Raw genomic sequence first — 50,576 nt, forward strand, 5'->3', positions numbered from 1 at the left:
TTTGTGTGGAAATGCAACCTACTGTCCCACCCTTAATGTTCATTGTGGTTTTATGCTTTTCACACCCTTTGGCTGTCCTCTGCTCTATTTGAACTGAAAGCTCCTTGTAGTAATTATTTGTCCACTGCTTTCTCTCACTGCAGTATGAAACTGCAGAGGTGGAGAAGGAAGTATGGTCTTACAACACACAATTAACTGTACTCCTTTGACTCCAGAAACCCAGCCTCTTGACTGCTTTGGTTGAAGCTGGCCTATAGAACATGGTGTGCAGCTGGTTCCTTCCAACACAAAGAAGTAATGACATGGGTACACACTTGCTGTCCAGTGCAGTACTGGAGCTTTATTTTCACTGCTGGATTTACAGAAGCTGTTATCTAATTTCACTCTCTTCGCTCCCCCTAACATCACTGGGACGCAAAAGGAAAGGCTGCCAGTGGAAGAAGTCTGTTTATATGTTTCTGACAGTGAAAAGCAGGCTTCATCATCCCAGCCCTGCTGGCACCAGACAATGGAGATGCAGGGAATGGAAATGAATCTGATGCTCAGGAATGGAGGAAAATGGCTGGCTCAGAGATCTGAAGACCCGGCATCTGTTGTGACACAATTTTTGTTTGCCCTTATAGGACAAATAAGGCAAAGACTAGGCCAGGGAATATGTCCCAGCTCTCATCTGGTCACAAACAGCAGTAATCCAACACATGTGGACTGAGAACGGACCTACTACTACGGATAACTCACCCTTATGGGCAACAAACCTGTCCCTGCAAAACACCTTTGTGAGGGTGTGGAAAGGGCAAGTCCTTGGTCTTGTGTAGAGCTTTGGTTTTCAGGAAAATGATCCACTTGTACTACTGATGAGATGGTTATGAGATGAAAATGTATATGGATTTATCTAAGAGATTTCTCACAGATCCATGAAGTAGAAAATTCACAGCTGGAGGCTTGAAAGTGATTGTTCATCAGGACAGCACAGTGTTGCACGGGGCTGTTAGAGAGGACCCTGCAAGAGACGCAGAACGAAAGTGAGACTGAGAGAAAATGCTGAGATTGTCTCCTGGAGACAAGAAAGAAAAAACATCTGATTTTGAAGGGTGGAGCCCAGAGGAAGTGAAAAAACCCAGCCTCCAAAGGGCAGCTGTTAGAAAACAAAACATCCACCAAATAACTCATCTACCTGGAGATTACACATCTGAGGAATTTTACCATTGTGGAACCCAAACCAGAACCAAACAGACATGATGCCCTGCAGTGGCAGTGGTATCCACCAGCATGAGAAAGGCAGTGCTGAGAGTTTCATGGAAAGATGATCTCCTTCAAGGAGTTTGTAGTAACAGAAAAGTGGATTAAAGATTGGAACTAAGCCAAGTGTTTGGAGTACTGACCTACTGACAGTGAGATCTCGGGTGAGTTTCCTTGCTGGAGAAGTGTCACAGACTAACTCATTGTCTTAACTGCCATAAAAAGGAAAGGGTGAGGCAAAGTTACTAGACCAGATCATAATGTTTTCCCTCATGCAGAAAACTGAGTTTTGTCCAAGTAAACACTGCCAAAATTAAGGTTCTGACTGGGGTTGGCACCGGTGAAGCAGCAAAGGGCTAGGTCCTCGCACCCAGTGACACCAGCACTTGGCAGAATGGGTGCAAGGTGGCTAAAGCCAGTAAAGCCAAGATGGACTGTATGCTTTTCTGAATGAGCAACTCTGTGGACAGCACAGGTAAATAATCCTTGGTCTGAGCAGCTGGAGGAAGCAGAGAGTGAGATACAAACATTAACCCTACTTTTCACAGGTACATGCCTTTACAAGGTGCGGGGCAGGGAAAAGTAGACCCTTTTGAGTTTAGTGCCATATAGATGACGATAAGAAGAAAATCCATGCAGGAAGAACGCTCCTGAGATCTGGTGCAGGAACTCTGGGTGCTGGAACACCAAGCAAGCTGAATTATTCTGTTTTTAAATTAATTTAAATTAAATTAAAAAATTCTGTTTTTAAAACAGAAGGAAGCTCACTTGGTGCCATTGAGTACAGAGCCATCTTCCCAAATCCATCCAGAGCCTGTGCTGTTCCTCAGTCCAACCCAGAAACATCTTGTTTGAATACTCTTGAACAGGTCCTAGAAATGGTGATGAATTGAAAAGTCATTAATGGAAGTCTGCCTGAAAATGGAAGTAAGGATAAGTAAAGAGAACAGAGAGCAATATACATCCCTTTGCTAGACTATTCCTTAAGTGACTGACAACACTGCTTCTCCACCTTTTCTAATCAGGAAGATCAGCTTTAAAGATCATGCCTAGAATAAAAGATGTGTACACTGGCAAGGAAGCAAGCGTGCTTTCAAGGGTCCTGGGCAGGTTCTTCAAAGGACATTTCTCAGGGCAATATATGTGAACCAACTGCACCCAAGGCTCCTGGAGTTTCTTACACAGAGCTTTATGTAGGAATATTAATGTTCTACCATACAGCTAGGTAGCAAGCTAATACAAAGTATTAAGAATTAAAGGTGAAATCAGGTTGGGGCAGGAAGAGCAGGTGCTGGCAGATCTGTGTAAAAGAGCCCAGGACCAAAGCTCATTAAATTTTATACAGACTTTCCTCCTACATGTTTTCAATGTTCATTTCCTTTCATCTAACCTTTAACTTGTTTACTGTTAGAAACTCAGCCCTGAAGTAAATCCTCCCTCCCACCCACCCCCACCCCCCAAAAAAAAAAAAGAAAAAAAGACAGACGAGATGAACGTTAGTCCACATTTGCAATGAAACCTAACAACAGCAACCTCTCAGTGGTATGGCTGGCCTCCATCCTTATCTCCTGCTGCCATAAACAAAGCTTCAGCACAGGTATCTTCACGCAGAAGCTTTAACAAAGCTGCCTTGGTAAAGTGGTGGGAATAGGAGCAGCTTGAGGAATGTTTGAGTGCTGCTGGTGGTTTGGAGTTGACTATGTTTCCCTGGCACAGGGAGGATGAACAGTCACAGCCTTTGCAGCATAGGGCCTGGATAGCTAGAAAAGTCTTGCTTACGTGGGGAAGTCTGAGCGGGGATAATAGGTAACGGTCTAGTAGCAGAGACAGTAGTAAAAAAGCAGCTGGACCAGGGAGGTTTTCTTCACGCAGAGAAATGGGTAATCTTGGGAAGATGGATATTTCCCAAGGAATCAGGATTTGCCTAAGCAAGCATGAGAGCAAGAACAGTTCCAACTGAGCAGAGACCTGGTTTTGTAAGCCCCCACAGAACATACAATGCAACTTCTGTCCAGGCACTGGAAGCTGTCCACGTTCATTGGACCTGAGCTAATAAGACCTGGCTTGCACAAAACCAGATCGACTACTTCTGCTCTACTTAGGCAGATGTGCCTCAGCTCCCTAGTGATCAGCTCTACCCATTTCTTTAGTGGTCATACATGTCCCTGCTCCTGATGAGCACCTGCTGCAAAATGAGCAGTGGAACAGATAGTTTCTGATTTCACCAGCACAACCGGGGTTTTTTGGCCAAGAGAGGAAGTAAGCATTGAAAACAGACCGAGGAAGAAATATCCATGCAATAACACAGGGAATGGCAAGGGTCACTGAGCCGGAGGAGCTGGAGCGGTGCAGGGAGCAGAGGTATCGCTTTTGCATAGGAAGCATGTCTGGAGAGTGGGTACTTGCTGGCTTGTACAGCGACTGCACAGTGCACAGTCTTTTCCTGTAATCATTCATATCTGCTTTATTGGGTATAGGAGGGGAGGTGGAGAGTGGGAGTGGAGAAGGCTGTCTCCTAACATCCTTCATAGGATGATTCTGCTTAGCTGACAGTGACCCTCACCTCTCCCCTCCCTTTGTTTCTTTGCCTGCTGGGAACTTCTAAGGTGTATACTGAAACTGGAAATGCACAGTAACGTTGCAGGCATAAATCCTTCCTCTTCTTTAAAGCCAAAATATTGCCAGTGACAGCACTGCTTGGGTGTCAGTCACTGAGGTATCTGCAAGGAAATGGAAGATGCTCAAAGAATAAGAAAGTCGTTACCATTTCCAAGGCATCGTTGACCACCAGGAGATGAGCTCCCTGTGCCCGGCAGGATTCCCGGCTGGAATGCCAGTCCTTCCTCTCCCTGGAGAAGGAGTAGCAGCTCCCTCTGTAGGCCACCCACTGCTCAGGGCAGCGTGGATGGGAGTGACCTGTAAAGGAAACAAAATACCAGCTTTTCCCTACCATTAACCAACAGGAAGACACTTGTCAACAAGGACCTGATGAAAAGCAACTCTTCTGGGTAGTTGCAATGCAGAAAACACAAGTCAGAATAAACATCTAAAAATAACAATGCATGAACACTGAACTTCAGAGCCTCTGTGCAATTTCCAAATCTTCATACAAGAGTCACATGCACTCTGACGCTGGGGCTGCCCCTCACCCACCCACTCCATTTCCTCTGAACTACTCAGATACCTGAGAACTAAAATTGTCTGTCTGAAAGCAGACAAGGCTCTGGGTGTGCAAAAAATAAAGGGAAAAAGTACATCATCCTGCGGGTGCAGCGTGATTGTGTCACACATCAGTTGAATGGATTATAACAGCGAACAGTACGTTTTCTCATGTGGTCTAGCACTTTCTGCATGCATGCAAAAGTGTTATAGATTTTGCAGATTTGTTCTACTGTTTACCACTATAATTGCAGCAGACAAGTGTACAAAAACCTTTTAATATGTATCACTGTTCTTTGCCACAGGATCTGAAATAGGCTGCCTGGGGTTTGCACAAGGAATATATTCTTCACAATATTCTTCACAATATTCTGGAAAGGCAGTGGGTACTTAATGCTGGTGGAAACCTAGAATAGCTTTTGGTTTAGCCCCATATAATGGCATTCAGGATCTGAGCTCCTGTACTTAGACGAGTATCCAGTCCTTTGCTGTTGGCTGCTCATCCTCAGCACCCCTTTGTGCACTTACTCATCTTCCAAATCAAAGCAATCGCTAGGGAGATGCTCAATATCCCAAAGGCTATAGCCAAGCCTGGCACAACTGCTGGCCACAGACAGGGAGCTGTAAAAGAGAAAAGAAACCATAGTGAACAGGAGCCACCTGAAAACTGACAGTGCTTTTACATAGTTTGTTTGTGTCCTGGGCATTTCCACAGGGAACTGAAGTATTTCGAGCATCTCTGTCTGGGCATATTCCGTACATTGCTGCCATCGCTGTCCCTGCCCAGCCTCCCCAGAGCCTCACCATGTCCCTACCCACCAGCCCAGGGCCCTGTTTCAGCTGGGCTTGGGGCCATCAGTCCCTGTCTCAGCTTCCCAGGTGTACCTGTCTCCAGGTCAGCCATATCTCTGCCCCTGCCTGGCCACAGAGCCAGCTCATCCAGCCTCTGCAGTGGCTGACCCCAGGAGGGGACTCACCCACCTCAAGTCAGCCGGAGCTCCCCCAGGCACCATGTGGCACCTTGTACTGGCAGGAGCCTCCCAGCAAACCTGCACCTGCCTCAGCACTGAAGTGCAGGGCAAAAAAGCTGAGCTGCATCGCCACAGCCACGAGCTTCCAGCTTAAATGCAAAAAGGAACCCAAGGCCTTTCCCCCAGCTCTCTCAGCAACCACTAGCGATATGTTTCTCAGCAATCTGTTCACAAACTTAAACACATGGTTATTTTACATCTTCCCGGGACACTCCCAAGTCAGTCCTCCATTCTCATCTGCCTCTACCATAGTGGGGTGGCAGGATGGGAAGGCCAGCCTTGAATCTCTGCTGCAGTGAACACAAGTGCACTGAAATTCAACAGACGTTAAAACCAACAACAACAACAAAAGGCACTGTGGTATAATAATTTCAAAATGGGAAACTACAGGGAAATGAGGAAATTTGTCAGAGACAATTTAAAAGGGATGGCTAAAAGAATAAAATATTGGTAAGCGGTAAGGGAGAATTTTTTTAACATTTCTTGGTGGAGGCTGAAAACAAACGTACATCATGTATCAAGATTATTGTGGGAAGGGCAAAGAAAGTCAGTGCTAAAACAGAAGGGAAAGGGACTTCACTTAAAAGCAAGAATGCATCCTTTAAGCATTGGAAGCTTTGTCCAAATACAGAAAGCAGATCAGATCAATAAATTAATAAAAATTAATCTATTTTGATCTTAGACCAGTTTGCAGGCTCACCAGTCTTAACACTGGTTTCTGGTTTATAGCAACATATTTAGACCTGCGGTTTTGCCTAAAAGAAGTTTCTAAGGTAACAAGCGAGAGGCATGAGAGTTTCATTGTAAGCATTATTCTTCTCAAAGAAAGACCTTCCCTAAGGTAAAGGTTTTGCTGTGTTTCCTGAAGCTTGCAGGATCTTCCAGCTGCCCCACTTGTAGTTAAAAAATAGCAACATTTTATTATTTAAGTATTTAATCGTAATTAAAGAACAAAACTCCATCTCTTTTCAGCTACAAAATACAGAAAGACTTTTCAGGTACAATCTACTCAGCCTTGTGCTAGAGGACGATGGGAGAACTGAAGGACTTGAACAGGGTAGTTGGTTTCTCTGCCTGCTCTCTGTTCCTCTTGCAAGTCAGCCTTGTACCCCCGGTGACCTGCATTTTGCCATCAAATTAAGCCTCAAGGGAACGGAGTCAGCCCAAGATTAAGGGGTAGGGTGGAGCTTCTTCTCTGCAAATTACAACTGAAAACTAAGTAAAAGATGGTAACTATCTGTTGAAACATAATTCTGTGTTCTGAGACCACATGTCTGAGGATTTGCTCTTGTTTTCCTTCCTTTATTGCCTCTCAAAGAAGCCATCTCCTGCATTTTCCAGATCACTGTTCCTGATTTTAGGGAAAATTACTTTCAGGACAAGGTGGCTGGAATGACAGTCAGTGAAACGGTTAATACTTAAATGTCAGCACTGGGCACCGGAACTGGTGCCTCCTGGCAATGAACAGAGCAGCTCACCCTCTATTGTTTCAAACCAACGGCAGAAAAAAAGGAACTGACTCAACTCGGCATCAAAACAAAATCTCAGGGCACTTCCACAACCAGAGCAGTGGGAGAGTTCACTTAAGTTCTTAAAAATGAAAAATTATGCCATTAGATAATCTTGGGAGGAAAAAGAAAGTAAGGAAGTCATAATGAAGTGTTCGAGGTGAATTTAAGTCTCACTTGAACTGCAGTGATCAGTGGAATCCAGGGAAAGTGGAATAAAAAATTCTGTAAATTAAGATTTTAACCCTTGCAAAAAGGAGTCGCTGCAGTTCCCCCTTTTTAAAACAGGTTCAAGGGTTTGTGCTTGATCCTTAGCTCCTGGACCACATCTGAAACTCTGAGCTTCCCAGGTGTACCTGTCTCCAGGTCAGCCATATCTCTGCCCCTGCCTGGCCACAGAGCCAGCTCATCCAGCCTCTGCAGTGGCTGACCCCAGGAGGGGACTCACCCACCTCAAGTCAGCCGGAGCTCCCCCAGGCACCATGTGGCACCTTGTACTGGCAGGAGCCTCCCAGCAAACCTGCACCTGCCTCAGCAGAGGATAGGATGTAGAAGAGGACGGGATGGGAGAAGTACCTGAGATGAGTTTGAAACAGAGGAGAAACATCTGAATGAAGCGTCAATAAATATGTCCATGAGTTATCTGAGAAACTGTGCCAAGAATCTCCCCAAGGGAAGGGAGAAGTGAAGCAATGGACATATAACATAAATATCCGATGTTATAACTTTCTAGTATACAAAACACCCCTTTAGGTCTCTCAGTGCTCTGGAGAAATGCCTGTGATACACTGCATTCATCTGCAAGAAACATGACCCAGTATTCCTATGTTTGGGAGTTCAGATTCAGTTCAAAAACTGAAAGTTGTTAACATTTTATAATTCACGTCTTCTAGGGCAATCTGAAGAATGTCATTGTGCTGTCCCAATTAACTCCCCTCAGCTCCTGCCTACGTCAGTATGGGAGCAGCATGACCACCTACAGCCAGAGAGGAGGATTTGAAAAATGAGGATCCTGTCCTTGGCTATGGCACAGACCTGATTATCACTGTTACTGCAAGCGCGCCACACAGGTTAACGCTGTCTTAACTGACTGCTGGACTGACATTTTGGTAGTGTGGCATATCTAAGGCTCTCTGGAAACCAAACAGAAGAAAGCCAGGGCAACTTTTCGGTTTTGAGGAGTCCATGAGAGCCAAAACCAGTTGGTTTGACCAGAGGATGGATCTATACACCTGTGATATACCTGTGATACTGCATCGCAGGGATGACTTAGTAGCAAGCATGTGCATTTGAAAACAGAGATGAATACCTGAAAGCACATCTCTCAAAAGTGATAGAGCCAGGGACAGAGCTGGAAATAAAGATCTCCTAAAGAAAGTACTTAAATTGCACTTAGGGACTCCTTGTACTGCAGAAGAGAACTGGGAAATAATCAAGTAATAAGCACAGAAAGTGTGTTCAAAGATCAGCTTCCTTATTTTAGGCCCTCTGACTTTAGCTCAAAAAGTTGAGGGTACATAAAGGAATTTAGAGGGGAGGAATATTAAAGAGAAAACTGCAAACATCTCAAGAGGGCATTAGGTAATCTCCACCCGCAACAGGGCAGGAGTGAACACAAATAACTGGGAATGAGGGGATGTTCCTGTGTTTTCTGATGCAACAGAAAACATCATTTCTGATGAAAACACACGCAAAAGGAAGACTGCCATCCAAGAAGATGGGAGTGTGATTACCAGATAGGATCTTGAGGATTTCTGTGCTGGCTGTGTTTCCATAATGCAGCAAGTGAGCAGGCAGCAGTAATAACCACAGATATGTGCAATTCAGGGCATAGAAATCTCGTATCCCACAGCGAGAGCCCCTGTTGTTGTAACAGCTTGGGGAAAAAGCTACAGTCAACCATTAGTGTTGCAGCCAATGCAACACAACTTGCCTAAAGCACACGAGCATCTAGACGAAAAGCTATCAGCTCACGGGAAGCAGACGTGTACAAAGAATGATCGCCAATGCAAAAGCTCAGTCCTCTAAGGCGGTATTTCTCAACTAGGCAGCCAGAGAAGTTTTTCGGTGTGAGATTTGCAAGGCCTGAAAAGGGGGAATGGAGTGGAAATACGGAAAGAGGAAAAATTAAGGAAAGTGCTAAGAAAATCAGTCTGATTGTAAAATGCCCTGGAAAATTGTCTCAAGGCAAGAGCTGAAAATTTTCTCACTGGGAGGTATGTAAAATTAGAATGGAGAAAACACGGGAAAAAATGTATCACAAAAGAATCCTGCAGAGCCCCACGGGAGAGAGACTGGATGATTTCATATGCCTCTTCTGTCTCTGATCTCTGATTAGCATACGCCTCTAATTTATCTGTACTCACATCTCGCCTACCCTTCAAAGAATATTGCTGACAGTCGCTTATTGCTGACAAGCAGACAACTTTAAAACTGCAGCCCTCTTTTGGAGTAAAGGATGCCTGGGTTGAATGCCCAGTAGACACCAAAAGGGCTCTGATGGAGAGAGGGAGGGGAACAATGCTGGATCTCTGACCATCAGCTTTTATCACATTAAAATACGATAATTTCAGAACCAAAGCAACAGCACCGTGAGCTGGCACTCACAATCAGTGGCCAGCTCAGAGTTTTTCTTAGATCTTTCGCTCAAAATAAAATCTTTTGTTGACCTACCTCATCCAGCTTTCTTACCTCTCTTTTCTTTTGCAGCTTTGGCCCTCGTCAGAGAAGTCTGAGAGAATTTAACAGAAGTATAAATTATTTCTTCGCTCTCTTCGGCTGCAGAAGTTTCTGATCTGCTTCCCTCCATGCCAAAGCAAAGAGTGCGTATGACAAGATGTTTCGATCAAGCTGTTGAGCAACAGGGCTCAATGACTCTGAAACAGGAAACCTGAGGCTACATTGAGAAGACAAAAATGGTGAAGTTGCAACCTCTATCTCCAGCTGCTCAGAGTAACCAAATTCACGACAGAATGGAGAGCAGTAGAAGTGCAACAACTTCCATTTCCTAACCTAACAGTCATTAGTGGAAAAGGTGATTAGTTAAAGAGTTCATGGGTATTCTAATTGTTACCAATGCAAGAGGCTATGATTACACACAGTAATTGTGAGAATGTGTGCCACTCTGAAGAGACAGAAGTGGGTGGATAGCGAGAACACAAGGTGAAAAGGTGAATAGCAAGAATACAAGGTGAAAAGTGGGATAAGCGATGGCTACGGCAAACTGGCAGCCCAACTGCTGTCAAAAGGGAAGGAGAGGTGGACAAGCACAGGTTTGAGAAGGAAACCCTGTGATCTTCGGACACTTGTACCAGGAACTCTGCCCACATCCAACACCCAGTGTGAATGTGCTTGTGACAGGCAGGCACTGAGAGCTGGCATCCCTCAAGACCCTCTGAGTCAACATCTCAATAGCATCAGTACAAGAGAGGCATGGACATACTGCAGACAGCCTAGCAACAGGCCACAAAGATGATAACAGGACTGGAGCATTTCTCCTATGAGGAAAGGCTGAGAGAGCTGGGACTGTTTGGCCTGGATAAGAGACATCTTGGGGACGATCTTATTAATGTATATAAATACCTGAAGGGAGGATACAAGAAGAGCCAGGCTCTGTTTTCAGTGGTGCCCGGTGACAGGACCAGAGGCAATGGGCACAAACTGAAAGACAGGATGTTCAGAGGGAACACTTTTTAACTGTGAAAGTGACTGAACACTGGCACAGGTTGGCCAGAGTTTGTGGTATCTCCCTCCATGGAGAGTCATCTGGACACGGTCCTGGGCAACTGGCTGTAGATGGCCCAGCTTGAGCATGGGGTTGGACTGGATGACCTTGAGAGGTCCCTTCCAAACGCAGTCATTCTGTGACTCTGTGGTCAGCAATAACAGGAAAGGATAGTTTTCTTCTGAAGTAGTGAAGACTGAGCTTTGGGGACAATAGTTCAGGTTATGGCAGGGGAGATTTAATTGGGTATTAGGAAAAATTTCTTCACCAAAAGGGTTGCCAAGCATTGGAACAGGCTGCTCAGGGAAGTGGCTGAGCCACCATCCCTGGAGGTATCTAAAAGATGTCTAGATATGGAATATAGGGACATGGTTTAGTGGTAGACTTGGCAGTGCTAGGTTAATAGTTGGACTCAGTGATCTCAATGGCATTTTCCAACCTAAATGATTCTACAATTCTATAGTGGAGACTACTAATGCTTCCAGCATCCTGAGAAACCTCTTAGCTGCATGGCTGGCTGATCTCTGTTTCAAGCCAGATTCTGATCCCTTCCACTTCATGCTCAGATTGGGGATGTGTCCTGGTTTCAGGTGGGATAGTTGATTTTCTTCTTAGTAGCTGGTGCAGCGCTCTGTTTTGGATTTGGTGTGAGGTTGATAGGACGCTGATGTTTTTAGTTGTTGCTGGGGAATGTTTATATTAAATCAAGGACTTTTCGGTTTCTTGGGCCCTGCCAGCGAGAGAGCTGGAAGGGCACAGGAAATTGGGAGGGGACACAGCCAGGACAGGTGACCCAAGCTAGCCAAAGAGGTATTCCATACCACATGATGTCATGCTGAGTATATAAACTGGGGGAAGAAGAACGAAGGTGGGGGACATTTTGCATTATGGCATTTGTCTTCGTGAGTAACCATTACATGTGACGGAGCCCGGCTTTCCTGGGGATGGCTGAACACCTGCCTGCCCATGGGAAGCAGTGAATGAATTCCTTGCTTTGCTTTGTTTGCGTGCTCAGATTTTGCTTTACCTAAGCAAAGCTGTTCTTATCTCAACCCTTGAAGTTTATGTTCCTTTCCAGTTCTCTCCCCATCCATCTGGGTGAGCAGGAGTGAGCAAGTGACTGTGTGGTACCTGGTTGCTGACTGGGGTTAAACCACGACAGGATGTTTGCCAGGCCTGGGGTGTACATCTTCACCACTGGTACAGTTCATTTACAAGAACTGTTCGGGCATCCTCAGCAAAGTAGTTTGCCATGGTTTCCAGTTCTAGGACAGAGATGATTGCTCCCCGTCCTGGTGATATGCTGTAAATTTGAGAATGATTGCCTGGGAGGATGATTAGTTTGATAGAGTGTTGTGGCCAATGTGTTCCAATGCACGTGTCTGAGAAGGCATGGACTGGTTATTTTTGCAAATTCCTTCATCACACACTTGCCCCTAAGGGTGGTGTATTGCACCCACAAGATTCCTTCCAATCCTGGGTAGGGCCTGTAGATAGCAAGACAGGGAGTCTGTACTTGAAAGGAAGGAGAAGGCAGAAGACAGCAGAGCAACACAAGAGAAGGAAAGTCTCTCCTGAATGTTTTGGATGGATATTGGAGAAGTCTAAAGAGAGCTGTCAGGCTCAGAGAGGGAGAATTTGCTATAGTCATGAGGGGAGTTTAGTTGGGAATGTAATCTGTGTGGCTGGAAAGAAACCAATGAGGTTCAGACACAGCTTAAGTGCCCAGACCAAGGGGAAAAGGCTGTGGCCAAAGGCACTGCAGGCTGCAGCCAAAGGCACTGCAGGCTGCCTGCAAGGCCAGAGTGATCACAAAGACGGCATTATTTGAGAACAAGTGGAGCAGTGAAGGCTGGCAGGGAAGAATTAAAAGCTCTGTTTTGATGTGTTTTGCCATTTTCTCTCAAATATCAGCAATAAGTTCAGTTCTCAGTTGGAACAGGAAACAGAAAGGAAGCGATTGCACCGTAGGAGGTATGCAGGGAACACACGGTTAACAGCTAAGTGTGAACATAAACAAATGTGAGTTCTGCAGCTGAGATGCTTGTGCTATACTTGCAGTGGAATCAGCAGTAGGACACAAATAACAGCAGGACTAAATCAATCAGTTTTCCAGGAACCGACAATGCTCCTTCCCAGTTCTTCACTAGTGAAGCAGCACACCATAGGGAAGCCTCTCAAACTCCTCTCAAACAAGTGGCTTCTCCAGCATGTCGGCAAGTTTGCCAAGTCCAGCATTTCTTTCTTAACTAAAGATGCAAGTGCCTCAGATCTCCGGCAAAGAATGTCCGTCCCTTCCAGTAACAGAGCCCTGGAAAGCAGACTCTCTTACCATCATGGTGGGGGCATGACTTAAGAAATAGGCCAGTCTCAAATCATTTATAGCTTTATTAATCATAACCAAGACGCTCACGTTCACCAACCTAGTGCATAATCAGCTGGACTAGTGAATAATCAGAATTCCTCTGAGCGGCAAAACTTGCAGGAGGTGGAAGAGACACTTCCATTCCGAAGTGTAACAAAACAGCCGCGTCAGGCAGGGCCAAACCAGACGGACCAAGGCCCCAGAGCAGCGTTATGAACAGCGGGCTCCCTGGCCCGTGTAACCGTAAGTCACTCTGGAGGTACACGGGGGGCGCGGCAAAGCCCAGTGACAGCGGTGGCCTGCTGCCACCTTCAGCCGCGGGGCGAGGGGAAGGCCAGGCGAGCCTGGGGGGGTCTTCCACCTTTACTGAGGCGGTCACCCGCCTGCAGGTGACCCGACCCTGTGTGAGGGGCAGCGGTTCGGCCTCCAGGTGGAAAAGTCACGCAGCGCGTGCACGAAGCGCCTTTCGGCCCGGCCCGGCGGCGGCGGCGGCGCCTCAGGCGGGCGGGCGGGCGGAGGAGAGGCGGGGCGGGGGGTGGGGCGCGCTTCTCCGCCATTGGGCGAGCGGCTCCCGCCTCGAGCCGCGCTCCGGGCTCTCGGCCGGGGGGGGGGGATCAGGCGGCGGGCGCTACGGGACGCCTGTCTGCTGGCCCTCGTCGTTCTATTGGAGAAGAGAGGGGAGGCGGGACCTTCACGCCTTTGCTCACCTGCCATTGGGTGAAGAAGAGGCAGGAGGCGGGCTCCGGAGCCGCTCCCTTTATAGGCTGGGGCGGGCTTTAGCAGCCGCCTTTGGATCGCCGCTCTTCATTCGCTGAGGAATCGTTAGTGGGCGGGGAAATCCCGGTGGCTCCCGGTCTCCCATTGGCAGAGGGCGCCAGTTCCGCCTCGCTCTTCCTGCTTCCGGTTCACGGGGCGGGCGAGGGGTGCCGGCCGGTGCCGCAGAGGAGGCCGGTGCCGTCCGGTGCTGTCCGCGCCTGCGGTCCCCGGGCCGCCCCGCCACCGCCGGGCACGCAGCATGTGATGCCCGTGAGCCCCGGATCGCTCTTCCATAGAAGCGGACGAACCTGTGCCCGTGCGCGGTGGGGGGAGGCCGGGCGGGGCGGTGGCGGCAGCAGGTGGGTGCGGCGGCGGCGAAGTGGGGGTGACGGGGGAGGTGGCGCTCCGGCGAGAAGCGGAGAGCGGGTGGCGGGGACGCGGCGTGGGACCGAGGCCCCCGGGGCCGCCGCGGGTGGGAAACCGGGCCCCGTCCCCGCGCTGGGCAGCGGCTCAGGCAGCGGCAGCCTTCCGCCGGGGCGGCGACCGGCCGAGGGGATGGTGAACAGAGTGGCCGCATCGCCTTTCGCTTCAGCGTGTCTGCGAGCGAAGGGTTTGGCAGGGAGCTGCCCGGAGCAGCTGTGGCTAGCGCTAGGGGCAGGGTTCTGCTTTTGGTCTTGTGAGAGACGAATCACGAGTTCTTGTGTCACAGGCTTCCTCGTTTCAGCGTTTTCTAACCTTGTCGTATTTGTATCTGACCTCCGTGGCCATCAGAGAGCTGGCTTGGCACTTGAAGCTGTCACGATGGACCCCGGGCGGGGGGGCGGTAATCGGTTCAGCAACACAGGCTGTTCCTCTAGCAGGCTCTGCCTAGCTGCAGCCAGGCAGACACTTAGGTAGTTGTGGGTCTGTTGGTTGCCGTCCACCAGCATCTAGAGCTTTACTGAAATCTGCAACGGGAGAAGCAGAGGGGAATCTGTTGTGCCACTGTGGTTGGCTGGTGCAGTCATTGAATGTTTCATATGTGCTTTCAGCATGAACCTGAAAGCCAAATCTTCTGGATTTTGTTATTACCTTCGTTACTGCCTCTTCGGCTGGATAGGACGTGTCTGTTTCCTCCTTCCCCTGTGGAAACAGAAGAAAACTGTTCTGTGAAGTTGCAGTTTAGCATTATTAAACACTTTAAGGTTCTCAGCGAAAGTAGTACCAGAAAAATAACATAATTATGATTATTAAGGCACTCGAAAAAACACTGCCTGACTAATCACAGTGGCTATTCCCTACAAGCTTTTCACACAAGAGCTGCAAAGAGGATTGATTAGTGGCCTGGTAAATAATTTTCTGCTGGCTGGCTTCTCAGTGCAATGCAATAACAAACGGTGGCTTGTAATTAAAACTTACTCCAGCATTCAGCCTGCTGGGCTCTGCTCTGATTGAATCGATGCTAATTAATGTGCTCAGCAGCAAAACTTTTAGTGGTCCTGAGGCAAAATTCAGAAAAGAATCCCAGATCATCCCAACGAATTGGCTTTGACTGTGCAAGAGATTCAGATTTAGTGACCTTGGGAACTGTGTTTTTGACTTCTTTTTCTAGTCAGGACTGAGGAAGTGGCCAATCATTGACTTGGTGACCCTGGAGTTAGTTTGCAGTTAACCCTCTGTGTTCTCTGTGGTGTGTGCCCAGGATGTCATCACCTTGCTGTACCTCTGCTGTGCTGATAGTCTTTGTGGCCTTTGCTGTCAGCGTGGGGGCTGAACAGTTGAAAGAGAGGAGCTGTGATGTGATTGGTGATGAAAGCAGTGAGTCGCAAACAGAAAAAGCCCTGCTGAAGAAGCTGGAGCCCCTGAGCCAAATGAGGTACTGTACAACACCTTGCAGGCCTTGGGGCCGCACAGCGCTACCCATGTGCCAAGGGGAGGGGAAGATCTGGGGCCAGACTGCAGAATGGGCTCCCCTGTTAGTAGGGGCTGTGACTGGCTTCCAGGTCTCAAGTGTCTGCTGCTCTGAGTCTTGTTCTCTGTAATCCTATGGGCTGTCTGTTCTGTCCTCTCCCTGCTGCAGGTTTAACGTGACTGTGGAGAAAGGGAAAACGGAAAACTATGTCTACAGTTTCAGGGTATGCAGGGAGGTCAACAGCACCTTGCACGATTTTGGTGGCTTGGTACAAACAGATAGACAGAATGGAAAGACCACAGTGATAGGAAGAATCAATGAAACCCAGGTCTTCAATGGAAGTAAGATTCCACTCAATGCTTTCTTGCTCAGCATCTGCCTTTTGCCTCCTGATCTGGATTTGCAGCCTGTATTGTTTCTCTCTTGGTAGGTGACTGGATCATGCTGATTTATAAAGGAGGTGATTCATATGGCAGGCACTGCAGTGGTGAAAAGAGAAGAGCTGTGATAATGATTTCTTGCAAGCGGGGTGTTACAGCGGTGAGTGACACGAGGTGGGAGAGGAGCAAAAGGCTGCCAGACAAACAGCTGTTTATAAGCAGAAGGGCTTTGAGGAGGCAGTAGGGGTTTCTCCTGTCCTTCAGTGTCTGTTGCCTAGCCGCACCAACAGTGATAAAACCATCTTCTGGTGAAGTTCAGCATTCCCGGGCATATTTTCACATGACTTAACTTTTCCCAAATTGCAGAGTTCATTCAGCATTATTTCAGAAGAGCGGGAAAAAGAACAGGACTGTTTCTACCTCTTTGAGATGGACAGCAGTGTGGCTTGTCCAGCGGAGGATTCCCACCTCAGTGTTGGCTCCATTCTACTGATCACGTGAGTCATTGAAAGAGCTGTTGGTGTCTGGGCCATAATCTCCAGTGTTACTTACTTAGAAACATAGCAAATGCTATACTAGAGTAAATAATTGTAGTATACCTATCCATAGCCGCTGTTAGATGTTACTATGTCTCTGAGCTTTTTGGACAAAAGCTCTTGCTCAAGGCATGATGCTGCAGAGCTGCTCTGTTCTCTGTAGACATCCTCCTTCATAGTTTACAGGCAAGTGCACTGAAGCATGGAAAACCTACAGTTTTAGGAAGTCACAACAGCTCTTTGCCAGAGCTGGGAATTCAGACCAGGAGTCTTGACTCATTTTCTGTGCTTGTGCTTAGAGGCATTGCTTCCTGTAATGCTGCTGAAAAGATTTATATTTATTTATATTAGCAGATCAATACTTTTTTGATTTTTGAAAAAGGGGATGTTTTCTGGTCTGGTCTCTGTTTATAGCTGTGTTCTTGAGTGATGCTCTGATATCAATTTAAGGCAGCTAGCTGCCTTGGGAGAGTTTGTCTGTAGGATTTCCTCAGCTTTGATTTTTAATTCTGCCCTCCAGGTTTGCTTCACTGATTGCAGTCTACATCATTGGTGGGTTCCTCTACCAGCGCCTTGTAGTGGGAGCAAAGGGCATGGAACAGTTTCCTCACTTTGCCTTCTGGCAAGATCTGGGCAATTTGGTGGCGGTGAGTGAAAATCCCTATATATCCCCAGCCTGGCCCATATGTCGGGACACATGAAAATGCCATCTGCCTTGTCTTCATGGATTAGGTCTCTTGGGTAGACTTACCACCAGGGTAGTGTATCCTGAGGCAGAAGAAGAGGTTATCAGTTTTATTTCTCGAGTACTCTTTTTGAATCCTTGCTGAGACTGATTTCCTACTGATATCCTGCAACAGTTACATAACAGACTAGAACACGTGCTCGTTAGTAGTTAACACTTCCCATAGGAATGTTAAGCTGGGAACTCCAATATGTTTGACTCCCTGAAACCCCTCCTTGGTCATTGTAGCCAGTGCAATCTATCCTCCGTGCTTGTCTCAGCCTGATGTTGCTGCGTATTGTTGATCAGTATGTCCAGAGCTTTCAAGAGAGAGCAGTATGTTTTTATGTGTGCTTCTCATGCCAAGACAAGTTTTGGGGACCTGTCCCAGATAGCACAGGGATAGGCATAATCCCTGAGCAAAAGAGAAATCACAGAAGCTGCTTTGCTTTGGGTGCCAAGTCAGTTGCATACAGTCTGATTCCAGTGCGATGTCCTGTGCTTGCAGGATGGCTGTGACTTTGTCTGCCGATCTAAGCCTCGAAATGCACCAGCTGCATACCGTGGTGTGGGTGATGACCAGCTGGGTGAGGAGTCAGAAGAACGGGATGACCACTTGCTACCAATGTGATAGGCTTTCAACACTGAGTTCTTTTCTCCCCATCTCCCCAGTGCTTGTTTAGCTGGGTGCCTCCCAGACAGTTCTTCTCTCACTTCTGATTTTCTTTACACTATTTGCTTTTGCTGTCTCTGGTGCGTCAAGTCCCATGGATGCCTCTGGGTGTAAACAGCACTGGTCCCTGATGGCATGTCTTATGAATATAATGCTGGTTTAGGTTTTTTTAAATGCAGCAGAGGTGGGGGGGCAAAAATGCTGAGAGTGGAGTAGAAGACAGCAAGAAAGCAATTCAGCACTGAGCAGGTGGGAGACTAATCACTGAAAGGGGAAAAGGGCTATGGGTGGGTATGGAAAGGGGAAGGAAAAAGAGGCCATGGGTTAAAACAGCTGGGACTGTAGGAGAAATCTTTCGTGCTTTTACTTTTTTTTTTTTTTTTTTCTCCTGCTAGGGTTTACAGGATCTGTAAGACACTGGAATTATTTTCCTTTGACTGCATTTTCAGCTTTTCTAGCTTTTGCACTCTTACGCACTGTTTCTGCCAGCACAACCTGCAGAGTGCTCTACACCAGGCTCCATGGGGCTGGAAGAGGCATTAGCACCTCTGCAGTCTTTTCCTAATGGCAGTATGTTGAAGAGTACACACCAGTTTCCTTCAACAAATGTAAAGGGATGCATGCCATCCTCTCAAGACTGGAGAGGGGTGATGCTAAAAAACTATAGGAGTTAAATACAGTCTTGCGACTTTTCAGTTCAGTCAAAATATTGTCTCTGTCTTCTCAATCACTGAGAAGCAAAAGGAAATGATGTGCTGCTAAGTAAAGGGAACATTTGCTGAAACTGAAACTGGCATCAAGGCAAAATGAGATGGGCAGCTGCCACTTGAGTTCTGTTACAAACCTCCCAAGGTGACTGCCCACATGGCTCAGTCACTGTCAGCATTGTGATTTTATGCTCTCCCCGTTGGCAGAGGGTTTTTCCGTGAAGCTACCAGAACTTATTTTTATAAAAAAGGAAGCCAAGGATTAAAAACTGCATAAGGGATTCTTGCCCTTAGATGGTCAGTTTTCATAAATATTAAGCATGGTGCAGACTAGTCTTAAGACACTTGCCCTGTGCAGATGGTATTTACATACTGCTACTGGCTGGGAGTGACAGACCTTCTCATGGGGCCCTGTCAAAAGCAGGTACAGCTGAGTTGTAAGACTTAATGGGAATGTTCAGGAACTTGGCACCTTGAGTAGTAATTGCTTTTTGAGGGGCTTATACTCTAAGGAATCCCATTCAGCCCTGTTGTAGACTGACAAGAGAAGTGTCCTCAGTCTTGAGGGCAGACTGTAAGCAAGCCACTACTGTTAGCAGCAGCATAAAGACAAGGTTTGTGTATTTTTAATACTGCCAAAGCAGTCTGAACAGTAACATTGAGGGAAAAGGGGTGGCCCTGCTTTGTTGCTGGGTTTAGAGTCAGCAAATAATTCCTGCTTTCTTTGACTTTTTGTTATGGTCTCAATCCTATAACATGGGAAAAAATAGGAAGTCACTAAGTCTGTTGTTACTGTTTTTCATGGTGGTGTTTAAGGTAATTTTTTTTTTGTACAAAACAACTTTCAAAAATAAAATGACCAAAAAACCTGGTGAAGTGTTGTGCTGATGTAACAGGAGCTTTTTTTTGTGCCAGAGCATCTTTCTTACCCAAAGATGAAGGGTCCTTAGTGTATGGTGCCTTATGCCTGAATTACTTCTGCCAGGAATGGATCTCTGTGTCAGTATGTGGGTTTTTTTGCTGCCACCTTGTATCACTCCACTTCCCTTAGGGCTTCAAAAATGAAGCTTTATTAGCTCAGGTAGCTACCGATAGGAAAAAATTCCTATACTCTATTTTTCTGCAACAATAAAAATCAAAATTAACTTTTTGATGAAGCTTGTACTTCTCAAACACTAGACTAATATTCAGCTTGGGGAAGGGAGGTTAAAAACCAGACTTGCAAAGCCTGAACAAGCATTTTTTTATTAAGAACATTGAACATGAAATGAAGAGTTGAAGCCTTCCTTTTTGACTGAAATAAAATCTGATCCTCAGAAGTACCTTGTAACCCAGGCAAGCTAGCTGCCTACCTACCCTGCCAAGGGTCAAAATAAACAGTTTTATCACACCCAGCCTGCTAAGGATACAATGGTTTAAGGGCAGTCCTCCTCTGCTGATTGCTGTTAAGAGAACCTCCCCCTTCCCTGCCCCCAGATTAAGACAAAATTGTGTTATCAGGGTACAAGCAGTGGCAGCTTCCTTCAGGCCTATTTTCATTCAAGCAGCATTCTCTCACAGGAACAAGGATGTCATTAAAGTGAGATTGAACAGTACAGTTAAGACTAGGAAGCTGCTGCCACATTTTATCCATCTTATAAGCACTTTCACTCCTCTTTTCCTAACAGGGGTCAATAAAGAGCCTATTCCAAAGATTTCTAATGTTTTCCTGTCTATGCTATTAGGCCTCTTCCCGTGCTACTACAGCTTTCCTGCAACAGTAGGAGCTTTCCACACAGAACAGTCTTATGTTTCACCCAAATATTCACATGAACCTTCTGAAAACAGAAAAGCTGAGACACGTAGTTTATAAAATCATCTTGCTTTCAGGTGTTTGGCTCTAGGGGGCACTTACCTCTTCATGCTTTGTCTAAGTTCATCAGTTTTTTTGCTTGTTTGTTTCTTTGAAGCACAGGTGCTCCTGGAAGAGAACTCTGCCCAGGTTTTCACCTTTGGCAGTCTGGTTACCAAATTTCAGAATACAGTGTTTGGTCCTTAAAAAAAACCCAAAACCTGGAGGGAGTGAAAGGGAGGGACAGAGCCTATCACAATTCTACCCCTTAGAAAGGAGAAGTAGCATTAAAGGAGTAGTATCCAGTTGTTGGAGGGTGTGGTTTCATTTGTTTGGGTTTTTTTTTTTTTTTAACTGAGGAAAGGAAATATCTGTTTTACAACATCAATAAAAAAAAAAAAAAAAAAGAGCCTGAGGCAGGCAATACAGTCCTGCCAGCTTAAACTTTTGTTTCTTAAGCTCTCCTGAGGATAATGAAGACAGACACAAAAATAATACAAACTGATAAGAGAACACAAAAAAAACCCCAAACCCAAAACCCCAGACCTTTTTATGATGAGCCTTGGCGCTTCTGGAGACTGCTTTGGATCTGTAAATTATGCCCTAGCACAATGGGGAGGCAAACCTAGTGCTGCAGGGGTCCCTAAATGTAAGACAAACACCCCTCCCCCCTTCAGTTTTCCCATCACCTTGTCATAAGCATTCAGGATAAATCCTCCTCTGACTGGTTCAGAGAGGAGCATCTGGAGTGAATAGCTGCCACAACACTTGGTCTTCACTCTGCATCTCTACAGGAGATAGTAAAGCTAAGGCAGCTCCTATTGCCATGGGCCTTCAAGTTTGGTATGCATGCTGGAATGGCTATTAAACCCAGTTCATGAGCAGCCTAGGTATTTTAATATTATTTTTTTAAGAGTGGAACAGCAGCAGCCCCTTCTGCACAAATTCTTGTTTGTCCACCTCTGTTCACTTGGAATTTACTAGTTCCCATTCCTAAATACCCCAAGCACAGCTGTTCCCAATGTCCATGTGGGGCTGGCTCTTCCTATGCCTCAAGTGCTGGCACAGTGATATTCAAAACTAAGATCTAGCAGACCTGCTGTAGCAAAAAGGGGTGAGGGCAGTTCCCTTTCAGGAGTCTGCTAAGACAGAAAGAGGTCCCCGTCACATCTTTATGTGGTACACAGGACAGGCATATTCAAAACCAGGAAGAAGGAAGGTGTTTCAAGGCCCCAGGTGGGAGTTTTCCTCCCCCTTGTAGCACCATTAAGAGACCAAGACATGGGCTTGTGCATGGCAGTTTCAATCAGTTAAATTCCTTCTCATTCTTCTTGAATGCAAGACCACAGGGGACTGTCCCATTCTTCCCTACCCCAGCAGGATGCTCCAAAGCTGGCAGCTGCCCTGGGGTCAAAGCAAAAGTGAGACCTCTGGCTTCAGAGCTGTTAGGTCTCCTTGAGGACATTGATCTTGGCACAGATCTTGAGAGCTGGTCCCAGCTTGATGTTCATGGCACTCATGAGATGTTCCTCCTTCAGAAGCAACAGGGCCTGGCCATCAATTTCCTGTGACCGAAACTCCTCGGCAATCTCCTGGCACCCTGTGAAACCAAAAAGCACCAGCGCTGAGAAACAGACGTGCCCTGGGCACTGCCCTCATTTCCCACTCTTTGGGCCTCTGGCAGGTACAGAAAGCCAGCCAGGAATCCAACCAACCCCCTTCCCCGCTCTAATCCACAATCTGCCTGAGGACACAGGCTACTTGGGAAGTACAAGTCACCCATCTACTCCAATTCAGAAACATGTACAGAAGTACAATAAAAGCACTGGGCACCACTGACACCACTTTCTTTCCAGAAAGAGAGCCAACAAATTGCCCCATGCTGCTGGATCACAGGAGTGCAGGAGAGGATCTTAACTGCACCTTGCAGTGATGAGATGAACTCGTACACTTCCTCCACACTCCAACGACTGGGATTGCTGGACAGGAAGACTGGGTTGATACCATGTAGATCTGGGGTAGGTGGTGCCATACTAGAGTTTGCCAGGTCCCTCTCTCCATGACTGGCCCTTACTGACAGGGGTCCTGGAGATGTAGGGGACAAAGCTTCATCATAGCTGGAGTTATCAGAGCCTCGACTTGAGTCTTCCTGGCCCTACAAGCCCATAGAAAAGAAAGAAAAAAGGTGTTTTGTGAGAGACTCACAATTACTAGGGTACAAAACAATACATTAGGAACAGCAGAAGATATCCCAACAGTCTGGGATAATAATCCCAACAATTCTCATACTATTGGTCCAGGAGCTCCAGGACACAGGAGCTCCCTCATGCCAGAAAGGACAGACTTCACTCTCGCCTCCCTTCCTCTCCCTTCTCCCATCCTCCCCAGTCCATTCCTCTTCTTCACATCAGTGCTGAAGCTCGTTCAGTTCTTCCATAATCTCAATCAAATCATTCAAGTGGAAGAATACTAATCTAATGGGAAAAGTGGATTGTTTTCTACCAAGGCCGTCAGCTGATCTCACTCACTGAAACCTCTGAGACACAGGCGGGAGCGAACACAGAGTGAACAGAACAAGTACAAATATGAATCCACTTTCTGCAGTTGATAAAACAGAACAGCTCACTCACTGTGCCTTGTGCACAAACTGTCAGTCAGTGTGCACTTGTCCCATCCTGTATGACTACATCCACTGTGAGGAAGTGGTACATCCAGCAGTGACAACTTTCACACTGACACCTGCCTTGCCGGAGGCAGAGTGCGCTGTGTCCTTACCCTGTGGCGCTTGCCCTGGATCTTTGTTCGAGCAATTTCAGAGCTGCTGCGCCGTGGTCCCCGTCGACGCACACGAACATAGTTAGCTTCCTGGAATTCCTTCATCTTCTTTCTCTGCAGCCGAAACTGATGGCTGCAGCTGACATTGTACCTCAAATAAGTAGAAGCAGAGCAGCAGTTAGGAAACAGCAACTACCTAAACCTACTGCTTCTCCTCGCTCTAGATTGGGATAAAACTCCTCTTTACCATCAAGTTCCGTTCCTCCTCCTCCTAAGACTTCCCCTTGGAAGGAACCAGTCCAGACTTCTGACACAAGCATTATTTGGACACCAGAGTCTTGATCTAACATCTGAAGGGTCAATTAAGTCATTCCCCTAAGGGAAAAAAGACCCATAACAAGCACTCTGCTATCAATAGGAGGCAGCAATGACTAGTCTAACTTCTCCCCAGATTTCTTCCCAGTGCTCCCTTGTGTCTTCATCTAGTACGGATGCAGCATGCAGCAGACAGCTGCCAGTATGCATTCGCTTAGTCAGTCAAATGTACATTTGACTGAAGAGAGGTTCTTTGGAGACCCAGAACTTCCCTCTTCCCACTTTATTTTCTAGCAAGTCAGAAACCCTGTTTACACTCAACACCACATCAACCTCTCCAGACCTAGAAGCATCCACAAGTCATATGTGTCTTTGTCACACACACACAATGAGTCATTGAGGATGTCTGTGGCCAGTGCATCCCATGGAGGGAAAATCAGATGTACTGAAGTGTCATACACTACCCAGAGAAGGGGCACATGCCCAATTCTAGAGAATGTATAGACAGAAATTCTTTTACCTTTTAGCACAGGTCATGGAACAAAACCTCTTGGAGCCACGAAACTGGGTTGCTGGGGCATACTTCCCACAGTATTCACACTTCAGCAAGTTTGCCTTCTTATCAAGCTCTAGTGAGATACAGAGACACACACCAGTAGACGATCTGAACTGAAGCAGATCCCACACAATGATTCCCCATTCCACTATTGTTCTGAGCACACAGATTCCAAGCTCTACTCTCTACTGAATCCGCTAAGCAGTTAGCTTGGGGAAGAAGCTGGGGAAAGAGGCAGAAGCTCCACTAATTAGGACGCTAGGATACTGAACAGAGCAACTTATTTCTCCTTGTCAGTACTGTTTTGCTGAACAAGCGAAAAATAGCATATCCCTTATATCCTACAAGGTTGTGGGGGAAATCTCCACCATCACTGCGCACTGTTGTGTACACACATCCTTCACAGCGTTCAGAGTCATTAGAGACAAACACAGTTCAGATTCTTCTGCTTACTACTGACACAGGGTATGTTAGATCATATGAACAACAAAGTATTGTCTTCTGGCACTTAAAATCCTAGGTCCATTGCCTGAGTCTCTTAAGGAGTTAGCAGGAAGAGATACAAGTCCATAATGTATAAAGTTAGTAACACAGTATCAAAGAACAGAAACTTTCAGTAACACTAGCTAGGCCTCCTCCTGCTGAAACTCACCCATAGAAGCACTGTCCTCTCCCGGGGAATTGCTGGACAGGTTTTCACTCTGGCCTGAAGCAGCCTCTCCCTGCAGCGGTTTCTCAGATTCTTTCAGCAGCTGAGAACAACCCACCTGGACAGGAAGAGAAAGAACTGGGCCCATCAGTAAAGGATTCTCTGTGTCCAATGCACTCTGCAAGGTATACGCCACTCACACCTTATTACAACTCAGAAGAATCCCTCTGCTTACTACGGGAGAAGAGATGCTGAATGAAGTTATTACTCCTTCCTGACTCACAGACTTGGTGGTTCATTCAAAAATCACAAAGTACTATCTGCCTTGAATATCCTGCAATTCCATGTTAACTGCATTTCCCCTTATTTGCTTTAACTTCACTTGCTATCTGTTCAAAATGCATCTTGCCCTTGCTAAAAATCAGAGTGAAGAACCTTCTTACAATTCCTGCATAAATTATTGCTCTGGGGACTACTGGAGAAAACAGTTCCCATCACACTTGTTTTATTCCTTCCAACCCATTCTCTTTAATGCCACCACTTAATGCCTTGCTTCATGCATGACACCCCCCTCCTTTCCCTTCCTCTTCACTGTCTCTGTCTCAGGCTAAACATGCAGAGTTGGAATATGGGGAAAGAAACTCCCGTTCAAAGATGGAAGTCCACTATCTTCCCCAAGAGAGTGCTACACCTCCTTCTCCCACAGCAGCGAATCCCTACCGGAAAGGGCTCTGCTCCTTCCTGGATGACAAAGCCTTCAATGATGTGCGTGAGGATCTGGGGCTTGACGATGGCTTGTGGGGGTTTGGAGTCTCCCACCTGACGTGACACCATTGCCAGGTTTGGGGTGGGAGCAGAGGTGGGGGTGACTGATGCTCCTTCACTTGAGGTGGTATTTGGGGTTGCAATGGCAGCAGGATCAGATTTATCTGAAAAGTTAACAGCACAAGAGTCAGTTATCTTTGCTTGTCTACTTCAAATGGAATACAGGATCAGATCATTAGCACACAAAAGCAGAGTTCTCCTTTGTACCTCACCTCCAAGGCTGCTCTTCTCCTCCATGTTTTTGGGGCTGTCTGTCACAGGAGAGGACCTGGCAGGCAGGAGTGCAGTGACACCGGGCAACTCCTCCTTCTCCTCCTCTGACTCTGCCTTGCGTTTTACTGCTAAGGCCTGAGACTTGCTCTGTGTGAATAAAGAAAAACATATAAGCAGAGAGAGAAGCTCCAAAGCAAAGAACAAGACAGAACGAAGGCAAAAGGAAGATGCATCCTGCTCCATCATACTTCTTTTCCAGCCTGGTTCCTTTTCCTGGGGTTATCTTTAGCTCCCTCACAGTACTTACCTCTACTGAGGAACATTTTTGCCTTGCAGGGAGCAAAACTTGACTTCTACAATACAACTATGACTAGGATCTGGTGTCCCAATTCATGTTGACACATTGACATAATACCAAGACACCGTATAAACCTTAAGGGTTATTCCAAGAAGAAAGAAATGGAATGGCAGTCACCCAGCAAGCTTTTCCAAACAAGCTTTTGGCTAAATCAGATCAGTTTCAATGAAGGAGAGTCAAAAGAGTAGGGGACACATGTTGGATGAGAGAAGACTTGTGTGTCCCCCAGCCTAAAAGTCAGACAAATCCTGTGACACCTTCCTGAAGAAGCGGCCAGTTTAGAAACAGTCTCAGCAACTGTCTGAGGATACCTGAGCTGGCAAAGTACTGTTGTCCCAAGGAGTTAGACAAGCCCTAGCTGAACAATTCACAGCAGCATGGGTGAGGCCTGTGGAAAGTGAGCCATCTTTGTTTCCCCCTGCATAGCCTGTTGCTAGGGGACCCTCTGAGGCCTAGAGCCAGCGGCTGGTACCACATACCAAGGGGTCTCTGACCCAGAGGTATCCACACCTAGTGAGGAGAGGGGAGGTCAGTCTTCGTGGCCCAGTCAGCCCTCGTCTCCTGAGAGAGACAGCAAAGAGGCCGGTTATTGTTTGTGTTGGGTTTGTGTGGCAAGGCTTTGGTAGCAGGGGGCTGCAGGAGTAAATTCTGTGAGAAGACACCAGAAGCTTCCCCCCACATCCAACAGAGCCAGTTCCAGCCAGCTCCAAGATAGACTTGCCGCTAGCCAAAGCTGAGCTCATCAGCAACAGTGGCAGCACCTCTAAGATAACATATAAGAAAGGGTAAAAAATACTGTGCAACAGCAGCTGGGAGAGAGAAGTGAGAACATGTGAGAGCAACAGCCCTGCGGACACCCAGGCCAGTGCAGAAGGAGGGGTCGGAGGTGCTCCAGATGCCAGAGCAGAGGTTCCCAGCAGCCCGTGGTGAAGCCCACAGTGCGGCAGGCTGTGCCCCTGCAGCCCATGGTGGTTAGCAATGGAGCAGATCCCCACCTGCAGCCCCTGGAGGACCCCACACCAGAACAGGTGGATATCCAAAGGAGGCTGTGACCTTGTAGGAAGCCCACACTGGATCAGGCTCCTGGCAGACCCTGTGGAAAGAGGAGCCCAAGGTTGGGGCAGGCTTGCTGGCAGGATTAGTGACCCTGTGGGGACCCACGCTGGAGCAATCTGTTCCTGAAGGACTCCACCCATGCAAGGGACCCATGCTGGAGCAGTATGTGAAGAACTGCAGCCCATGGGAAGGACAAATATTGAAGAAGTTTGTGAATGACTATTTCCATGGGAGGGATGCCACGCTACAGCAAGGGAAAAGCGTGAGGAGAAGGAGCGGCAGAAAGGAAATGTTATCAGCTGACCACAAGCCCAATTCCCCATCGTCCTGCAACACTCTCCCACTCAGGGAGAGGGAGTAGAAGAGTCAGGAGTGAAGCTGAGCCCATGAAGAAGCAAGGGAGGTGATTTTTAGATTTGTTCCTATTTCTTATTATCCTACTGTGATTGATAATAAATCAGTTTCCCTAATTTAGTTTTGTTCTGCCCGTGATGGTAAATGGGAAGTGATCTATCTCCCTGTCCTTATGTCTATCCATAAGCTCTTCAGTGTATTTTTCTCCCCTTGTCCTGTTAGGAAGGGGGAGAAATAGAGCAGCTTGGTGGTCACCTGGCAGTGGCTACAGTCAACCCACCACATTGTTAAATGCAGTATTTAGTATATGATGTGGACACCTACCCCATCTGGGGCAGGGTCTGAGTCTCACCTATTTATTGCATGCAAACATTTGAATGATAATGTGGAAGAGAAATGCTTGTAGTCGGTAACCCCAAGGGTTGGATTGGAATTAAGTGTTTTAGAGAGGAAAAAGGTCTCCACATCCCTCTACCCAAACCCCTTACCCATCCCATCCCACTGACCTGGGCCTGGACTGTGACTGGTGTCCTAGGAATGAACAAAGAGAATCCATATGCTATTCTCCTTCTCAATGGTATCACTTACTGGCAACTGGACAGACTGCATGTAGAGTGCTGCTGGCATCTGAGCCACAACTGGAGAGGAGACTGGGCTCTTCACCATGTGGGCTGTGCCTTGAACTTGTGCCAAATTCACCCCTGTGGTGAGAGGATGAGCTTCCTGTGAGGATGCCGGAGCTGAAGATGATGACGGGGAAGCAGCATGGGCTTGGGAAACAGGCTGGACCACGGCTGGCATTCCCCGAGATGTCGGCACTGCTGCAGCAATCTGAGCCAAACCCAGTGCTTGGGCTTGGCCTGAGCCCTGCTGCCGAGTACCCACCACCTGCACCGGGATGTGTGGTGGAGGCTGCTGCGTTGCTGACATTTTGGCAGGCCCAAGCTGAGGTGGTTTGATGGGGGTGACCAGAGATTTCGACTGAATTGGAACAGGTGACTTGGTGACTGGCTGGCAAGGACCGTCCTGCTGGAGCTGCACAGGTTGTGGCTGGGACTGCAACATGGGTTGCACCACAAGGGTCTGAGCCTGCTGCTGGTTTTGAGGTGGACCCTGCTGCTGTGGAGGCTGAGCTTGTTGCTGCTGTTGGGTCAGAGATGGCGCTTGCTGCTGTTGGGCCAGCTGAAGATGGGTGGCTGTGTGGAGGAGCTGGGACTGGCGATGCTGGAACTGCTGCTGGTGATGAATGGCGATCTGCTGCTGGATCACCACCTGCTTCTGCAGGTGGATCTGCTGCTGCTGCTGGATCAGCGAGTGCGGCTGGATCTGTGTATATGTGGCTATACAAACACAGCGGGGAAAAAAAGGAGAGCGCAAAAGTTAGCAACAGTGCAGCTGCGAACAACAAAAAGAAGGCTGGCAGTCACTGCACTGGTTTGAGTCGTTAAGCTCCAAAATGACCGCCAGCTTACTGGCAGAGGACATGAGGGACTAAATCAACTTCTGTTGCCAACAGAGAGATAATCCCTAGAGACAAGCCTCCCAGAGCCCAGAGGCCAGGAGGCCTGTTGGAAGACCTCTCAGCAAATGGCACTCTTGCAAAAGCCCAGTGGGCTCAAAGAGAAGGAACAGGTCTGCACTCACCTGAGCTGATCAATGTCTGGCTGGGTGCTGGCGTAGCAGTCCTGGTCAGGTTCATGCCCACTGTTTGCTGCCCACCGCTGTCCGTTTCACCCTTCTTTGTGGCTGCATTCTCTGTCTCCGTCTGGCTTCCCTGGCTGATGGTCACAGCCTGAGCAGCTGCTACCGGTAACGGCTGAACCACCCCCGTGCCTTTCCTTTGGCAACTGCCAGCAGCACCTGCCGAGGAGGTCTGGCTCAATGCGGCTGAGGTCTGGCTCCCACCACTTGCCACCACACCCCCGGTGACACCATTGCTGCCTGCTGCCCCCTGGCTCAAGTTGAGGGACTGGCCTGCGCTGGCGGAGGAGGCCTGAGCCACCGCCAAGGACTGGCCCGTGCTGGTGGCCTGCGGTAAGCCCGAAGCCTGGGAGCTTCCTGGCAGAGCTGCCTTCTGAGCAGAGCCTTGGAGCTGGGTGTTAGCGGCTGAGGTCTGCTGGCTCCTCACAGCCAGGTTCTGCACCTAGAAACACATACGCAAAACAGAATCCCTTTGCTTCATGTATGCTACTTGCTGGAATTTTGGCAGAGAACTCATAAGCAACATGCTTTACTGGGACGCAGGCTAAGCAGATGCTTCAAGTCTCATGTGGGGAGCTGGCTAACACTGCAGGGCAATGCTCAGGTGCAGCCCTCCCCAGGAAACACCGCCTGAACTCCTTCCTACCCCACCTCTGATGGAAGTTAAAAATCTCGTGGCACTTTCTGGACAGCACATGAGGACACCACCATTCTCCGAGGCATGGGACAGCCTTCAGACCTGCCTGCCATGCCTTTGCACAGCAGTCCAGCATGGCTCTAAAAGCACCGAGATGCCCCTTTAAAGATCAGTCACTCCTTTTCAATTTTTGTGCCACCCGTCTCCTCCCCCCCTGTGCAGGGCTTTCCACTCAGCAGGCCCACAGATATACTTGTGGCCTGCAGCCCCTTCTGATTTCACCAGTTCCTCTGCACTTTGGTGCTGCCATCCTCTGTATTTACTCCTCCTCCAAATCCAGTGTTATCTTCAACTTTGATCAAGGCTGACTTTCCTACAAAGAAAGTGCCCCAGACAAAAATATGAAGTAGCTGGAAATCCCAAGAACGACTGGGATAGGAAAAGGAAAACAAGAAGCCATGGCAGCTCCCTGACCCGGAGAATTACTTGTAGATGAATGCAGGAGCTAAGACCTTGTGGCCTGTTCAGTCTATGGCATCTTTACAACAAACCAACTGGGTGAAGGAATACTACTGCTGGCAAAGACTCTTCATTGCAGAGTGACTGAAAATTGGACACAGAACCCAACAATTCTTTTTACACAAGGACAATTGAGAAACTGTGAAGATGTGATTGATCCAGCCTGTGGCTCACCCCAGAAGTTTTAAGCAGAAACGAATCCCATCTCTGGAGGTAAAAAGCAAACATGAAAAAAAAGTGGCAAGAGAGAACAGAATCTCCTGCCTACACACGGACACAGTTGGGGATAAAATAAGAGCTAATCTGCTATACAGGGACGGCTGGAGACAAAGACCAGAGTGTGGGGTGAGAGTGAGCAGGGGAAGGGGAGGACTCTGGGGAGGGGTGCCACTGACCTGGTCTGTGTCTGCATGGACCCCAGGAGACTGAGTGGGTGGTACCTCCTGCTGGACAGCGGCCACAGCCCCGTTGGGCATCAGGATGAGCTGGGAGGCAAGAGGCACATTGCGGCCCAAGGTCCGGTTTACCTGCAACAGGTTCCCCAGCTGTGGCTGTTGAGGGAGGATCAGGTGATGTGGAATGAAAGGAACGGAGGGGAAGAGAGAAAGAAAGATAGCGAACCACAAGAAAACAGATTACAAAGCAACACTGGGCCGCAATGTCACACATTGCAAAACCCCCAACCCTCCCTGCACTGCAACACTCAACATACCCCTCAGGAGCAGGAAACTCGGAACAGTTTCCTTATGGAAACAAGCACTCTTCATCAAACATGTGCCTGGGCCAACTATCAAAGACTGCCCAAGGCTGGCTAAAAGCCTGGGGTATCACTGAATTTTCAGATGTATATCTGGGAGTGGTTGAGAAACAGCGATAAAAGACATACATCCAAGACCAGGGTTACTTAAAAATAAAGGGATTACAATCTGTATCTAAAGTCAACTGAGACACAAAATATTTTTCAAGTAGGTAACCAAGCCCCAGACTGACAATATAGTCAAGACTAATGTTTTCTATTTAGCAGCACTTCAAAGCAATTAAAAGGATGACATATTTGTTCATGTTGACTTATGTTTCTAGACTTACTTGAATTCTGATTTACATCCCTAAGCTCAGCAGTGGTAGAAGAAAGTAATTTACCATATATCTGTTCCAGCATTGAACCAGAAGAGTAGTTTTATTTCTGTGAGCTATATTCAAGTCTAGGACATATTTTTCATATATACACTCTAGTGAGAAGTGCCATGGGATCTTTAACATCTATGCAGAGCAGAGACAAACACAGTTCCTAACAATCTCACATAAGCCACATAATACAAAGCTCATCTACCCTCAAAAAGCTTAGCACAGAGCCAAACTCGTAGGTTCAAGGACAGGAGCCTCCCCATCTGAATTTAAAATACAGTGCATCATCCTTAAAGCTAGAGTTAGACCAAATGTGTTGGTAATCCCAAGCAGTGAAACACTGGAACAGCTAGGCAGTGGGGTTCATGCTCAGGACACATTTTGCGTACACATCTCTTACCCGGAGATACATCTGGGCCTGTGACTGGTTTAGAGGCGGTGAGGTGGTATTCCCAAGCAGCACAGACTGCGTTAGGGTTGTGGCACTGGGGGAACTCACGCTCTGTGACCGACTGATCAGCTGAGCAGCTGATGTGGTGGCTAGGTTGATCTTAAAAAGAGAGAAAAGCCCAAAGTCACATATGAAGAGATGGAGGAAAGGAAATAAGTACACATCCACTTCCTGGGATCCAGCCAGAACAGACATTTTACAGTTTTTTTCCTGTACCCCACAGGGAACGAAGAAGAAAAAAAGTTCTTGTCTTAGAGGCTAAGCAATGTAAACTAGCCAAAGCCCTGGATGCTAACGTCATTTGTATGCTGAGCTTGAATATCACCGTTAGCATGCAACTGCAATAAAAGATCCAAAAGAAACACGTCATTTTCTCAAGTAAAGGAAAAAAGCCCACAAAGTAATCTCTACCCTACCAACTCCTCTCTGAACAAATCCCAGTTCCTGAATACTACAAAACTGACTTCCTCTCGTTCAACCAAATACTACTCTGCCCAAGAAGAAAAAAGCATTCCCTTTCAGGCTGCTCACGACTCCTTCTTAGAAGTCCTGATGCTTTTCTAGTCCGTGACAACATAGCCCCAAAGCGTCAGCAAAGAGAGATCAGTGTCTACCTTTCCAGCTAAGAGGCCTCTCCCTCTCAGAAACCTCCTCTGGTCTCCTCAACCCCCACCAATAATGATAGCACCCCAAATCCTCAAAGTTGTCTGCATCTTGTGGGTTCCCAGCATTCTTAGAAGCTGTGTTTCCCTGGCTGACTGCCTTCCTAAAAGACAAAGAGGAAAAAGAAGAATGGGAAGAGGTGGGAAGGAGGCTTTGACGTGTGAGGGAGCAGTTAACTTACAGAGGCCTGAGTGGTGGTGGTCTGTTGCGGGGTGCTGGTGTTGGGGGAGCTGGCTTGTCTACTGGCTGCAATCGTAGCCTGCAAGAGAGATTGACAGAGAAATGAGTTACTTGGAACAAACTTTTCAATCCAGCCCAAATATTTAGCTTTGTCACAGCACCTAGTCCTATCACCATCTTCTCCCATTCCCAAGAACAGGGGCACGATCTAGCCACTACAGATCTCTGCCATGCCCTACAAATCAGTTGCAGCAACTCAGCAAGGCATCTCCTCTTCCCCAAGCAGTTCAGTCCTGTACGCTACCTGAGGCAGTGGACAACAGACCCTTACCGTGCATGACCCCCAGTCCTTCCACACGTGGGTACACACCCCACTGTTGCCCCAGCTTGACATGCTACACACGGCAACCCTCATGCTGCAATCCACCGTTAACACCCAGACGTTCCCCACAGTATTAGCAATTTGCTGGGCTATTTCAGCAGTTTAGCATCAATGCAATGACACTAAAAAAAAATATCCAAGTAACAAATTTCAGATTACAGTACATACAGTTCATGGAGCAATGTAAATATTGTTAGATTAATTTTTTTCCCCCTTCTATGATCCCACAGGAATTCCATTCTATGACTTCAGTTAGTTTTATAACTAAGATGTGTGTGAAACTGGTGAGAGGATTCCATTCCCTCTATGCTGTAAAACTGCAGGTAGGGATTTTGAGAACTTAATCCTGAACTAACAGCCAAGGAAATACTCCAACAGCTAGCGATGGAGATATTGTTACACAGAAAGAACTGTATTCACATGGCGCATAATCCATCTTCAACTGGTGATAAAGTCTGGTAGGTGAGCAAAGTTGCTAAAGAAAACAAAAAATCACTCAATTATGCATCATAAAATATCTCAATTTGTATAAACATATCTCAGCTGAAGAAACACTCTACTGGCTGGACAAGGTTTATCCCAGATCCCTCTTGCTAGTAACTGGTAAAGAAAGCATGTGCTACTAAGTTTCAAGACAGAACATTCAGAGGATACCTCCTGAAAGTTCACACACAGAAGACCATGTTTATTCTCTGAGAAGTAACAATTCAGGGTTCACTTTAGTAGTTTTTAAACACTACTCCATCCACTGCTGATTTAACCACCCATCTTTTATTTAAAGAAGGTGCAAGCACTAAAGTGCAAGTTTCCTGATGGGGATGCCAAATTCTATCTTCCCCTGCTCTGTATCTGAAAACCAGATATATCCTTCCATCAGGCTTCCAGTTTACTAGCTGTATTAGCTTTAAACGTGTTTAGGGACTCATTGTCTCACTACAGATCAGGATGACCTCAGTGCACAAGCCACTTTATAAAGAGAGAATCTCTGGATCTTCCCTAGAGAGCAATCCAATTTGTCTCCTTCTGCCCCTTGGCAACTCACCTGCTGGACAGCAGCCAGGCTGTGAAGCTGTGCACTGTTAAGCTGCTGCTGCAGCATAAACTGATGAAAGTACTGGGCTGCATTGGGCTGTCTCTGGAGCGCCTGCAGGGCCTAGAGAAAGAGGAAAACCAACAGTCAAAAATAGCGTGCCCTTGAAATGCGATTAGAGAAAGCAATGAAGGAATAAATAACAGCCATGAGACCATCCCTAGACCCCATGAAAAAAGCAAAGTCACTAGATTAGCACATCAAAATATGTAGTACAGCTACAAAGTTGGTAACACACTAAATCACATGTGTATTCCACGACAGCAGGAAGCACACTTGCCAGACTTTAATAAACTCCAGGAATTTGGGGATTTGTGCTCAAGCAGGTAGACAAGTGTTCCAGTATAGTATGTATATGGAGGATATATATTTTATAGAGGAACTGGGATGATAAACTGAATGACTTGCTCTAGAACAGCAGGCTAAAATCAATCTGTTGGATCATGATATGGATTAATTCTAAGAGGCTGGACACTGCACACTTACAAAACACGAAGCACAGTATCGAGCTACAGGAACTAAACATCAGGCCTAGCACAAGAATTTCTGAATCTGAATAACTGACACTCCTTCAACCATGGTCCCACCTTGACACGACAACTCAAAAGAAATGCAAAAGGGCCCACCAACTTCTACTGATGCACATGCCATCCCAGAAGATAACCATGTCTCACCTGCACTGCCTGTCGCTCATAGAGAGACATCTGCGATATCTGAGGACGGGTGCTTCCTCCAGAACTGGAGCTCCCACTGGTGGAGCTGGAGTTCTGCTCACTTTCGGTCTCCATGGTGACAGGATCCCAGGAGCTCAGGCTGAGACAGACTCCAGATCTACATCGAGAGAAGTGGGAACTAAGTCAGGCTAGAGAAAGAACCAAACTGTACTTCACAGCATTACACAGCTTTTTTTACTGGAATATCCCAGTACCAGGCTCCACACACAGCTTTGCAACATCACAGGGGGCCAGGGATGCCAGGGTTCTGAAATCACCCAGAAATTACACTCATGGTTCAAATCTTTTATTACCAGTCAGAAATGTAATGCACACATTCTCATGTTTTTATTGCCATGCTACAGTTGGAATCTACAGCATCCTGAACTCCTTTAGAAGGCAGCAGAGTGAAGGAGCAGCTGCAGCTCATTCAATCATTTGGTTACAAACCTGATCACCTCTCCTTCAAGGGAGGCTAGTGAACTGAGGCAAATCGCGCTGTGCTTCCAGCCTCCCACTGCACTTTGGCAACTTCTGATCCTCTCCTCCTCCAGTCCCACAAGAGGTATAATTATCCCACAACTCTGCTGCCCTAGTGCAGATATACCAGCTTGGCCCTTCTCCCAGTTTAGCCCCCAGCCCTAGACCATTTCTTTCTTTCTCTGATCACGTGGACTTTCCAGCTACTTCTCATTCCCCACAGACCGTAACTTGGAACATTAAGAGTGGAAGCTGGTATCTGTGCTGGCAAGTTGCTTTCAGGAGGACCAGAGTCAGAAGCAGAGTGAATGAAGGGTTCACTGGCAACACTTGTGAGGGGAAAGCTGCTAAAGAGGTTACACAGAGCTAGAGAGATCTTCCAGCAGCAGAAGGATGAGTTGCAGTGAATCACAGAACTGAAAAAGGACTGAAGAAGGCTTTCATCAGCCAAGAGGAGGAGAAGCGAGACTGAAGAGAGTGCTTAGCAGAAGAGTAACACATTGGGATGATCAGGGAGTTTCCTGCAACAAGAAACACAAGCTACACAGGGAGTAACGGTAGGAGGGGTTAGAGTCAGAAAAGGGAAAGCGCAAAAGTGATTATTCAACAGAATTCCACTGAAAAAATTTTGACTTTTTAGAAGGCTATCATTCTACGGAAGATAAAAAAAAAAAGCTTCTGATAGCCTGTTTGTTTTCCAAAACACCAGCTGGCTCCCCTACAATATATCCAAGAGACCTCTAAATTAGCTTCCAGGATCCCACAGCATCAGCACAGTCCCTGTGGCAAGACCTTTTCAAATCCAGGCATTTCAAGCTTCACAGCCTTCACCAAACGCAACTTTTTCCAGATGCACAAACAAACAGACCAGTGCAGCAGAAAAGGAGCTGCAACAATAGTCTTGACCAGACAACTTTTTCAATTGTGGAAAGGTGTTAAGGGCAGCAGACAAATTCAAAGCGGGGCAACAGCATTAGCACTGCAGAGGATGGCTGGCTAAATCAGGGAATTGCTGCTCCAAACCTGTGCCTCAAAATCTGGAAAAATCTACAATTGACAAACAGATAGCTGCTGCTCCATGCATCTTTACCTCTGCCCTCAAGTCCTGCCCAAGTATCTCCCTGCTAATCCAACGCTGGCTTCCCACACTGCTTCAGCAGTGGCAGTCAGGAATTGTGCCCTGCCATCATCTTCTCCTCAACTGAGACAGTCCCCCTCCTCCTAACCGGCCACTGCAGCTAGAAATGGTTGGTCAATAAGCCTATCTAGACTATAAAAGCTCTGGAGAAGACAATTGCCTTAAAGATCTTCTCCAGGGGGCAGCACCATAAAAAGTAAATTAAGCCTGAAAATAAATGAATAGAGAAGGGAGAGAATACAGACTTTTAGAAAGAAAGAAACTGTGGCAGATAAATTAAGTACTTTGAACAGGGTTAAAATGCAAATCAGAGTGAAACTACACACATTACACCAAGTCACCAAGTTATCTAGTAGCTCAGCTACCATTAGGAGACAATTTCTGTTCCCTTAGCCACCCTCAACCTCCCTGCGCAGGTTACTTGCAGCCTTTACGTTTCTGGTGCTCACTAGATCAACTCATTCACTGTCCAGAAAAGCTGTCCTAAACATCAGTTCCTGCCAGATCAGTGAGTTGAATTAGCTCACTTGTGACGCCGCAAGTGCCAGCGAGAGAAAAAAAGGCAACTAATGTTTAGCTTGGCTGTAGCACACATCCTTACCCTGCACAGCTGCACCAGAAGGAGAAACCTGGCTTCTGACTTGGTGCTCTGCTCCACCAACTGTGTTCCCTCAGTAAACGGCACCATTGATTCTTAAGATTTCCAGCATTTTTGAGAGCTCCACATCGATCTAGATCATCTTAAAACCAGGCCCTAGCACAAACAGAATCCTACTGAGATGCCTCTGGGATGAGAAGCATAAAAAATTTTTGGTCTCTGTGTAGGCAGAAGGCCTTTTGGGGGTGTGGATAGAGAAGCAGTCTCCCTTTGCAGAAGGACGGTAAGAATTTTAAGTCGCTCACAGCAAGCAGGGTTATCCAGCAAAACCATTTCCAAACACAAAAGTGAAAAGGCACAGTATTTCCCCAGGCAAGTTCATCTAAGGATGCGGCTCCATGTTAGTGTAATCCAATCCAAACACAGGCTATTCCCACACAAAATAGCACGGATTACACCCTCTCCTCTCCTGCAAGCACATCTTCCAGCACCCTCCTCTTGCAAAAACCTAGCGATCACTGTGCTATCAGATCGCTTGACTCAGCTAGCGGCTCCACGAGACAGATAACCTACTAAAAATTATTAAACGTGGGTTTTCCAAATAGACTGAGTTAACCAGCTCACCTTGCAAAGGTAAGGAGTAGTTCCCAAGAAAACAAACAAGACCAACGAAATTACTGGAAATTAACCTTTAGAGCTGAACCCCTAAAAGCCAGTCAGCGAAGGATACAAAGGCCTATTAACGCCATGGCAGGAATGACAGCACTGCAGAGAGGACGGGAAGGAGAAGGGAGAAAACGAGCTCCCGGAGCAGCACAAGCATCAGCACGCGGGCCAGGCCGGAGCCTCAGCACACAGCAGGAGCACCACAGGTGGCTCGTCCACAAGTTCCTGACCTTCCCCGAGCACAAGAGCTGCAGAGCCAGGCCAGGCATCCACTCCGGTCACGGAGCACCGGGCAGGAGCCAGCGAAGTTTTACTCCTTCGCCCCATCCATTCCTGCCGGCACGTGACGGCAGCCTGCGGAACGTTATCGAACCTTACAACCGAGTTTCTCGAGGGTGAAGCGCCACACGCAAGATTCGCACAGGTTTGCCCACAGCTTGTGGGGAGGAAAATGAGCAGCCAGGGCTGCGGCACACCCCCTGCCCCGTTACTATAGCTCCCCACAGCCCGGTTTCCCAGCCACGCCAGCAGAGGCGTGAAGCTGCCGGGACACCCGAACTCTGCCACGGGATGCTCCGGGACCAGCAGCAGGCGCGACCCCCCGGCCCGCCTCCCCCACCCCGTCGTGCTCGCCCTTCCCCGCCGAGCGCCTGGCCCGGCCGGCGGGGCCGCAGCCGCCCGGGGCGGGCGGGGGTGCAGCGCGGCGGCAGCCCCCCCAGGCCGCCGGCAACTCCGGCAGCAAAGTTAAGGCGGCTGCGAGCATGCAGGCGCCCGACCGGCCCGCAACACGTACGTACCGGGCGGGCAGCCCCGCCGCGGCGGGAGGCGGGGACCCGCCGCAGGATGCCCCGGGGGAGCTGGGGAAAGGCGCGTGTCTGACGCCCGGCCACCGGCGGGGGGAGCGGCGGCTGCCCGGGAGGCGCGAGCGGGGCTGCGGCGGGGGAGTTGTTCCCGGCCGCTGCTCCCGGGGCCGGGCCGGGCAGACAATGGCTGCTCCGCCGCCGCTGTCAACTTCCAGCCCGCCCCGGCCCCGGGGAACTCTCCCCGCCGCGGCCGCCCGCGCCCCGGGCCCGGCCTCACCTGCAGCCGCCGCAGCAGCGGCACGGCACGGCGCTGCCCCGCTCCACTCCGCTCCGCTCCCGCACCGGCGACGGCGCCCCCCGCCCCGCCGGGAGCCCCCGCGCCCGCCCGAGGGACCCGCGCTGCCGGCGTTACCGGAGCCCCTCGGGCCGCCGCCGCCGCCGCCTGACACGCCCCCCGCGCGCGGGCAGCCAGGCCGGGCCCCGGCCGGGCGGGGCGGGGCGGGGCGGGGCGGGGCGGTGCCGGGGGCCCCGTTGTTGGGGAGGGCGGGGCCGGGGGCGTTACCTGGCGGAGGCTCCCGGCGGGCCCGGCCGCGGCCTGGCGGGGCAGCCCCGGGGGGGGCCGGGCGTGGGGCGGCGGAGGCGGGGCCACACGCTCGCGCCGCGCCCCGGCCGGGTCCCCCTCCCCCGTTGTGATTTTTTTATTTTTCTTTTTTTTTTTTTTTTTTTTTTAAATCTTGGCCCCTGGGGCTCCCCGCCGCTCCGTCACTTCCTCCCTCGAGGCGCTTCCGGGCACGTGACCCCCTTCCCCGGGCGCCGCTTGCCGTTGCCCTGGTGACGGCGGCCGGGGCCTGGCGGGAACGGCGGGGCCTCGCCTGGGGACGGGGCTGTCGGGGCCCGGCCCGCTCACCCACCCGGCCCCGCCGGGGAGGGGGGCTCGGTCGCGGGCTCCTGCGGGGGAAGGGGACCGAGGCTCCCGGATGAGCTCCGCAGCCCGGCCGCGCAGCAGGCGCAGAGCGCGGCTCGCCGTTCAGCGCCCATGTCCTCCGTGCTGGGACACCCTTTGCGATCGGTGCTTCTGGCGACGGGTTAACCTTGCTAGACATGAGTGGGCTTGCGTAGGTTGTGAAATGCCTGTCTTGGTACCTGGAACAAGCTTTGATGAACAAACGGGACCCAGCGGTAGGAACGGTGTCTGAGGGGGCGCTGGCCAGGTCACATAGAGCACATGGGGAGGTGCACAGTGGAAACCCCCACAAACAGGGTGAAGACACCACGGTGCCAGAGCTTGCTGGCAACTTTTAGAAGAGAAGCTGCGCGGTGCAGGCACTGGGGCCTCGCTTCCCTTGATTACTCTCAAAGCACATCAGTTCTGTCAGTTGCCTGGCTTAGGGTAAGAGCAGTCGATTAAGATAAACTTGGTCATTTTTAACAATGACGTTGTAGTAGTCAGCATGACCATTTCTAAGAAAACAAGAAATGCCCTGTCGGTTCGGAGCAGTGGTTCATCTTCATGAGAGCTGGTGAGTTTCCTTTAAGGATGGCAGCTCATGCACCAGGGATAGGTGGGAAGAAGTGAAAGACAGGCAGAAACAAATCGTGCTCCATCTGTATGTACGTGGTGCAGAAGCTCAAGCACCGCTGAGGCTATGAGCATCATAAATGCTCCTGCAAATGACATATTTGAGCTTTGTGTTGCAAGAACATTGCATCTGGCTTAGTAATGGAAGTGCTGAACTGTCAATTCACTGGAGATCCTGTCCCCAGTCACGGAGCAATATTTGCTGCTGCCTGAAAAGCAGCAAAACAAGCTGTACAGGAAGGCGTTTGGGCTGTTACCGAACACACCTTTTCTAAATGCTTTCTTTTTTAGTTCAGATGGAAAACCAATTGGCTGATTCTCTTTTTTTTTTTTAAAAAAAAAAAAAAAAAAAGGCGCTATAGGAGATATTTAAGGCTAGTCAAAATAAAAGGTCAGATAGTGATCAAAGGAACAATGACAAGGCGGGGAACCCAGCCAGCATAATCCCTGTGAATCAACCACTCTTAAAAACCCCAACGACTGAATGAACGACTAAACCATTTGCCCCTGTTGCAAAATCTAGTGAAGTCGATTCAAGGGAGGAAGCTCTCCGGAATTATGCAAACGAAGGGGAACTACTGTAATGAAGAGGCTTTAGGATTTACTGAGGATGCTTGGGGGGGCAGGATGTTGGAATCGATAAAGCAAATTTAAGGATTTAAAAGACCATGCTGGTATCTTTGAGGTAAAACTCACAGGCAGGGAATTTAAGTGATCAAGGTAGATCAGAGATGAACAAGTGTAGGAAAACAGAGAAGAGAGGGATAAAATAAGCTGATGAAATGCAATCAGTATTTGTTTGTCTGGATGAATTTGACACCTGATTGCCACAGCCTGTACTATATTTGTAATAAATTATTTATTTCCTGTGTGGTTGTGCTCTCTATTGTGTGCATGCATGTGTGTGATCCAATAACAAACTTGGGTCTGTCAGCCAGCAAGTAGGATGAAAGCTTTGGGGGGCCAGAAGCACAAGGGACCCACGAAGGTGAGTTTCTCTGAGCCACTGGTCCATAGGAACAGGATCAGGCTACAGACACTGCCCTGACACTGCCTGTGTTTATATGTGTGTCTTTGAAGTACTGTCTCCTGTCAGCGTTTACCTGTGTGTGCACGTCTGCTGTGAACTTGCACATCACACTGCTACTGGTGGGATGTGAAACAGAAGCTCCCACTCATCTCCATTGGCCCAGGAAGGAAGGAAGCCTCTGGATCTTTCAGTCCACCAGATTGAGCTGCCCTTAATACTTTTCAGAGAGAGCAGGTGCACCTGGCCAGTATCTGCAGTCCATTCCTCTTGCTCTACTCCCACATCCGAGCATGGTAGCGGGGATGGTGGAGGATATATCACAACTTACTCCCTTTGCTGTGGACTGGTTTTCCATTACTTTGTCCATGAGCTTTTTGAACCTGCTGATATTATTGACTCCCATAACTCCTGTAGCAGTAGGTTCTTAAACTGCAAAGTACATTTTTTATTTGTTGTAAATTGATTACCAACTAGCTTTATCACATTCCGTTCACTTTATCCACCACCTTCATTATTTTTGTAAATCTCAATCCCTCATCTGCCCACCAAGTTCTGCTCATTCTGCTCACCAGATGGTGGAATCCCGGGCCTTTTAGTGTCTCCTGATGAAGCACTTGTTCCACCCCATAATGATTATCACTGAGGCTCACGCTACAATTTGTGAGACTGGCTTATGGGGTCTGGCTGGAATCCTGTCAAGTGCTATGCCAAAATATAAGCCAGGATTTATTTCATAGTTAGCATCGCTTACTCGCATTTTAGATGCAGATCTTCCCAGCTCTGGGTTTCTAAGCAAGAAGCCTATTTTCATCCCAATGACATTTTTTTCCATTCAAACCGATTTTAGCAAAGGAGTTTTGCTGCAGAAAAGGCATCTTGCAGACCAAGCCACGGAGCGATGGTGACACTCAGTGGCCCTGCAGGAAAAGTGCACCTTCCGAGCTCACATTTTTTCGGATTTAGTAGGAAGACAGTGGTAGCAAATGAATCTCACACACAGGTGAGTAAACAGCACTGCTTAGCATAAGGATGAGTCTGCGTATTGTGCCGAACAGATTCATATAATACAAGCGTATAAATGGACATCTAGCCTGTCTGCATTTGCCTTCTTTCCCTTTCCCATATTTATTTACTCACTTCACTCTGGAAGTGAGACCATCGCTTTCAGGTACCGCAGCAGGAAAACCCTTTCCTTGTGGTGGGGAAGACTCGAGTTTTCATACACACTTTCAGGGAACATGGCAGCTTGTAATGTGTTCAGCTCCAGCCACCAAGAGCCAGCCCTCAGATCTATACCTTGGAGGTGCAAGGGGAGCCACAAATCTGATTCAGACTGACCTCCAAGCCTAGGATGTCTTCCTGCTCAGAGAAGAGGTTGACATTATTGCCGGTTTACTGTCTACCTTGCAGTTACTGCAATGTACTTCTTGCAGGCTGCCCAGATCTCTGCTTTTGCTGTCCACACCTTCCCACACATAGGCACCAGGCCATCCACAGCCTCACTACACCACTGGATCTCTTCAACAACCTCCAGCTAGCCCTGGCCAGTCTGGCCAACCACCATCTACAGAAGGAAGAAGCCAGGTGGGAGATGATCATAGCAGACCCAGGGTCTGATTGCCATTCTGTCCTGCCTCCGGCCCAAACCTCATTGGGTTGGAAATGTTGGAAACATTTGCCTCATTGGGAAAGACTGGTTTCCAAATCCTCCTCTGACCTCTCCAGCCCCGCATTTCAGACAAGTCTTTATATACCACCACCTCTCCCATATCCTTGCGCTACACATTATTTCCTGCAAGACTGATCCTAGTGTGAATATGCACTTCCTCGACATTACAAGGCCTCAAGTTTGCAAGCTGAAAATGTAGAGAGGTTGCAGCCACATGTCTCCTCATCTTTGTTTTCCATCCTCAAAAAAACAAGTCAATGTCTGCCAAACCACCTTTCTGCTCCCTGCAGGGAGTGGGAAGTTGGAACACATAAAGGGAAGATCAGAATGCATTGCCTGTGAGGGGCCAGCAGCAGGGGTCAGTTACCTGCAGTACCCTGAAGGCACCCTTCTCCTCACCACCACCTTTAAGATGTGAACTGCATATGAAAGGAAAACAGGTCAACAAACAAAAGCCGATACATATCAGTCTATTTCCAAATGTTACTGGGCCTGGCCATCACTACATTGCTTATCAACATTAAGAGGGAGTGTGGGAATAAGCCCACTGCCTGGCAAACCATACAACACAAGAAGTCACAAGTTTTAGACTTTTCTTAGGAAAGAAGCCTCTTTGAATATCAAAGGTAAGCCACATTCCAGCACCTCTACCCCTAAATTGAAACAAACTACATTAGCAAATGAAATCCAAGCATACTTTAAAAATTATTCATCTATTGAATGTCTTGGATTTAACCGTGGGTTGATACATACACCTTGATGCAGCTAGGTGAGCTTGGTAGAAAAATAACCTGCTGGATAACATTAAAAATTAGCAAGCCATCGCTGTGAGCCTACAGGTATGCATACCTTGCCTAGAGGCAGTACAGATCATGAGATGGATCCATGGCTCTGACATGGCTCTCAGTAGTAGCTATTTTAAAAGTCTGTTTTTGTCCTGCACCTACAAGACAAAAATCTAAGTCATTGTTTGCTTCAAAAAGGACAAATAAAACTCAGAATCAACCTTAGACTCTGTATATTGTAAACAGTCCGCAGTAACAAGCCTTACAACTCCAAATTACAGCTCTGCAATTTTGTATTTCTTTCCTGTTCTGGGAGCAAAAAGATAAACAAGGAAAGCAGATTCACAATCCATTGCTCTGTCTCCAGACTGGAGCATATTAGTTGAGCATACATGAATGTGCATGAGTCAGGAAAGAAAGCATGTGTCCAAGCTTCCAGGACAGTTTGCAACTGAGTGACAACAGACAACTCATTTGTGCCGTGTTCTAACTTCCCTCTGGATGAGGGCTCCTTTCAGTTTTCTGTAAGACCATTGCAGAGGCTCTGTGACAGCATAGGAAGCTGATCTCTTCTGAGCACACTGGAATGACCACAAAGGCCCCACATAAACCACACACATCAAACCTTTTATGATTTATCAATGCTTCAGCGAATCCCTACCTGTTCACTGTACAAACTATCTTCTTCATGTACAGATTTTAAGTATGCTTTTTGTCTTCTATAGTAGCACCCTAAAAAGGTCAGAATCCATTTGGGGCCACCTTGTGTGCTTGCAGTCCTCCCTCTTTTCAAGAAGCCTACTTCCCACTCCTTTCAAGAGCTTTTCTTTGCAGAAAAATCCCTTGCTATCTGAGATACTACTTGCCAGATTGCCTGTTAGCTGCCTTCTGTGCTACAGTCTTCAGGACCTTCTGTTTTGCAGGCTGAAGCTGCAAAACTTCACAGGAAATTTCCCAGTTGCCTCCGGGCCATCTAAGGCAACCGAGACCCACAGAGCAGCTGTGGTGAGGCGAGGGGAGGAAGTCTCCTGGCCACCTGGCATCTACTCATACCCCACCTTTGCTTACACATAGCAAAGGTTCCTTTCTTGCACTGAAAGATGTTTCCTATGGAGGTCACCAAGGCCAGGGAGCACTTTTCTACAGCCAACAGAACCAAGCAAGCATCGGATTGCCCACCCAGCACAGACTAGTGACTTAACTACATTCCCTGATGTTTACTCCAAGAGGCAAAGACCTCACTGATTTCTACAATACTCTCCTACCTTAAGGAAGCTTGCTGCAGAGCAGCTCTTTCTCAAGCTTATGCTTTGCCGGCTTCCTCGGCCCCTCTCATATGCAGCTGAACAGCACCAATCTGATTTGAAACCACAGCCAGGAAGCATCTGCTTGCATTCACATTTCGCACACTTGATTTGCTTACTTACTTAACCCATGCAGGTACAAGGTGGCAAGGCTTCCTATCACCAGAGGAGAGGAATCCTGGTGGGCCTGTTTCTATTTAGATCTAATTTCATGGCCATCTGATGTTATAAACTGTAAAATAGACCCTCGACACATGTCCATTTAGATGCAGGAGAGCCTGGCTCATGGGCACAGTGAGCGCACTGGGTTACAGCCTTCAGTTTTTATTTATAACCTTCCTATTGGAAGTTCAACCAAATTACAGGACCTTGCTCCCAAAGCTCCTTCAGTCCAGCCCCAATTACCCAGGGGAAGAAACTGGGAGACTGTGGGGCTCATTTTGCTCCCTTGCCCTTTCCTGTCCATTGGCAGAGCAGCAGTGAACAGTACCTATCGACTCCCACAATGTCTTAGGAAGGGACAAAGCTTGGGCAACATTTCCTGGGGGCCCCTTCCAGTTTCTATATATTTTTGCTCGCTTGAACTCAGCCCTGTCCTTTTTTTATATCAGTTGTCCACAGAATTACTTGGTTCCTTGGGTTTTCTACCTCCCCTAAATGCTCGTTAGGCATTGCTGTGAGACTTTTATTTTCCTTTTTTCCTGTCCCTACCGGACAGCCCCAAGAAGAATCATAAGCCAGGTAGGAAGGGCTGGCGCTGCCCACTTTATGGACAGATCATCCTGAATGGTCAGAGAAAAAATAGATTTACTGTCCTCTTGCAAGTTGTGATCAGGCAAAGGGCTGCTACACAGGGATCCCCCAAACAACCCTGGTCACATGATTTTCTTCACTTTATATTCCCTTTCCCCCTTTTTTCTTTCCTAACTACTTCCTTTTTAGAAGCATCATCACCTCCCAAATACACAGCCTACCTTGTTCACATATTTCTCCATTGGTTCTGGGCTTGTTGTCTTCATAGCCTTACTTCCTATCTATGGCATGACTGCCCTCATAACTTCTCCCTTGGTAATCAGCTCCATAAAACTAGTACCCATTTTTTCTTATCTAGTATCCTACCTTTTATGCGTGCTACCTTGCAAATGGCACTGCATATCTTGATGAGCCCTCTGCATACACTCCACTCTCCTGTTGCATATGTTGCATCCTGAAATCCCTCAGATTATCTTTTTTTAGTAGTGCCACAGGTAAGGATTAGCTATCTGTGTTAATGTCTTCACAGGATGGAGTCTAAACAAGCACAGTGATTGAGGCTGTTGAATGACCCATCCAGAAGGCCTGGATATGGGTAGTTGAAAGGGGAAAACTGATCTGTTTTATGGGAAGTGGTCATGTAAGTCAAGAGTTCAAGACAGGGAGATGATGATCTTCAAAGAAAACAGGAAGGGTCTGTTACAGTCACTCTGCATTTTTTCGGAAAAGAAGAGAAGGGAAAGGAAAGTGATACCACAGATCACACCCACAGAGACAGTAATTTCTGATTGTTTACAGAAAAAGATTAACATTGAGCTCACCTAGGCACATGATATAAAATCGTAGACTCATAGAATCACAGAATGGTTTGGGTTGGAAAGGACCTGAAAGATCACCTAGTTCCACTCCCCCGCCATGGGCAGGGACACCTTCCACTAGACCAGGTTGCTCAAAGCCCCATCCAACCTGGCCTTGAACACTTCCAGGGATGGGGCATCCACAGCTTCTCGGGGCAACCTGTTCCAGTGCCTCACCACTCTTATAGTGAATAAAAGATGATAATGAAGAAGGTGTAGTTAGGACTGAACTTTCATTTCAGTGTGAGATGCCTGGGTACACAAACAAAGCAAACAAAAAAAGGAGACCATTACAACTGAGAGAGTGTTGTGGTTTAACCCCAGCTAGCAACCAGCAAGCAAGCACAACACAGCCACTCACTCACTCCCCCCACAGTGGGATGGGGAAGAGAATTGGAAAGTGAGAAAATTTGGGGGTTGAGATAAAGACAGTTTAATGGGTAAAGCAAAAGCCATGCATGCAAGCAAAGCAAAGCAAGGAATTCACTACTTCCCATGGGCAGGCAGGTGTTCAGCCAACCCCAGGAAAGTCTGGCTACATCATGCATAACAGTTATTGGGAAGACAAATGCCATGCTGCCAGATGTCCCCCCTTTCCTTCTTCTTCCCCCAGTTCACATACTCAGTATGATGCTCTATGCTGTGGAATATCCCTTTGGCTAGTTCAGGGCAGCTGTCCTGGCTGTGTCCCCTCCTAATTTCTTGTGCCCCTCCAGCCCTCTCGCTGGCAGGGCCTGAGAAGCTGAAAAGTCCTTGACTCAGTATAAACATTCCCTAGCAACAACTAAAACCATCAATGTGCTATCAGCATTGTTCTCACACCAAATCCAAACCACAGCACTGCACCAGCTACTAAGAAGAAAATTAACTCTATCTCAGCTGAAACCAGGACAGAGGGAAAGATGACAATGAACAGGACACCAAGTGCAGAAATGTACTCTATGCATGAAACATTTCTTTGCCTGAAAGGCAAAAAGAGAAATACAGAATAATAAATGAAGTAAGAGAAGAGAAAAGCAGAACAGAAAACCAAAGGAAGAGTAAGCAGGGGTCTTGCACAGGTGGGAAAGAGGCATGTACAATGGACAGGAGGTCAACTAGGGAAAGACAGATTTGCCAGCCATTAAAGTGAAGACAGCAGTGGACAGAATGCTTTGGTAGGAAGAGGATTTTGGAAAAGTCAGAGACCCTTTTGGGAACAAAAGTGTTTGGAACAAGCAGCTCTGGCAGCAGTTTAGGCAGGCCATGTGGGCAGTGAGGCTGGGACTTGGGGTTACTGTGCAGGTGGTAGAGGAGCAGGGCAGTGTGAAGGGGAAGCAGAGAACCAGGAGTAATTGCCCCTTGGATGCATGTAAGGAACGCTACTGGGCAGAGGAGAGAATGTCCCAGGAACGGGGTGGGCTGGAGGTTCATGAGAGTGTTAGCGGGTCTCAGAGAGGAGACACCCTCAGAGAAAGAGGATCTTGGTGCAGTCAGTGGAGGGAGGGAGAAAATGGTGTATGTAAAAATGGGAAGGAAGGGATTAGGGGAAGTGAGGGTGCAGGGTGGTGGTGATGGTACAGACACTAAGACCAGGCAGAAGTCTTAGGGCAGCTTGGTAACCAGGGCTGTGACAGGAAACTGGCCACACTGGCAGGTGGTCAGTGAAGCAGAGTCTTGCCTTGCCCCTGGGTTCTTCAACACCTAGCGCTCCATCCCAAAGTCCCTACTCACCCAAAAGGGGCCTGAGCCCACCTGACCCAAGTCCGCAGCCTCCCCCTCTCCTCCTCTTTCCTCATTTCCTCTCTCTGCTGCAGGATCCCCACTTCCAAAAGGGAGGGAGAGAGGGAGAGGAGTGACTGGAGGAGGTTTGTTCCTAGGCCAGAGCTGGTTAGTTTTAGCCAGGTAAGGGAAATTTCCACTGTTGGGTGCCTTTTTATCTTTTTTTGTTGGTTTATATGGCGCTCTTCAGAGCCTGAAAGCATTATCAAGGTGTGTCCTCTTCTTTCGCAGCCTGAGATGGTGCCATCACCCTCTTTCACAGCCAGGGTACCTAAGGAGTTTTCATCCTTTTTGGATGCCATAGATGTTTTCCTGGTAAATCAGGAGTTGGTGTCTGCAGAGGGAATTCACCCACAGTGTGATTTTCAGGCACCAGCAGTAAAGGCAGCAGGCAAGCCCCCTACGAGGCAGAAGAGGTGAATTTTCAGGTACAGGCAACCACATACAGAATCACAATGTATTTTTTCTGCTGCCTCCATCTGAGTCCAGGTCCACACCTGGAGCAACCCTGCAGGTGGGATGAGGATTGAAAGGTCTCTGCCTGCCTCTGGCGCTCCTCCTAGCTAGGCTGTGTCAGCCCCAAGGGCTCTTCTGCAACTCCTGGTCTCTTTCAGACCTGTAGACCCTTTTTTCATCTTCCACGCTCTTACCTTCTGGGCACCATTTGTTGCTCACAGTCTGTGTCTTGAGGGAAGAGTGTCCTTTTCTATCCCACCTCCAGAGCACACTCACAGTTCAGGACCTATGATGCCATTCCCCAGTCCTGGCACTAAGAGATGGTGGCATGCAGCAGTCATTTACGTGTGTTAGTCTACCCTATATCCATAGCATATACACATGATCTTAATCTGCTAGATTTCTGAGGTCATCTTAGCTAGCTGCTTGATCTGTTTCTGCAAGATAGGTATGTAGAGGAAGCTGTAAGGACATCAATATGCATTTGCCATGTCATCAGGAAGGTGAAACTGCCATAACCTCAGGAAGATCATCCACAGTTTACTACACAGTAGCATCTGTTAATACCTTCTGTTTACATTAAACTTCTACAGCAGCTTTAGTTTTGCATGTCCTGCATGCACACAGAGCCCATTGCTGCCTCATATTACTATTTCTTTCTATGAAAGGTAACTGAATCACTGAAAGGAGCTTACAAATGTTTGCTTCCAAAAAAAGGAAGCACAGACCATAAAAAAACAGCTTCACAGGCACAAGCAAATCTAACCCTTCCTTTGTATGGCTTGAAAGACTTTTTGCTTTAAAAGTAGTAGGCATTGAAAGAAAATCCTGGAGCACTTGATCTAATGGAACTGGGATCTGAAAGTCAAATCTGAAGGATCATGCCCTTTTTCAGCTTCTAAAATACATAGTAATGGAAACAAACAAGAGGCCACACAACATGGAGTGAATTTGGAGGGGACGTTATTTCAGTCTCACAGCCTCCCTTCATAAGACACTGTTATACAGTCCTTTTCTGTCTGAAAGAGCTGGTAAAGTAATTCTTCCATAGACTCCTCTTGCCTGTTCCTCAGCTTCAGCTGTGATAGAAAGATGATTCACAGGCCCATGTAGTGAACCAGATCATGGTTAAAAATGCCTCTTTTTTACTGGAGTTTTTCTGCAGACAAACTGTTGTGTTAACTCAATTGAGAAGGTAGCCCAGGGGTGGGACTCAGGGAGGAGAGGAAGACTTAAGCCACTATGCTTACCAAAAGCAAACTATGTAACCATGACCTAAGTCATGTTTCTCTCTTTTTCAGGCATTAAAATCTGTGCAGACTTCATCAACTGTCAAGTCACTGTCTTCTTTCTAGGTTCCACATACTTTATTTCTCTTAATCCCAAACTATTGTGTATCAAGCCGGGTTTCACACAGAAACTTAGGGCATAAATCAAAGGCAACAGGGTGCATCCAACCCAGCAGGGAAGAGGAGAGCCAGAGCAATGAAGTTTTCCTCATGGAAGCAGAAAACTAAGATTATTGGTTGCAGAGCCAGGGCATTCTACTAGGAACCCTTCTTCAAGACATCTGTGGAAAGGAAGAGTAAGAAAAGGCAAAGTGCCTGATGA

The 50,576-nt window shown here is 47.8% G+C and overlaps 3 protein-coding genes and 1 long non-coding RNA gene across 6 annotated transcripts; 1 reads left to right on the plus strand and 3 right to left on the minus strand.

Annotated features, from left to right (window-relative positions):
- Positions 1 to 307: 307 nt before the first annotated feature.
- On the minus strand, positions 308 to 10,388 carry LOC119148368 (killer cell lectin-like receptor subfamily G member 1). The gene is made up of 5 exons (XM_037388412.1): positions 9,629 to 10,388; positions 4,927 to 5,019; positions 4,004 to 4,155; positions 2,008 to 2,111; positions 308 to 1,000 (listed from the first exon to the last, which is right to left on the minus strand). The coding sequence occupies exons 1-5, from the start codon at positions 9,744 to 9,746 to the stop codon at positions 889 to 891; spliced, it is 579 nt and encodes a 192-aa protein (XP_037244309.1). The 5' UTR covers positions 9,747 to 10,388; the 3' UTR covers positions 308 to 888.
- Positions 10,389 to 13,904: 3,516 nt separating this feature from the next.
- On the plus strand, positions 13,905 to 19,586 carry M6PR (mannose-6-phosphate receptor, cation dependent). 2 transcript variants are annotated; one of them, XM_037388410.1, is made up of 7 exons: positions 13,905 to 14,141; positions 15,464 to 15,637; positions 15,842 to 16,014; positions 16,104 to 16,213; positions 16,420 to 16,550; positions 17,110 to 17,236; positions 17,822 to 19,586. In XM_037388410.1, exons 1-7 carry the CDS (start codon positions 14,047 to 14,049, stop codon positions 17,942 to 17,944), a joined length of 933 nt encoding a protein of 310 aa, XP_037244307.1. In that variant the 5' UTR covers positions 13,905 to 14,046; the 3' UTR covers positions 17,945 to 19,586. The 2 variants fall into 2 exon arrangements, with proteins under 2 accessions (XP_037244307.1, XP_037244308.1); XM_037388411.1 differs by lacking the exon at positions 13,905 to 14,141 and adding an exon at positions 14,554 to 14,675.
- A 333-nt stretch (positions 19,587 to 19,919) lies between these two features.
- On the minus strand, positions 19,920 to 39,144 carry PHC1 (polyhomeotic homolog 1). 2 transcript variants are annotated; one of them, XM_037388407.1, is made up of 15 exons: positions 39,049 to 39,144; positions 35,048 to 35,204; positions 34,326 to 34,436; positions 32,903 to 32,980; positions 32,008 to 32,157; positions 30,878 to 31,033; positions 29,270 to 29,768; positions 28,214 to 28,965; positions 25,857 to 26,004; positions 25,540 to 25,748; positions 24,823 to 24,937; positions 24,135 to 24,243; positions 23,300 to 23,450; positions 22,448 to 22,679; positions 19,920 to 22,124 (listed from the first exon to the last, which is right to left on the minus strand). In XM_037388407.1, exons 2-15 carry the CDS (start codon positions 35,159 to 35,161, stop codon positions 21,970 to 21,972), a joined length of 2,979 nt encoding a protein of 992 aa, XP_037244304.1. In that variant the 5' UTR covers positions 35,162 to 35,204; positions 39,049 to 39,144; the 3' UTR covers positions 19,920 to 21,969. The 2 variants fall into 2 exon arrangements, with proteins under 2 accessions (XP_037244304.1, XP_037244305.1); XM_037388408.1 differs by lacking the exons at positions 19,920 to 22,124; positions 22,448 to 22,679 and having other exon boundaries at positions 23,411 to 23,674.
- Positions 39,145 to 42,093: 2,949 nt separating this feature from the next.
- Positions 42,094 to 46,727, minus strand: LOC119148370. Its single transcript, XR_005104372.1, has 2 exons — positions 43,899 to 46,727; positions 42,094 to 42,739 (listed from the first exon to the last, which is right to left on the minus strand). It is a non-coding gene; the product is annotated as an uncharacterized LOC119148370 (long non-coding RNA).
- Positions 46,728 to 50,576: the final 3,849 nt, after the last annotated feature.

The sequence above is a fragment of the Falco rusticolus genome, chromosome 5 (genome assembly GCF_015220075.1).
Source record: "Falco rusticolus isolate bFalRus1 chromosome 5, bFalRus1.pri, whole genome shotgun sequence".
In the NCBI taxonomy this organism is placed as follows: Eukaryota; Metazoa; Chordata; class Aves; order Falconiformes; family Falconidae; genus Falco; species Falco rusticolus.

Bases quoted from the DNA above. Each gene is read 5' to 3' on its own strand.
- LOC119148368 (XM_037388412.1), bottom strand. From the start codon at position 9,746: ATGGAGGGAAGCAGATCAGAAACTTCTGCAGCCGAAGAGAGCGAAGAA. The intron at 4,156-4,926 runs GTAAGTGCACAA...TTTCCTTTACAG, and splicing joins TGCTTTGATTTGGAAGATGA to GTCACTCCCATCCACGCTGC. The intron at 1,001-2,007 runs GTGAGCTTCCTT...CGTCTCTTGCAG, and splicing joins TCTGTACTCAATGGCACCAA to GGTCCTCTCTAACAGCCCCG.
- M6PR (XM_037388410.1), top strand. From the start codon at position 14,047: ATGCCCGTGAGCCCCGGATCGCTCTTCCATAGAAGCGGACGAACCTGT. The intron at 14,142-15,463 runs GTGGGTGCGGCG...GTGTGTGCCCAG, and splicing joins CGGGGCGGTGGCGGCAGCAG to GATGTCATCACCTTGCTGTA. The intron at 15,638-15,841 runs GTACTGTACAAC...TCCCTGCTGCAG, and splicing joins GAGCCCCTGAGCCAAATGAG to GTTTAACGTGACTGTGGAGA.
- PHC1 (XM_037388407.1), bottom strand. From the start codon at position 35,161: ATGGAGACCGAAAGTGAGCAGAACTCCAGCTCCACCAGTGGGAGCTCC. The intron at 26,005-28,213 runs GTAAGTGATACC...TTATTCACACAG, and splicing joins TGCAGTCTGTCCAGTTGCCA to AGCAAGTCTCAGGCCTTAGC. The intron at 24,938-25,539 runs GTAGGGATTCGC...CTTCCTGTCCAG, and splicing joins AAGGAGCAGAGCCCTTTCCG to GTGGGTTGTTCTCAGCTGCT.